The sequence below is a fragment of the Cyprinus carpio genome, chromosome A3 (assembly GCF_018340385.1).
Source record: "Cyprinus carpio isolate SPL01 chromosome A3, ASM1834038v1, whole genome shotgun sequence".
Classification (NCBI taxonomy): Eukaryota; Metazoa; Chordata; class Actinopteri; order Cypriniformes; family Cyprinidae; genus Cyprinus; species Cyprinus carpio.
The window spans coordinates 36181598-36253686 of record NC_056574.1 but is presented as its reverse complement, the minus strand read 5'-3'; the positions used below and the strand labels follow the sequence as shown (position 1 = coordinate 36253686).

General features: G+C 38.1%; 1 protein-coding gene across 1 annotated transcript; it reads left to right on the top strand.

Annotated features, from left to right (window-relative positions):
* Nucleotides 1–36041: 36041 nt before the first annotated feature.
* On the top strand, nucleotides 36042–50593 carry LOC109050846 (gastrula zinc finger protein XlCGF57.1-like). The gene is made up of 2 exons (XM_042731758.1): nucleotides 36042–36280; nucleotides 49281–50593. Exons 1-2 carry the CDS (start codon nucleotides 36181–36183, stop codon nucleotides 50423–50425), a joined length of 1245 nt encoding a protein of 414 aa, XP_042587692.1. The 5' UTR covers nucleotides 36042–36180; the 3' UTR covers nucleotides 50426–50593.
* Nucleotides 50594–72089: the final 21496 nt, after the last annotated feature.

The window sequence follows — 72089 nt, the reverse complement described above, 5'->3', positions numbered from 1 at the left end:
GGAACGCAGGAGCTTAGTGATTAGAGGGAAATTGTTGCTGCTTCACTCCGCTCACATAGGCCTACTGTAATGCCGAGTGAGAGAGATGTTTCGCCCTATATGAAACAAGGCCGTCCGGTGTAGACACAGTTAGACAGTGTCTGCTATTATTACAATAATTGATATAAGAAATAAAAATAAATACATAACCTAAAACCAGCGGCCATAACGAGATGAAAAATATAGACTAGAAAACTGATTTAGGCCTACACTTGGTCTGTCCTTGTTTTGAAAACAATTTTCTTTGTCATTTGAATATTGATTTTAAGTAGGGAGGAGGCCAAAAAAAAAATCGATTTAAATTGTTAAATCGGATTGTTTTGTGAAACAAAAAAAAAAAATCGGGGGATTTTTTTAGGCCATACATATGCCTAGCGCCCCCAGCCCTAATGCAACATTTTTTTTTTTTTTTAAGTGTTAAGGCAACTTCCTCTGAAATTAAGATTTATAATAACTAATAAACTTTAATTGCACTATACAGTAGTCAACATTTGAAGTGATCAACCCTTTCTTTAAAGTTGTCCTAAAACCTGTTCTGCAAGTTTGAAACCCTCATAACATACTGTCCATATGAAAGAGCAAGAAATTCACACCTTTATCTCGACCCCCACAAGTTATACAGAACTACCCCCAGCCCCCTCCAGCTGAACTGAACTCGGTCTGTTTTTGTTGGGCTGTGAGGAACGCTGTGTTTGTCATTGTTACTGGGTTGAAACATGCCTGCACTCACAGCAGCCCTACTCTTTTTATTCATTATTTTCCCCGCAGCCCATATTATTTATTTTCACTAGACCAAAATAATAACAAATTTCAATTGATAATTAATCATTAGTTTTTTTTTTTTTGCCAAAATCATTGTTATTTGTGAACGTAAACGCGATTGCGGAAGGCTTTAAGGACCAAGCGGGAATCCTCTGCAGCGGCTTTCCCGCTTCACAGCGCGCGGGACTATATAGCGCAAACTGACCCAACATTTAGCAAGGCAGGAGAAACATTCAGTCTGCCTGAAAAGGAAGACCTTATTTCATTGTAAGTAATGCTGTTAAAATAGAGTAAGTAAAAAAAAAAAAATACAACTAGTGTAGGCTATCCCTAAACTTGGAGCTCATTATATTGAAGTACAAATCCAAACACCAGAAGCAACCTACACTCTCAGTGTTCTTTCACTGAAGTATGCATTTTTTTTTATTTATTCACAAATGGTGACAGCACCTTTATATCAAACATTTTGAAATCGTCCCACAGCTGAGCATCGCGCAGGAGGCAGATCTGAAGTTATATTTTTGTTTTGTTCACAAAGTGAATGTGATACACAAAGTCATTTTTATATGCAATGGAAAAATAAAGCTGGATAAAAACATACACGACGAAAACAAGCTAAAATATAAATTACATTTGTGAGAGTTGCATTTTTATTACATTCAGAAATATGTAATAATGGCTTGGTGAACGACTGCTGTTTTCCAATGAAATATGTTGCGCGTGAGGCACCAGCGCGATCAAGTCACAATTCACAATTATTGGTCACACAGTAAAGGCATAATTCAAAAATGCAAAGTGTTAGCAGTTTGAAAAATCAAGAATTTATAACAGAGTTAATAGAATTATTGTAAATGCTGGACCGTTCTCATTTCGCTCTGCAAATGGAACCTGAAGATTATTATTATTATTTTTAAACCAAGAATGAACTGAAATGAAAACATTTTAATCCGTATATACGGATAAAAATGTTTTCATTTCGGTTCATTCTTGGTATAAGTATATATATATAAAAATGACTGTTTAAAAACAATAGCATGCATAAGAGCCTTTTGTGTAAAGGTTTATTTTATTTTTATTTTTTGATGAGTAGACTGTAGCCTAAGACTATCCTATTTTTTTATGGCTTTTAAGGATGTTATAATGTATATTATAATTGTTATTGTTGTTTAACGTCTTCCTTTCATTTTACAATTACATTCATCATTTCGCAATCCGTCCCTTTGCGCCACCTGGCAGTAGTTTCGCGAATGATTTTAACACGCGACTGATTTGCAGTTAACGCCGCGGCCCTATTACTCATTTTTGGGTTGTCTACCATCTGTACATTTATTATCTATAAAGATTGACTTTCTTTTTTTCCTCTTGAGTTACTACTGCTTTTGTCTGCATTGTTCTTCATTTCAAAAGCTTCAGCGAGCAAATAAAACAGCCCAAAAAAGCGACATAATAGATTGTTTTTACATCAAACTGTTTTGTATGTTTATAAGGGACACAATCAAAAACAAAATTTGTGCAAAAAACATCTGTTGTGACTTTTGCAATCTTCCATCAATCTAAGTTGTAAATGTAGCATCAGAGGTTGATCTTGGATGAGAGTTTCTTCTTCCTGAAGATACACAACGTCATGTGAGGAAATAAACTCGAGAGAGACTGAGACAAGCTTGTATTTAATGCTGGTGATTGAGCGCTGTTCATTACTTAAAGCTAAATAATAACATTGTCGTAATGACAAATATACATTTTAACACAAATAATGCAGTTGCTGGGTGTAATGGCTGGAAAGAAATACTTTGGCCTGTACATTTTCTCAGTTCACTCACCATTGGCTGGGGTTTTTGTACTCTGTCCTACTGCAGCAACAACACAAAATTATAGTTCAGGGTGATATTTTTATCATAATTCACATTTTGCTCACCATCACCACTAGGCCTGGGACGGTTACCGCATTTACCCGCAATACCGCGGTCACGTGATGCCTACCGCGGGTCTAAAAACTGTAACTGTCATCACCGCACCAACCAAAAAAAAAAAAAAAAAAAAAAAAAACCTTGGCCTGCACATCTGAATGCCTTCGGCAGAAGTCAAATGAGCCATTTTAATCTAGATTAATTCCAAGATTACAGTGAGATTAATCTAGATTAAAAAATGTATCTATGCACCTCTAATAGGCTAATAGCATTCCATTTGTATTGACTATTAGGCCTAGAGTACCTGTGTAATGTCTTGTAGCCTATATATTGAATTTTCATTTCATTTTACTAAAGCATAAATACAGGCGGATGACTCATGAGAAAGCCAAAAAAAAGCAGGACCTCAGTTTTTAACTGCACGTGCTTATTCTGCTTCAAACACAATTCTCTCACGTGGTTTGCGCAGCGGGCCGACAATTGCGCATTTAAGCTAACTATTCCATCGAAACATGGCATTTATATGTATAAATATATAAATATGTAGACTATATGCTAAATTAATATAAATATTTAAAAATCTAAATATTATTTATCTTTATATTTTTACATATTATATTAACTTAGCCTATATCTCGTGTGTGCGCTTTGGTCTCAGTGTGGTTTCAAGGCTATAATTTAACGAATGCTATTTAATTTACCAAAGTGTCGCTGCTCACAATACCGTCATTGTTTTTTTTAAACTTATAAATATTATTTATATTTATCTTATCTTATTAATAAGTATTTATATTTATCTTATTTATAAGAAAAAACAACCACAATTGTGAGCAGCGACACTTTGTTAAATTAAATACCATTCGTTAAATTATAGCCTTGAACCACACTGAGACCAAAAGCGCACACAAGATATAGGCTAAATAAATATAAATATGTAAAAATATAATAATATAAATAATATTTATATATATATAGATTTTTAAATATTTATATTAATTTAGCTATAGTCTACATATTTATATTACTCTATATGCCTTCGTTAAATAGCCTTCATTAACCACTGAGACAAAAAGCGCACACGTAATATCTATATAAATATTAATATAGCTAAACATGTACAAATATGTAATATAAAATATAAATCATATTAAATATAATTCATATATTTATAAGTAATAAAAAAAAAAAACGAATCTGGACCTGACTTACTTGGGGAAAAAAAAAAAGAAAATACATCTTCCCTACTACTCCGACCCCAAAGAGAATTCGTGTAGACACAGAGCTCAGAAGGTATTGCAGAAGGAAGCCCTGTATTCCCACGCAGACCCTCTTGTCTGGGTGGCGGGACAATAGTGTCCGATTCCCTCTGCTTCCCAAAGTAGCCCGAAAATATATGCCCATTTGCGCTACAAGCATTCCCTCAGAACGGGTGTTTCAGGAAAGTTGCTGCAGGTAACATCGTGTTACGTCCTTTCAGCGGACCCTCCCTTAAACCCTGACAAAGTGAACTAGGCTATTTTTTTCTAGCAAAAAAATATGAAGGCTGGGATGTAAACCATAGAGCCTTTCGTTTTGCCAGCACTTTTTTTTCAGACATAATTTCTGTTCCAAATGTTCTTATGTTCTAAATGTGAAATAATAAATGTAAATAAACGTTGTTCCTTGTGCTCAATTGCTTAGCCTCTGTGTGCGCAAAAGTGTTATAGTTTAAGTGATTGTTTGATGACGGGACGACGACTGTAGCCTAATCTGAAGATAAAAATATGGAAAATAAATATGCAAATTAATATCTATTTACTGATCAATACGATAAAAAAAATGTGTTTGTTTGTCTTTATGATCGCTCTCTATCTTCAGATCTCTGTTGTGAATTGCGATCAGATCTGATATCACCCCCAAAAAATATGAAGGCTATGGGTAACCTCGCCTATTATTTCGTTTTGCAGAATTTTTATTTCAGACATCATTCCATTTCTGTTCTAAATGTTCAATGTTCTAAATGCTTTTCAACCGCGGTAAGAAAAATTCAATACCGTCCCAGGCCTAATCACCACCTTAGACATTGTGGAAGATTGGGTTACACCCGTGGTGTACGAGGGATACATGTCGTCACATCAGTAAGGCTCAAGTACTTTTTCATCAACCCTAAACCCAATATGTGTACTTAAAATTAGTAATATTAATAATAACATGAACATTTGATGTGGAGATGGAGTCATTGTTACAATAATGCAATCAAAACAATCAAGGGTAACACTTTATAATAACGTTCTATTATAAGTCATTTATAAATTATTAGTTAATGATGAACTAATCATTTACAAAACATGACTATACATTCATAAATGATTAATAAGTAATAAGTTAACATTTTAGTAATGTTTTATTAATTCAGTTATAAGTCACCTTATAAGTTATTAGTTAATGATGAACGAATCATTTAAAAAACATGATTATATGTTCATAAATGATTAATGAGTGGTATACTAATGATTTACAAATGTGTTGTAAGTTATCTAAAAAAAAAAATTAATCATGAAATAAATCAAACTGATCATTAGTAGATGGTTTATAAATTATTAGTTGATGCATTATTTATCACTTATAAATCATTGAAGTATTTCTGTCAAAATTGTTTTGTATAATTATCTCAATAAAAAATTGTTAATCATGAACAAATGATGAATAAACCATTAGTAAATGATCAGTATATGATTTATTGGCAAATTTGTTAGCTTGTCTGTGTTCATAAGCACAAACATGCAGGTGTGCTAAACAAGCACTATTTTTAAGAGAGTAATTCATTTTGTTTTGAAGTTAATAAACATTTATAATGTCTTAGTCAGATGATTCCAGTGGCTTGTGTTAAAATCCTTAAACTCATCAGCACAGACTGGGTGTTCTGTGTGGAGTGTGTGGATCAAGTGATGAAGTGAACTCTGAACCGCTGTTTTTACCTTCCACTGAAGCTCACATCAGGTGCACAGAGTTAAACGACTCCATGTGTTGTCAGAGAAGACAGCTGTCTAGTCAGTACTTAGTAAAAAATCATTTACAAAGCTTTCTGCATCCCTAATCTAAAGTGTAAACTATTCATCACTTGTAAATGTTTTACATATCATTTGGTAGACCTTTCTTACCTGTTACAAATTAAGGTGTATATGTACACAATTCATTTATAACACTTTCTGCATCCCTAATCTAAGTGTAAAACTATTCATGCACTTCTAAATATGTTACATATCACTTGTAGACCTTTCTTACCTGTAACAAATTATTTTGTATATGTATACAAGTCATTTATAAAACCTTTCTGCATCCCTAATCTAAAGTGTAAACTATTCATCACTTGTAAATGTGGTTACATATTCATTTGCTCATAGTCTTATAAATTATGTACAAACTGCAGTTGGTAAATTTACCATGTATTTGCCATATGCCAAAGGTTGTGGTATACCTTTCAGTGTACAGGATATACAAATCTATACAAATCCCTTATATGATATTTAAATTATATAGTTTTTTATGCAAATATATTTTACTATTATATAGCTATCTTTGAGCCTCTAACTCACTCCTTATACACGACGTTTTAAGCCACTTCACAAAAATAAAAACGCAATATAGATATATTGACAGTGACTATTATCTTAGTTAATATACTATTGTATAAAAAGATCATTTTAAGCTCCCTACTCCACTCTATAATCTTAAACATAACCATTTTGACAATATACACGTGGTAACAGGCAGATAATGTACGTTAGTCACAATAATTTATTTAAAACATTACAAAAAGCAGTATAAAGAACAGATAAAACGACGCGGTGAGCTACATTACCAGTGTTTCTGACAGCAAAACAATTTTGTGTGTTTACAGTATGAAATTAAAATGTTTAATCGTTTGCAAACATTCTCCCATCTGCATTTCCATCCTTCAAAGCGTCACGCAGCATCTCACTCAACACAATTTGGCATGTCCGCAAACAATCTATGGTGGTCGCAAATCACAAGTGACAGCCAATAAGGAGCGAGGTTTGACGTCAATGCCGCAACCAGTGTCGTGTGTGTAAAGCGCCCAATTTTGAAAGTTTTAACGGGTGAGACGGCAGCTATGTACTGTTATTGAATGTATAATGATTATATTACGGGAAACGAATCTTTTTCTCACACGGTGGTATAGTACGACTTCTGAAGATTGGAATGCACAAAAAATGCAACAAAATAATGGACTACGTTTATGGTGCGGTTTTCATGTTATGGTGAGGCAGCTGTCCCCTGGGGAAACAAACACAAAAAATAAACATTAAGTGCTGATTAAAATGGTGGCAGAGCGTTAATTTCATTTATTTAAAAAACAAAAAAATAAGTTCAAGCTTGGGTAAAGTGATGGGAATGAGATGGATCATGATAACAGGAAGATCTATACAAGTGATATGTAACACCTTTAACAAGTGAATGAATAGTTACACTTTAGATTAAAAGATGCAGAAAGTGTTATAAATGACTTGTGTACGTATACAAATAATTTGTAACAGGTAAGAAAGGTCTACAAATGATATGTAACACATTTAGAAGTGATGAATAGTTTTACACTTTAGATTAGGGGATGCAGAAAGTGTTATAAATGACTTGGTGTACATATACAAATAATTTGTAACAGTGTAAGAAAGGTCTACAAATGAGATATTAACACATTTACAAGTGATGAATAGTTACACTTTAGATTAGGGGATGCAGAGAAAGCTTTTGTAAATGATTTTTTTTACTAAGTAATGACTAGACAGCTGTCTTCTCTGACATCACATGGAGTCTTTAACTCTGTGCACCTGATGTGAGCTTCAGTGGAAGGTTTAAACGCGGTTCAGAGGTTCACTTCATCATTTGATCCACACACTCCACACAGAACACAAGTCTGTGCTGATGAGTTAAAGGATTTAACACAACCACTGGAATCATCTGACTAAGACATTTATAATGTTTATTACCTTCAAAACACAAGAATTACTCTTCTTAAAAATAGTGCTTTAGCACACACCTGCATGTTTGTGCTTATGAACACAGACAGCTAACAAATTTGCCAATAAAATCATATACTGATCATTTTACTAATGGTTTATTTCATCATTTGTTCATGATTAACAATTTTTTATTGAGATAATTATACAAAACAATTTTTGATAGAAAAAAAATACTTCAATGATTTATAAGTTGATAAATATGTATCAAACCAATAACTTATAAACCATCTACTAATGATCAGTTTGATTTATTTCATGATTTTTTTTTTTTTTAGATAACTTACAACACATTTGTTAATTCGTTAGTATACCACTCATTAATCATTTAGGAACATATAGATCATGTTTTTTAAATGATTCGTTTCATCATTAACTAATAACTATAAGTTGACTTATAACTGAATTAATAAAAACATTACTAAAATGTTAACTTATTACTTATTAATCATTTAGGAATGTGATAGTCATATTTATAAAATAATTAGTTCATCATTAACTAAATAATTTATAAATGACTTATAACAGAACATTATTATAAAGTGTTACCCAATCAAGTCTGTGGGTGAAAAATAACATACTGCAAAATCATGAGATTGATTGCGATTATTTATTTTTGAGATAATGAGATCCATATTATGTTTTTTGATACTGTGCTTAACCCCGGGTTATCGTCATTTGAAACCCTGCTTGTACCCCCAGACAGAGGAGCGCAGCACACTTGTAATTCAGAAGCGATGTAAGCGGCAGTTTTTACCGTGGGTTATGAAGCCCTGTCTTGGAGGCAGGTTTAGCACCTGCTTTCGCTTTGGTTAACCTCATATCACCGGTGCCAAACTTGTGCAGTGTGAAACTTTGTCATATTCATGTGCTTTGTACAGTCACAGAAACCCCATTAATAAATATACAATGCCGGCCCCACCACCAGTTTTATAATGAATATTTTTACACTTCTCATAATAACTCATGTATTTTACGTTTATTTGCACCATTGATTTGGCAAAGCATCTGTCAAACCAACTAAAATCGAAAGCGTGATATGCTTAGTACCTTTATCAAACCACAAAAATTAATTGGTATAATTACATTATTATTTAGTCTGTCACGCTGTTTTTATGCAATCAGCTCGTGATTCAGTTTTTTGGATCATGTGCTGTAGATTTTTAACATACATCTGTAATGCAACAGGCACCAGTTTGCATAAAGATTTACAGTATTTCACCAGATTTGTAATGAGACATGTTTGTAAACCCTGTTTTCACACTAAATTAACACCTAGGGGTTTAAGGCTTGCAGTTTAAGAAATTAAGACAACTTTGTTATAATTTTCCTAACATAAAGTAAAAATAAAATCATTTTACAGTGCAAGTTGCATTACAGTAGTAATATATGTGACATAAAACACAAAGAAGAGACCATTTCGAATTCTACTTTTATGGTCCAAAATGTCCAATCAGGAAAACCCTGATAGTGGTTAGCAATTCATATAACACAGTGTGCAGATAGACAGTTTAACCCAGGGTTTAGGAATATACAGTGTGAAATGTCATATAAAGATTTTTATTTAACTGCTAAATCTCCGGCAAATACTGTGAGGGAATGAGAGAAATATAGTGACAGTTTTGTGCAACAGGAACGGATCATTTGTCTCCCAGCTCTAAACCTCTGTTTCCATATACAAAGGTCCACCCTTTTACATCTTACAACTCTCTCCTTACAATATCTGCTTTACATTGACAACTTTTGTTTCAGCTTCAACTGTCTGTGGAGTTGCCACTACGTGCAATGTCAATACCAAGTTGGTAATGTCTGTTTGAGCATCTTCTCTGTGAAAATGTACGGGGGAAGTCGTGGCCCAATGGTGAGAGAGTCGGACTCGCCATCCAAGGGTTGTGAGTTCGAGTCGCGGGCCGGCAGGAATTGTAGGTGGGGGTAGGCATCTAACAGTGCTCTCTCCACCCTCAAAATACCATGACTGAGGTGGCCCTGCGCAAGGAACCGAAACCCCCCAACGCTCCCCGGGCTCCGCAGCACTAAATGGCTGCCCCTGCTCCAGGTGTGTGTGTTCACGGTAATGTGTGTGCGTCACTTTGTATTCAGAGCACAAGCAGAGCACGATTCCCCCCCCAGAGTGATGTGTCACCAGACTTGGCTGTATGTCCCACGTTCCCACTTTTCACTTTTCCATATTTTCCTGTTGATGGTTCACAGTCTACCACAACAACCAATTGCTCACTGAATGCAACTGTAACCGTTCATAATTACTGAAAGGGATATCTTGGTTGCGGTTCTGTTTCTGGGGTGTACTGAAACAATGCAATACCAAGCAAAGAAGTATTTTTTGACCTTAAAAACTGACCTGAACTCAATGCCACACATATCATATTTTGAAAACCATATTCTTAGGCTTGACATTCTGAGTCTGACTTCCAGTTAAACTTGCTTCAGTATTTAAATTATTATCTACCAGTCCCATCATTTTGTTTTTGTGATCATATGATCCGAATGAATGATTGATTCTAACACAATAGAAGGGTTGCATAAGTACTGACGGGCAGCTAGGCTGTTCAAAGCTTTTTTAATTAGTTTTGATGCTGTTAATTGTTTTTGATGTCTGGTTTGCTTTGGCACTATTAAACTGGGGTGAACTTGGTATTTGGCCTTTTTTCACACTAGAACCTGATTGTGCTGAAGTGGAGAGTCAAGAACTGACTGAAATGAAAGATGTCAAAACTGAAGAAAATCTCTTCAGTCGCTGCACAGACATGTGAAAGACTTCATCAAGAAAAAGAGCTCAAAAGAAAGCCAACACAAATTATTTCACGTGCTTTCACTGTTGAAAAAAATTTTGATCACAAGGAAACCTTAATAGTCACATAAGAAATTCACACTGGTGGAGAAGCCCTACATCGGCCAACAGCTGTGGAAAATGTTTCACTAATAAAGGAACTCTCAAAAGCCACATGAATGTCCACAAACAGGCGAGAATCCTTACACCTGCCCTCTGTGTGGAAAACCATTTCAGGTCAGTCAACAGGAAGCATTAACATGCACATGAGAACTCACAACTGGAGAGAAGCCTTACAGCTGCTGCAAACTGTGGTGGAAATAAGGTTGGCAGCAGAAAAGGCAACCTTAACATCCACATGACGAATTCACACTGGGATAAACCCTTTCGCCTGCCATATGTGGATAAGTTTCACTCAAAAAGGAAGCCTTAAAAAATCCCTGAGAAATTCCACACGGGAGAGAGTCCTTTCCACAACTGCCAAGAGTGTGGAAAATGTTTTATAGTTAGAAAGGAATTCCTTAAAAGCCACTTAAGGAATTCACAGTGGAGAGAAGCCTTACCTCCTGCTCTCAAGTGTGGAAGAAGATTTTGACACATAAACCTACCCTTAATGGCCCACATGAGAACTCAACACTGGAGATAATGCCTTTGTGTGTTTTTCCATTGTGGAAAGAGTTCCTCACGATACCCATTTAATACACCTTAATTACCATTTTGAGGACTCCATTCAAGCGAGAACGGTTTTAGATGTCGGCAGTGTGGAAAGAGTTTTTTCAACAGACAAATATCACCTCCAAATCATGTAATAACTCACACCGAAGGAAGCAGTTCATGTGCATCCCTGGGGGGGGGGGGGGGGAAAAACTTGCAAAAGAAATCCTCTCTTGAGGTTCCTTGTAACGAGTTCACACTGGAGAGAAAACCTTTCACCTGCACTCAGTGTTGTCAATAGTTAAACAGATTTCAAAAAGGGAAACCTTTAATATTCATATGAGGCTTCACACTGGAGAGAGAAGCCTTTTACAAAGTCTTCAGTGTGAGAAGAGTTTTACACATCAAAAGAGACTTGGAACTTAATTTGCAAAACCCATTCTGCAAAGTAATAATTCTCTAGTGTGGTCAAAGGTTTAGAAAAAGGAGCAATTTCAAAATCATATGTATTCAATGTGGGGGAAATTTTCAAAACCATTTAATATTAAACTCGTTAGAGACAGTCAGTCCCCTCTGTAATTGGTCGCATTAAACAGCTTCTGACAAAAAGTTTTAACATCTTTTCTTCAGAAAATATTTTTATTTGTGATTTTCCCAAACAAATGGAGAGTTTAAAGCAGTGTAGAAAGGTAGGTTTTTTTTTTTAGGGTAGGGGGTGGGGAATGAGGCGAGAGAAGCGACAGTCACACAGAAAACAGATCCTACATGAAAAGAGGACTGGCGCACCTACATCTCCTCGACCCCTACACCCCCCCCTTCCCATTGACACCCCCCCCCAAAACTTCCCCAGCCAACCCCAACACCCACAAACACACTTTCCCCACCACTTTCTCACCCAACCACCCCCTTTCACCCCCCTATACCCATCTACACCATAACCCCCCACCACCCCAAATAACTGTTCTACCAAAAAACCATTTCTCCACATCGAAATACCCAGGTACCCTACATTACCCCCACACCCCAGCAATGTAAAAACCCACCAAAAACCCTTTGTGTTTATAGTTTTAAGGAATCCATTTGGAAACAATAAAGATATGTAAAATTACAAAGTGTTAAAAAAAACAAAAAAAATCATAAGTACATACAAAATGACTCAATCTTTCCACATTCATTCAATTTATTTTGTATGGTAATTTTGAAGGGAATAAATAAATATAAATTTGTGTATCAGATTTAAAGATATTTAGATTTTTTTTCTAGTATTTTTTCATTACTGAGCATAAAATTGTTATTTTATAAAAATGCTTGTTTGTTTATTTGTTTTTGGTACAAGTTATTCAAACCCAAAAAACTTTTTAAAAAAAGAAAGTTGTTATATTTTTGGATACAAAATATGGTGAATGATTTTTCAGACAATATTTTTTTCATTTTTTTAAAGCTGCTAAGATTCATGTATATTTTTTGTTTTAATTTATTTTTGAAAAACCCGTTTTTCATTTTTTTTTAGACCTCCAGATATATTTAAAAATTTTGCAAATAGAATATTTAAAACTGTACATCTAGCCTGCTTGATTGTGGAACAAATTTATTAATTTTTAATTTGGTAAAAAAAGGCTGCGTTTTAAAAAGGCAAAAAAATGCGACTGTACGGAGGGTTTTCCACATACACATTTAAAAGACAAGTGTAAATGACGTTGATGGAAGTTTTCCGATAGGTGTCCTGGTCCAGAGGGGAGTGAGGAGCATGTGACGAATTCAGTGTAAGTAAACGAATCCCGCCTATGTCGCATTCGCAGGGCAAATATGCAAAAGCTGCCCCCTTCGCAAAAATGTCAGAAAAAAAAAGGGGGAAACCCCTATGGAGGGGCTTTAGACTTTACCCATCTTTTATTTTTAAATTGTCCCCCCCCTGAAAATGCTTTTCAAAGAAAACCCCCCATTTCAGGTTCATTTACCCGGGCCTTTCGCGACTTTTTTAAATATTGCACAGGAAAGACCAATCCGATCGGTCCTAGAAGAAAAGTCGTTGATGTTGCCAAGTGTAAATCGCCCGGTTCTATTTACTGAGATCCCATTGCTTTTTTTAGATCATGGGAAAAGTTATTCGGGTGAGGGAGCGCAGGGAACCAAATAGTTTGTGGAAAAACCTAGGACACCGCTCCTATTAACCTTTGTTTCGAGCACTACCTGGAGTACCCTTTAACACTGTTTAGCAAGGATATGAATGGTGATTGAAAGTAGGAAAAATCGTGCTTTTTTCAGTATGTGTATAAATAGGTGGAATGCTTTTAAAAACTAATCTCCACTGCCTCTCAGCATATGACTAGGATGGGTTGCTACGGAGAAACATGGCTGTGGAGGATAGTGTCCATAGTGATGCGATCCGTTGCGCGGGTTAGTTTAAAACCAAAGGGGGTAAATCACTCTGAAAAAAGGCAATAATTCTCATATAGAAAATGAGGTACTCAGGAGTAGGGAACACTGGAGCTTGCCGCCTAGAAGCCATGCGTCCTGGAATGATGTCTGAAATCATCTTGTTTAGCGAGACAAGAGTCAAGCAATATTTGTGTGGTTCCTTTCCTATTCTCCCTCGCCCAACTGAACCTGGACTTCCGATTTTTTTACAATAAATTAGATTTTTTTGCAAGGTCGTTCACAGTTTCCAATTAAGATGGTACCTTTTGTGATATCATGTGTGAAAAACGTGAAATGAGAACCAGAAGTGGACCCGCTGGCTATGGCGCAGGCAGACGAAGGATAAGTCACAACGTCGAAGGGGGAGAGCTGGTGGACACGAACCCGGGACGAGCGGCGAGTACACCCGTTGTTTGTCAGCGAAGTAGCTAACATTAAAGGAGTGATGGCGGTCAAACAATCTCAGTTTTAGTAAAAGCGGGAGTCTTTTTGCACAATTCCACACGAAAAGGTACCAATTATGTTCCCACCCGGCTAGCCAGCACAATTACAATCTTCTCGTTTTAAGAAGAAAATAAAAAGGAGGAGGAGAGCAAGGTTTCTTGGCCCATGGCGTTTTTGTGGAGCAGTAGCAACGTCGATACAGAAAAACGTGTGTGTGCGGAGTCGCAGCCAGGAGTGGTGGGATACTGATGTGAGTGGCTTCTATCTCTCGTTCCTGCTACTTTAAACGCAGAATTATTGACGTTTGTAGCGTATCAATGACGTACGGTCGGATACATGTGGCCTGGCCGTTCAGACGGAGGTCGCATTTCAAAAGATCGGATACGTATCGGATCAGGAACCACATCCCCAAGTGGCCTGGGTCACATTTGAACAAGATACGGATCTGTGTCGTTCAGACTGTCATGAAAAGATTCGATAACAGGTCGCATAGGGGCAAAAAAAACGGAAGTGGGTGTTCAGCATGCAGTGGTGAACGTTAGCCTAAGACACTTTTTTGGTTGGAAAAGTTCATATGCGAGTAGGCGTCAACTATCATGAAATTCACACCATGAGAAGACAAGGCTGCATAAATGAGCGCATAATGAGCCATTCAGTCAAGCTGTGTCACTGAGAGGGATGAGTTAAGAAGAACGACTGTGAGACACAATAAATCTATATAATTTGATTGTTTGTAGATTTATTTTAGAATATATTCTAATTATCCCAACAACAATAATTAATATTTCACTTGTGATGCAGTTTAAACAGTTTATTAGGAAAAATCAAAGCTGACTTTAACACTGAATTTTTTGCATCATTACTCAAGTCACCGGCACACATCCTTCAGAAATCCTTTAAAAAAAATCTTGTTTTCTACAAAAAACTTTATTGTTATTATTATCATTATTATTATTATTATTCGATTATTATATATTATTATTTTATGTTGAATAAGAGCTGAGAATATTTTTGTTTTTAGGTTTTTTATGGTGGGGATAAATTGTAAGAACAGCATGATTGTTTACATTACATTTGTTACAGTTAGATTTATTGGTCCCTTTATATTATTTACATCAAGCTTTTGAATGGTATAGTATTGTATAGTGTTATTGAAACGTCATAATACTTTAACTTTATTATACATTTAGTCAGGACTTATATTTTGGAAAAAGTCTTTGGAAAAAGTCGAACTAGTAACAATGTTGCACCGTTATGTGAAAACTAGTACAGTTATATAAATCAATAAAAAAGAGACTTACTTATTTTTATGATCTCTGCGGGATAAAGTGGCTGTGCTTCCTTCTTTTTTTCTGCAGAAATTCCAAACGCTTAATCCGCAACCCACATCACATCTTTTTGGGGTCGTGCAATTATGTCTTATTTTCTCGCATTCGTGAAGCAAACCGTAAAATAAAAAAAGAAAACTTCGAAGAAGCACGTCCCCTCGCTGGCGTTGTCCATCTTGGCTTGTCGTGGGCGTATTCAAAAGCCGCGCGCCTTCAGTGAAAACATTTGAAATCTCAAAAGCTGCGCTCCAGGCGCCTTCGGGGGGGCCGGGGTCTCATTATAATATCATGAAGGGAGACGTGAAAAACGGGCCCTTGCGTTTGTTTTCATATGCATGATTTTTTAGCCAGAATATTGGTTTTCAAGAGCACCTTGTTTATTTCAAAAGTAGACATGTCAGCCTTATCTAGATTCTCTCTCATGTCTCTTCGTTGAGTATTCACTGAGTTAACAGGTTCATTTTAATGACGCCTTTGTTAACTGAAGATCAGCTGCAGACAAAGGCTGCAGGACCGCACTCCCTGGTTGGTTATCTTTATGTTGTAAGGGTCCCAAAGTTGTGTTGTTATTATGTCTTATACAAAAAAAGAGAACCTTTACAGATTCGATTGTGTATTGCTCTTATCTGTACGATCAAAACTGAAAGTGTAATTTGTTCTTGTTCGGGGTTATCAGGAGAAAATTACCCCAAAAGCGTATACGCGTTATCGACTTCAGAGGGTTTAAACCCAAGCCTGGCAGGCTGGGAGACCAGCTTAACCCAAGCTTGGCAGGATGGAGAGACCAGCTAAATTAAAGGCATTGATGTTTGCATACAAAACCACCCACGGCTCTGCACCACCCTTTACCTAAATTCATTTCTTCATGACTATCGGTGCCCTCTGAGAAGCTTGCGCGTTCTCGGAGCAGTGAACAATCGCATGATTCTGCCATCCCAAAGAAAGAACAGCTTAAAAACCAGGATGGGAGCGCAACTGGGAGGCCAAGTCGTTGCAGAAGGATTGGGGGGCACTAAGTTGTGGTCGTGTTGCCGTGGCTGGCAGTTTACAACTACCCAAACTACTTCTAGAGAACTTTCCTGTTTCTCTAGCAGGGCCGAAGTTCGTTTCGGGCAGTTTGAAACAGCTACCAAAGCAGAACTTTCTGGGGGAGTCATTTTGACTCCTAAAACACCTTTTGAGCTTCCCTTGGTCCGCCTTCCAAGAACTCAGCCTTCCTTTGAGGTGGCAGGGTTTTTTTTTTTCCAGTATTAGTTAATTTATGGAGGTTTCCGAGCATAGAACAGCATCTCCTGAAACCAAAGAGAAGTGTCGAATAGACTGAGCGGACATAAATTATCTGACCTGTACATCCACTCTCGGAGAGACTTTAAATATACATATAAAGCATTTAATTCATAGAAAGAAATTGCAACGAGTCTTGGTGTCGACAAACCCAGAGTTATTCAAAAAGCAACGCAGAGGAACATTCGAGACAAGTTTTCCAAAGCCATGAAAAACAATTGAAGGAATGAGTAAAGATATAAGGTAGCAAGTACCAAATACAGTAGGTTGCCAAACAAGACATGCTTTCTACCGCCGTGGATTCCAACCGTGTCTGCCAAATGCATTTGCAGCTTTTGACCACTGAGTGGTGCTTAACCACAAGTTATACAAGCGAATGCTTCCAAGTGCATTTCACAAAAATAGCCGTCAGCTTTGCCTTGCCTTGCCGATGTTTTACATTTGATGGTTGCACTAAACGGAAAATGAAAAGAAAAACACTGTAGGCTAGATAAAATATTTTATATTCACCGATGCAAATTAGTACTTATGAAGTTGTGTGCATTTCTCATTTTAGAACAAATTCAAGCAGGATAAATGTCAAGTCTGTAAGCCTTGTCTTATTTATGCTAAGCTCTAAGTATTACACCATATTTAAGATGGTTGAAATATTTAACAGGTGTACAGCATTATTTATAATATAAATTATGTGTTATAGTTACATAAAAGAGAAATGGGGGTTTACTTTGCATCGGAGCATTAAAGCAGTAGCCTATTCAGGCTAGGCTACATACATGGATTCTAAAGGTTTACTTAGTTTCTTACTAAATTACTGTGTTCAATATGTGACATTTTTAATTAGATACTAAAATTCCTTTAATAAAACAGCATGCATTTTTGTCATGAACATACTTTGATATTCGTTACCTGTACTTTATTTTGACAAAGAACTACATGGGAAAAATATATCTGTTCACTAATTAAGAAATTGTTGCGTAGCCTATTTTATGAATTATTTCCTTTATTTTAGTACAACGTGGGGCACTGTATAATTTCGCTTCCATTTTTTAAGCCTAACTAAAACAAGAAATGGCACGATTTAGTTAAATCACTGAAACTGTAAAGAGGGGACTGACTAATAAAACGTCCTCTGTTTAAACTCAAGTTCCTCTCCATTTAATCATGCTGATGACTGATAGCTATTGGTAATGAATATATTCTTTGAAGTTCTGACTGCGAATGTCCCGTCCTTAATGCTGGAATTGCCCAATAATGAAACTAAGAATGCATAAGGCTTACATGAAGGTCTCAGGACAGTTTATTATTACTGCACTATATTTTTACATTTGTATTGCCAAAAGTGCAAAACTGAAAATAATAGTACAAAGCAGCATAGCCTACAAATTAAGAACACAAGTTTTTGTCTCTCTGGCCAGTTTTCCTGTCTCTCTCTCCCAGAGGCACCTCTTCTCTACTGAGAAAAAAAACAAAAAAACATATTATATTATATGTAATACTCTGTATGCCATTGCAAAAATTGCAAAAGCCAAACCAATTTGTCCTAAAACAGACACTTTGCCTAAACCTGCTCTGCAAGTTTGAAATGCTTATCAGACACTGTCCATATGAAAGGGAAAGAGATTCACACCTTTATGTCAACCCTCCACAAAATGAAGCTAACTACCCCCAAACCCCAACCCCTCCAGCTGGACTGAATTCATTCACACTACTGGTTGCATTTCAGTGTAAAATGGACCATGCTATATCTAAAAGAAAAAAAAAATGGTTTTGTAACAAACTAGTGAACTGCAGAATACACATATCTGTATTAAACATTTGATATATTATGTTTATATAAAAAAAAATGCACTCCTGCACCTGTGTAGTTGAAATCACTGACTAACCTTTACCACTGGATGGATTAACTTGATAAAACATTGAGTGTTTGGGCATGCAAGACAGACGTGCTCTTTCATTCATCTCACTTCACACATAATAAAATGTAGAATTTAACATGTTTATGCTATATGAGGTTGCACAAAAATAAATAATGATCTGAGATATCATGGCTGGCTGCATAATTTCAACACCACTCAACATCAATTCCATGTGACTATTAAATCTAGAGTATGGTGTCGACAAGGAGTAGGTCCTGAGACGTGTTGGTCTAACCCCAATATAGTCAGAAGGTCTATAAATGCTGATCCCAATGCATCTTTTTCATTATCAACATGTATATTAAAATCACCAACAATTAAAACTATATCTGCAGCCAGCACTAAACATCAGCGCAATTTTAATTTTAATTGTGATAATTTTGGCTCAAATTTAACAAAAAAACACCAATTCACTATCTCAACAAATTAGAGTATGGTGACATGCCAATCAGCTAATCAGCTCAAAACACCTGCAAAGGCTTCCTGAGCCTTCCAAAAATGGTCTGGCAAGTCAAGTAAGTCACCTTTATTTATATAGCGCTGTAAACCAAACAGATTGTGTCAAAGCAACCGAAACAAAATTAATTAGGAAATAATGGAAAATGACAGTTAAAGGCAGGTTCATCATTGAATTCAGTGATGTCATCATGCAGCTCAGTTCAGTTTAAATAGTATCTGTGCAATCATTTGCATCTAGTCAAAATGGGGGGGGAAATATCGCTGTAAATGAAGTGTCCCCAACTAAGCGACTCCAGAGGCGACCAGCGACAAGGAAACCAAAACTCCTATCGGTGACAGAAAAAACTTGAGAGAGAAACCAGGTTCAGTCGGGGGCAGGCGGAGCAAAGTACAGATTGTGCAGAGGACCTCAACTAGTTCCTGTGGTCTTGGTCCCAGTCGGGTTTTCGGAGACAGGACTTTTACAGGGGATCTGTATTCTGGGGCTCATCTAGTTGTCATCGTCTCTGCGAACATTCAGGTAGAGGTACCTTTCCAGGTGGCTGATCCACCATCTGGGTTGGATAAGTACTGGATCTGGGTGACTGCAGTGACCATCTGACTGGATTACAGACTGGATGCTAGTGGTTACGGTGACCTTGGAATAAGACATTTACATTTAAATTTAATTTTAGTCATTTAGCAGGACGCTTTTATCCAAAGCGATTTACAAATGAGGACAATGGAAAGCAAACAAAAACAACAAAGGAGCAATGATATATAAGTGCTATCAACAAGTCTCAGCTAGCCTAAACAAAGTATACGTAGCAAGGGCTTTTAAATAATATAATAAATAATAAGAAAACAGATAGAATAGAAAAAAAAAAGAATAGAGCAAGCTAGTGTTATAGGTGTTTGTTTTTATAATTGTATAATAAATTAAAAGAAAAAATAGATAGATACACAAAAAGATAGTAGAGTAGTTAGTTATTTTTTGTTTTTTTGTTAAATAGAATTGGTAGAAAATTAGTGATGTGCAAAAGTTAGAGGGTCAAATAACGATAGAAGAGCGGTTTTTCAAGCCGGATTCTTGAAGAGGGCGTAAGGGACTCAGCTGCTGGATTGAGTGGGCAGTCATTCCAACAGGAGGAACAAAATTTTTTTTTTAATTTCAATGTCCGTTAAAAGTGACTTGTGCTTATTGGGTGGCAGAATAAGGCGATGTTCATCGCAGAAGCAAGCTTCTCGAGTCACTTGCAGAACGCATTAATGAATTTAGGTAAAGGGGGGTGCAGAGCCAGGTGGTGGTTTTGTATGCAAACATCAATGCCTTGAATTTTATGCGTCAGAGCAGCTATTGGTAGCCAGGTAAATTGATAAACAGAGGTTGTGAAGTGTTTTGTTGGCTCATTAAAAATTAATCTGCTGCCGCTGTTTGGGTTAATTGTAAGGTTTGATGGAACTGGCTGGAATAGTCTAGCCTGGACAGAACAAGAGAGAGCTTGAACAAGGAGTTGTGCAGCATGTTACGAGAAAGAAGGGCCTGATCTTCTTAATGTTTGAATAAAGCAAAATCTGCAGGATCGGAAAAGGTTTTAGCATTGTGGTCTGAGAAAGTTAGCTTATCATCAATCATAACTCCAAGGTTTTCTGGCTGTTTTGAAGGAGTATATGGTTGATGTCACTAACTGATGGTGAGAAATTGCTGATGAAACGATGGGTCTTGCTGGAACCACAAGCAGTTCACATTCTGATTCTGATTCTGATTCTGATTCTGATGGTCCTTCATCCAGCAAGAAATGTCTGTTAGACAAGCTGAGATGCGAGCAGCTACCCGATGGATCATCAGGATGGAATGAGAGGTAGAGTTGAGTGTCATCAGCATAGCAATGGTATGAAAAGGCCATGTTTCTACCAGATGACAGAACCTAATGATGCCATGTAGACAGAGAGAGGAAGTGGTCCAAGAACTGAGCCCTGAGGTACCCCAGTAGTTAGATGTTTGTTGCGACTTGGACACCTCACCTCTCCAAGATGACTTTGGAGGACCTATCTGATAGGTGCAGACTCAAACCACCGGAGTCGCGGTTCCCGAGAATGCCCTTTGTCAGTAGGGTTGACAGGAGGATCGGCTGAAAGTAAACGTGTCCAAAAGCAGCAGATAGATCAAACGAGATAAGTATTGAAGATTTTTGATTCCACTCTTACGCCCAGTCTTAGGGCTTAAAACAACTGAGAGCAAGGCAGTCTCAGTTGAATGTTCCACTTCTGAAGCCAGATTGTTTGCTGTCACGGAGGTTGTTCTGTGTGAGGAAAGGTAAGAGGCTTGGTTTGAATACAGCTGGTTCCAAGTGTTTTTGCAATAGAAAGGAAGAAGGAAACTGGTCTGTGGTTCTCTAAAGAGAGATGGGTTGATGGGGTGGGTTTCTTAAGGGGTGGAGTTATCTGAGCCTGTCTAAATAGTGAGGGAAATCAACACCTGTATGAAGGGATGTGTTAATGATGTGGTGAGTGCAGGGACAGCTGCGGGAGGAAAATGGCTTGAAAGGAGATGAGATGGAGATAGGATCAAGCCGGGACCATTGGTAGGATGATTAGAAAGGATGAGTTTGGGAGACTTCTGCCTCAGAGAGAGAGTGAAGAAGAGAAGGATGTGCATGGCGTGTATGTTTGATGGTGAGGTGTGCTTGAGTGGATTGTGGTGTGGAAAAATTGTGCACTGATGTTTTAATTTTATTAATGAAAAAGCGTGGCAAAGTCGTCAGCTATTAGAGATGACGCAGGAGGGAGGAGGAGGAGGTCAACGGAGGCGAGGGAAAATGTTAAACAAAGCGTGCGAGGAGTTGAGGCGAATTGTTAATTTGTTATGGTCGTAGTATGTTTTTAGCAATGGAGACATTAGTAAGAAAAAGGAAGAGAGGAGTGATACACATTAAGGTCAGTAGTATTTTTGGATTTGCGCCACACCCTTCAGCTTGCTCTAAGTTTAGAACGGTGTTACGTGGGAGCATCCGATAACCAGGGGCTGAAAGGTTGGTACGGGCTGGAAGACAAGGGGCAAACAGTGTCTAAACAAGATGTATAAAGAGTGGTGGCCGAAATGTATCAATTAGTCATTGTGTTGGCAGTTATTAATTACAGATGTCACATGCGAATCTTTTAGGCGAAGACGGAGAGAAGGCGAAAGCATTGTCTAAACCACAACAGGCTGCAAGCAATGGCGTGGGTTTTCTGCACGTGAGAGGTGCGCGTTATGGTTGTCTGGGCGTGGACAGGAATGATGTTTGGAGGAATCTAGCAGAGTGAAGAGGGAAGTGATCTGAGGGGGCAGGTGGAGTAGCAGGGACTCTCTCGCAAGCCAGCGACATAAGACTGATCGTGGAAGCAGTAATGGAGTGTGTAAATAAGGTCCACAGTTGGTTTGCCTGATTTGTGAGGGTCGCAGTGAGAGACACACTCAGGTTGAGATCAAAAGAGGCAAGCAGAGTAGAGGAAGTCAGCACAGGATAGAGGTTTATCTAGGTGGATGTTGAAATCTCCAAGCATAACTAGGGGAGTACCATCCTCAGGAAAGGTTGAGAGCAGCACATCTAATTAATCTAAAAAGTTACCTAGTGGTCCTGGGGGGTCGATAGACAACCACCAAATGTATTTTTACGCGAGGGTATGGTAAACGCAGTAATGAATGAGATTCCAACGGAAACAACTGTTGATACCCCAAAGATGGTAAAGGATTCAGGGCAATCGGTAAGAAGAGATGAGCAGGACCACTACCTCCACCTCTTCCGAGTCAAACGGTGTGAGTGGGGAAAATGAGGAAGTAGTGTAAGAGGGCTTTTGGCCAGGGTGTTAGCACAATGATCTCTGTTGGTTTGATCCAGGGTCTCGTTCAGAATATTATGAGATTAAGCTTATGAATGGATAATAATAGAAGTAATGAAATCGGCTTTGTTTACAGCAGACTGGCAATTCCAGAGACCGATAGAAAAAAGATAGTGTATTTGCAGACATAGGCAGAGTGTGCAGGTTGTTAGGATAGCGTACTTACATTTGTGTGATCGTGGTTTGCAGTGGTAGTGATAGTAGGGATCTGGAAACACATAGTAATAACAGTGGTTATAAAAACTGAAATAGAAGTGAAACAAGTACAGAAGTAAAAAAAAAAAAAGAGTAATCAAAAACACTTACAGTGGTGGACATCCAAAACGTTGCTTCTACCGCCGTCAGCCGAGGGCGACCTTCGCAAAATGCATTTGCAGCTTTTTGACCGCTAAATGGCGCTCAGTTTCAGGATTTTCAAACTAGCGTATCAAAGCACATTGCACGCCAAATAGACGTCAGTTTTGCCTCGCTGATGTGTTACATTTGACGTCTGCAGTCGGGGAAAATGAAAGAAAAACACTGTAGTTTAAATATTTAATATTCACAGATGAAAGTTTGGTAAGTTAAAAGTTATGTGCATTTCTTAGAACAAAAATTTAAGCAGGATAAATGTCAAGCCTGTGCTTATATTTTCTCTAAGCTAACACGACGGTATTACACCATATTTTAGATTTGACACATTTAATAGGTGTGCAGTATTATTTATATAATATGCATTATGTGTTATATTATTCAAAATAAATTGTGGTTTTACTTTGCATCAGAGCATTAAAAGTGGTAGCCTATTTTAGTGAGCTAGGCTACATGGATTTTATATGCAAAATGTCAATATTCTCATATATTAGGCCTATATTAATTAATTTATATTTTAAAATTCCTTTAATAAAACAACATGAATTTTTGTTATTTGTTTACCTGTCCTTTATTTTGACAGACAACTTCTTGGGAAAATATATTTGTCTGTACACTGATTAAGAAATTGTTGTGTGTTTATAAATTATTTTCTTTATTTTTAGTAAAAAGGTGAGGCACTGTAATAATTTCATTCCCATTATTTAGGGCCTAATTAAAACAAGAATAAATTAAACTATTTGCGATTTAGCTAAATCATTGAAATTCTAAAGAATGGACTGATTAATTAAACGTCCTCACGCGATTAAACTCAAGTTCTCTCATTATAATCACAAAAGTGCAAATGATGTAAAAAAAGAGCGTCATTAATAAACAACTTCAGTGATTTTTTAAAGGTAGCCGCCGTTACTATGCACATAGAATTTAAGTAAAAAAAAAAAAAAAATAATTGCAGTTCTTGCATTTAGAAATGCAGGTATGTTAAATGTCTGGCTGAGTGTGATGCTGAGGGACACGCATACAGCATTTATTCTTATTTGTTTTATCTTCATTACAAATCTTGTTTGGTTTTATTTTGGATAATTGCATGTAAAAAAAATAATTCGTTGTAATGCATATGCAAAAATGTGAATAATTATTCATATTTAAGTGTTTGTGCGAAAACTGATAATGGCCGCATGCAGGACAGGGAGCGCCCTCTCAATCACTTGAATTTTTTCTGCATAATGAATCAACTTAAAATTGTGGTGGCTCACATACATGAGAACCTATCTACAGAAAAGGATTGACAATGTCCTTTTAAAGAATCAATTAAAAAACGCAGCAGAATATGTAATCTGTAGAAGGCCTGTATTTTCTCTTTACTAAGCCTTGGATTCATGTGGAAAGAGTCAACACTGTGAATTTCATCTTGCCGCCCCGACACAAGAAAACATTTTGTTTATTCATAAATAATTAAAATGTCTATATTTTTTAACAAGTATTAGGCTACACTCTGCCTGTGCTTTGGGGCAAACTTAATGTCATGTGCTTGATGCGCGGACATATATAAGGCTCATTATGGATTATAGATGTAAATGTAATATAAACCTGAGATTAGCTTGAATAATGACAAATGAACCCGACTAGTAACTAGAAAAATCTTACGGAATGGGATGGGAGGCAGACCTATTAAAAATCGTGCACCTCTAGCCATCTCTGTTAAAGTTTTTTAAAGCATGTTTTATATGCGTTTGCATAAATTCTTCTTTCAAAGAACGGTCTGTATGTGGAGAGAGATGCCTTAACACTGATTTTTCCTCTGAAAAGCAAAAAGCGAAAATTTAAATAAGAGTCATTGATTTTTTTTTTTTTTTGAGAATGGCCAAAGCCTTTCTCTGCAGATAGTGTTACTTCTGTATTGGGCATTGTAAATAGGCTACAAAAAAAAAATGGTTATAATAATAATAATAGCAGCATTTCCACTGTCTGGGCTTAAAAGCGTCGAGTGTTAGTCAGTGCCAAGGCCACTTGGAGAAATCGCAGGCGATCAACTTCTGTCTCTCTATCACAATTGTGTATGTATTTAGTAACATATTTTCTCTGCATCATAAGTTTGCTCTGAGAGAGTTTAAGCTCCGCGTCGTCTATGGTCGCCAAAATATCATATCGTAGATGACATATTTTTTTATTCGGGAGGCTTTATCAAAAAATGGAGTTTATTATCATTCCTTCTAAATGTGCCGTATCGACTATGGGTACAAATAAAAACAGAAACAGACTCGGACTGAAACTACGCAGGCTATTTCATTAGCGGTAAAAATACATAAATAAAATAGAACTCACCATTATGTCTGTGTGATTTAATTTTGAGTCATGATTAAATTGATCATTATGCTCAATGTCCATATCACTATAGTAAAACATCGCATGAGCGCTTTTGAAAATTTGACGATTTAAAGGGATAGTTCAAACAGACACAAAGTCAAAATTATGTCATGAATGACTCACCCTCATGTCTGTTCCAAACCCGTGAGACATCCGTTTCATCTTAGGAACACAGTATAAGAATTTTAGCTTTAGTCCGAGAGCTTTCTGGGGCCTCTTCATTGAGAATTGTAATGGACGGTTTATTAATGTCACACGTTCCTGAGAAGACAGGTATATCATATAACACTATAACTTCAAAGTAAGTAGTCCCATGTGACATCAGAGGGTACGTTAGGAATTTTTTGAAAGCATCGGGAACGAAACATAACATGTTTGGTCCCAAAAAATATCTCAAAAAACTACGACCTGTATTCAGCAGGGAATGCTCTCCGGGTCTGTTATGACTTGATGATTGTTCACAGAACATCCGGTTCGCGGAGAACCGAATCACTCGATTTGTTAATCCGGCGGATCGTTCTTGAAACCGTTCACCAAATCGACTGTAATCGTTTGAAACGCCGTTGCGTCAACAATAAGCATTAATCCACAAAATGGACCTTTTACGACTGTTTAACTGTTTTACCAGGGTTGCTTGTGACACTCCCTCTGACATGTTCAAATTAACACCACTTATCCCGGAGGCGAGTAATTCATTTACTCAAAACAGTTACACGGACTTTGACTGAACCGCGCCCAGATAACTGAACGACAAACCACCCGTTGACTCTGTTTCTCGATTGTACACAGACAACAGGTTTGCATCGGTTTTTTCCACCGGTAACACTTGGTGATGCTGTAATTTGTTGTTAATTTTAGACCACTGTATTGAATAAATACCTGGGGTTATGTTTGTTTTCTTCAAAAAGAGACGAAAAGTAACCAGATCTAGCAGTTTTTAATGCTTTTCTGTAGGATAGGTTACTTTCCTGCCAAGCAATACAAAAAACGTCTAGTTTTGTTTTCCTCCAGCTGCTCTCCATTTTCTGGGCTGCTCTCTTTAGGGTGTGAGTGTGCTCATTATACCACGGTGTCAGACTGTTTTCCTTAATTGATGTGACAACATTTTTGTAATTTTTATTTTTATACATGCACCTTTTCATGAGCTCATATTAACTAATGTAACAAATGTAAAAAGAGGTGCTCTACCAACAGAAGAGGAGGTGCAATCAAAAATCTAAATACATATGAGCTAAACAAAGATGCAACACTCACTCTTCAAAGTTCAAGCTTTATTAATAAAACAACATGACGTTTCAGCCATCCAAGGCCTTCATCAGATCGCTGAGCTCAGGTCCATTAAATTAATAATGTATTAGTAAATGTTGGAATCAACATTAACCATGATTAATAAATGTTTTAGAAGTTTTTATCATTGGTAGTTTATGTTATCTAATGTAGTTAACTAATCATAACAAGTGGAACCTTATTTTAAAGTGTAAGCCAATTCACACTGCACAGACAAACCCCAACACACACCAAAAACAAGTCTGTCAGAGTTTGTTGGATCAGTGTGTTACCCCTGTTGGCGTCTGTTTGTTTTCACCCGACTGAACATGTTCAATCAGCATTTATTTGGTCGTGGAATGTCTGAGCAGTGTGATATGATTTTCCAACAAACGACAACTAACTCTGACGAAATCTGACATGGCCACGAAAAATTGCCATGATAATGAGGCAAGACTGAGAGCAAGAACTCTAGCTGCTGCATTTTGGACCAGCTGGAGTTTGTTTATTAAGCGTGCAGAACAACCACCCAATAAAGCATTACAATAATCTAACCTTGAGGTCATAAACGCATGGATTAACATTTCTGCATTTGACATTGAGAGCATAGGCCGTAATTTAGATATATTTTTGAGATGGAAAAATGCAGTTTTACAAATGCTAGAAAACGTGGCTTTCTAAGGAAAGATTGCTATCAAATAGCACACCTAGGTTCCTAACTGATGACGAAGAATTGGACAGAGAATTGACAGAGCAGCCATCAAGTCTTAGACAGAGTTCTAGGTTATTACATGCAGAGTTTTTAGGTCCTATAATTAACACCTCTGTTTTTTCAGTTTTTTATATCGACTATGCATTCTGTTAGTTTTTCGAATTGGTATGTTTCGCCAGGCCGCAAAGAAATATAGAGCTGAGTATTAGGTATGTTTCGCCAGGCCGCAAAGAAATATAGAGCTGAGTATTAGTTTCCTAAAACAAAACCTTTGGAAATTTTTTACAAGAAACAAACGATCTAAAAACAAAAAATAAAAAAGTGTGACAGAGATTTATTCAATAAAACTGATATAGAAAGTTTAATTGTTAGACAGATATTAATTAAATAAAAATGATCTGACAGAGTGAGCCAGATATTAATTCACTAGCGATTGTTTGTGACGTGTTTTGAATACTGAAGTACATCAGAGGGTAATAACTCTCCTAGTCCCAAAGCCTGTTAGGAGCTATCTATAAATAGGTCTGTAAAGTGCTGAGAATTAAACTTGCTTCTGTGATACGGAGGGCGCCGCGCGACTGCTGTCACATGCAGCCAGTCCGATCAAAGCCTCACGGTTCTGGGCAAGAAATTTGTCAATGTCAAAAATGACTAGAACCAATCGAATTCAAATGTACAGGCGGGGTGTTACTGTTCACAGAAGCAGAACCCGAAGCTCAGTTTATTCCTGTCTGCGGAGAGCGAGGTAAGATAAAGCCATTTGACTGATGACAGTTAATATTAGTTAACGTTTAACCCAATACATATTACAACCAGAAATAGTTCAATTACCGACAGCTATGCTGCAAAGATCACACACTACTTTATTTTCTTGTCTTCTCAAATCGTCTGGCCACTTGATTTTGAGAGAGGAGAGGAGAGGGGTTTGTTTGATACATTGGTGCTGTACTCTCACCTCTATTTACCCCCCTCAGCACTTGAGAATATGCCAAGATGTCAGGCATTCAGTATTGATGGTAATAAATGTCCCGTGGCAGCACTGAAAACAACTATTCTGAATGTACTCCATTAATCGCAGCACGATCTAGATCTCTGATGTGCCAGGGTTGTCCAGTGTATGCTGCGCCGCGCGCACAATTAAAGCAGTGACATTAATATAGAATGCGTGATTAACACTGTAGGTGTTTTTGACTCCATGAGGATCTTGTCACACATACACACACACACACACACACACACACATACAGTGGTGTTCAGTATAGTCACACTGTATATCTTTTATTTAAGAAACTTTTGATAAGAAACTATTTGCATGAAAATCAAATAGGTCACACTGTATATCTTTTAGTCTCATTGAAAAATGGTTGTATGTACTGTACAAAGCATTAATGTCATCAAATAGGAAAGGTTGATAGAATGTAATGTATACATGTTGGCTGCATAGGTTTTCGCCAAAAGTTACAGATCACTATAAAATGTGGCAAAAATAGTGCAAAGAACAATTACAAGATTTAAAAAATACCACCGTGATAAAAAACAGTTGTTGCTTACCAGAGTTGTGCCAAATGTACCTGTGTTCTCAATAAATTAGAGATGTCATGGAAAAAAGTTCATTTATTCCGGTTAATTCAACTCGCGGAAATTAGTCAAAAGCTAGGGTTTAATACATTCAATGCACATTTAGACTGAAGTACGTGTAAGTCTTTGTCTTTTAATGGTGATGATTTTGGCTATACATCTTAAGTTTAACCCACCCAATTCACTCTCAAACAACTTAACATATGGTGACATGCCAATCAGCTAATCAACTCAAAAACCCCTGCAAAAGGTTTCATGAGCTTCAAAATGTTCTCTCAGTTTGAGTTGCAGTAGGCTGCACCAATAATGGGGCAGACTGCTGATCTGACAGTTGTCCCCCCCACTCAGAAGACAATCATTGACACCCTTCACAAGGAGGGTAAGACACAAACATCATTGCCAAAGAAGCTGGCTGTTCACAGAGTGGCTTGTACCAAGCATGTTAAACAGAAAGTTGAGTGGGAAGGAAAAAAGTGGGACAGAAAAAAGATCCACCAAAAACAAACTGGAAGACCCGCAGCCTTAGTGAGGATTGTCAAAGCGAAATTCATTTCAAGAATTTGAGCTGAAATCACAAGGCATGGGACTGAGGCTATGGGTTCAAGGCATCAAAAGAGCCCACCACACAGATGTGTCAAAGGAATTTGGCTAAAAGTTTGTAGTATTCCTCTTGTTAAGCCAGCCCTGAGGCATTTACCGGGGCTAAGGAGGGAGAGAAGAACTGGACTGTTGCCCAGTGGTCCAAAGTCCTCTTTTCAGACTGAGAGCAAGTTTTGTTATTTCATGTTGGAGACCCAAGGTCCCTAGGGTCTGGAAGGAAGGGTGGAAGAAGGCTCATAGCCCAAGGGTTGCTTTAAGTCCAGTGTTAGTTTTTCACACGTTCTTGTGGATGATTTGGCGGTGCCTGGATGTTCATCTGCTGGTGTTGTGGTGCCATTGTGTTGTTTGAAAAACCAAAGTCACTTGCATCCCGTTTACCAAGAAATTTTGGAGGAAAAAACACTTCATGCTTCCCTTCTGCTGACCAACTTAATAATTAAGAGGCGTGATTTTTCTATTTTTTCAGCTGGTTTTGGCCCCGCCGCCCCGAAGAATCCTATGGGTCGTATTTGTTCAAGAGTAAACTAAATAAGAACAGAGACAGACAGAAAATTGCGGCAGAGCAGGCGGAAGGCCACTGTCAAAGAAACCTGGGAATTGTATCTGTCCTTCCGCTTCTACCACCTCATGCAGTGCCCCAAACGTGATCACCGTAGCAACTAAACAGTTAGCACCTGAACCCGATTACTAGCTTCACCCATTATTAGCTAAAGAAACTTAGAAACAAGCAATGGAACAAATGGGAGCATGCACTAATTAACCAAACTTGGAAACTGCTCACATAGTAACCATAAAAGTAGAAAACAAGACAAAAACACAGATTAAAAGCAGTATGCAAACGATTGCACACACAAACGCGAGAATTGCACAGTTAACACTCACCTGTCCCGAGAAGGCGCAGGTTCCGCACGGCATAACTTCACCGGTGGTGGGTGGCAACCTGGAATCTTTGTAGGTAACAGAACCGATGCCCAGCTGTGAATGTGGCCCCAGACACACAACAAATGCTAGGGTCATTATGGCTAGTCCAATTGCTCCTCCCTGGCTAGAGTTCTGGGAGCGGACTCAGGGCGGGGAGCCGCACTGGAGAGCAGGCTCAGGGGCTGTATTCATGGGGACCGTCTCCTCTTGCGCCTTCTCTCTCCTCCTTTGGGTGGAGGTTGTTAATGGTCCTCTGGACTGGACTGGACACTCTTTAGAAAAGATGTTGGCTGGAGTAGCCTCCGGCCCTTTGGTATGTTTGTCAGAACGTGCTGACGTCGAGAGCGTGGATTCCGACACCCAACTTGATGCTAGGCCCTTCCCCTCCGTAGATGGCTCTGGTTGCAGGCAGATGGGCTGGAAGTCTCTATTTTTTGTTTGGTCATGATGTTATAAGTCATGATTTGGCACGGTGGAAGTGCAGGGTTTTCTTTGTCAGCCACTCCCACTTTAAATGGGTGGCCACTCAACAACAGGGCATAGTTCCAGTATTGAGCAAGGGTCCAGGTCGAGGTCACCCACTGGCACCGGCAGCTGGCTAAAATTAGAGTCCAGGGCCACTCCAAAAACAATCCATAGAGTTTGAACGTCGATCCCACGTAGACATATGGCAGTACTTGAGGAACAACTCTACATAAGACTCCATTGGACATCAATCTTGATAAATGGAGCTCAGTTTCTCCTCTACACTGCTCACTTCAATTAGGTAATCCATACCTTACGATTCTTTGGGAGAGGTCTGGTATTCAGTTACTGTGTTAGTGCAGAGATAGGCACTCAATGAAGATGATGCGAAAATCCAAGGTCCTTTATTTAAATTCGCCAACATAAACGCAGTAGATCACAAGAGAAATACGTCTACTCTACTATTAGGCTATGACCTTCAATACCAGACCCTGATTAAGGAGAAACTGAAGACTTAAATAGAGCAACTAAACAAGCTAGCACCTGAACCGAGTACTCAACCTATTAGTAGCTAAAGAAACTAAACAGGTAATGAACAAATGGGAGCATGAACTAATTACCAAACTGTAAAACTGCTCACAGTACTAAAATAGAAAAACAAGACAAAAACAGATCAAAAGCAGTACCAAACAAGCACACACAAACTCCGAATGTGACATTCTGTATATACTGACCTCCCAGACTTTTGAATGGTATAGTGTATATTGTTACACTTGAAGTAAGACTGGAGTAATCATGCTGCAAATGTAGTTTGATCACAGGAATAAATTACATTTTAAAATATATTCAAATAGTAAGCGTTTTATTTTAAATAGTAAAATTTTTCAAAATATTACTGCTTTAGCACATGCAACTTCATGTATTTTGGATAAAATAAATGCAGGCTTGGTGAGCAGAAGAGAATTCTTTACAAAACATTAAAAATCTTACTGTTCAAAGAACTTTTTGCCTGGTACCTTGTTGTATATAAATGAACAATAACATACCGGGCATTTCCAAAGTGTAGATTGTTTATGTGCTCTGACAGGACATACAATAAAAATCATTTTGAAGAAGACCTTATGGGAGTGTGTGCCTTGCTTGGTCTTAGCGTGTTCTCAGGTTCCATGAGTGGGTCTGCTATATTTGCCATTGGCCTCACTTTGCAACAGGTTCTTTTGCGACTGTTTTCCTCATATCTGAAATAAAAAAAGTAAGCATGCGGTTTACACAAATAAACTACATTAATGAACATTATTGTAATGGTCACTGATTAATTTATATTTCTTTAAAGTAGTCATTTGTAGAGAAAAATAGAGAACGATATAAAAAAAACAATTAACCCTGCAACCCCATCAAAATAGATATTTATAATCAGCTGATTTTACAGCTTACTTGATACATTGAGCGTACCCTCAGAGACGATCGCAAACAACCCAGTGAGGGGGCGAGTGGTACGCGAACATAACCCATTCAAAATATTAGTGGGGGAAAATTAGTGAGATTCTTTCAAGAGATTCGTTCAAACTGAGTTTCAGTTCGTTTCACGATGCAAATGATCGATCGATTCAAATTCGTTCACTGATTCGTTTCAGTGACCATTTCTTCATATTACACAAATATACGCAGCATTGGTGGCAAAAAGAGTGTCGTATGTGTTGTCTTAATCGCAACGAACGTATCACAGTGTTACAAAAACTGATTTGGCTCGGCGTTATTTAAATGGGTGCACTATAATCGCATTTCAATGAAATAAACGTAACAAAAGTCTAAACAAATAGTTGTTCGCATGACGAAAGAACGAGGTTTTCTTCTCTTGGCATAATTAACATTTTTAACCTTGTTTGATCAGAACAGGTTCAAATGTGTGATTATATATTCAATTCATAAATAAGGGGATTAGGAACGGGGAGTTAGGTTCTGTATCCTAAATATGAAACAAGCGTATGTGGCACAGTACCTATAACTGCGCTTTGCTTTGTTGGCGGAGATGACAGATGGGCCCAAACTGACCCGGTTTTACTCTCATTCCAAACCATTTCATTCCAGGAACGAGATGTATCAATTCATTAAACTCATTCACGCGAACGACATGTACTAGTTCCGTCATTTCATTCATGAACGAGACTCGTACCAAATCATTCAACTCGTTCACGAACGACAAAGATCTCTTGTAATTTGGTTCAGACTCAATTTGAACTCGTTCAGTGAAGGGCGTATTCGTTCACGTACATTCAAACAAATCACATGCTTAGTTACATCTCATACTCGAAGGCTATTGGCTCGAGGTTGAGTAACTTTTTGACAGGATGAAACAGTTCACAGAGCTACGGTTCACCGAGCTGCGCATGCGCCTGCTAATAGCGGCCGCGGCTGCTGTGGAGGGAGAAATTTCAGTGAACGATGAAATAGAGTCAATGGTTTACATGACCGATAAGGATTCGTTCTACCTAAAAGATTCGTTCAGAAAGAACGATTCGGTCACGACGACACATCACCTCACTACAAATATTTACACCATAGCAGATTATTAATGAACAGTAAGTTTATGTTACATTCATAAACACAAGATTCTTTGATATGTAGGACTATACATCCAAAACTAAATGTTTATGATCTCTGCTGGGTCAAGTCGCCGCTTCAGTCTACATTTCTTCTTTCTTCATCATTCATTCCGTCCGATGTGCTTGTTTACATTTAAACCATAGCGAAACTTACACGTAAATAAACATATCCTTGTGTGGCCAGCTGATACAGAAGCGTGTACGCCACCTGCGTACTGCTCAGAATTGTCAAAATGGCGCTACGCTGATTTGAGAGACACAGAGGAGAGGAATTTTCTGATACAGATTGTTATCTTTGTTTTCTTCGTGTAAAAAAAAATTCTCGTTGCTTCATAACGTTACGGTTGATTTCACTGATGAGCAGATGGACTAGTTCTGACGCATACTTTTCATATTTTCCTGGACCCTGACACTGTTATTTATTTGGCAGTCTATGGGACAGTCTCAAGCCTCCCGGTTTTCATCCAAAATATCTTAAATTGTGTTTCCGAAGACAAATGGAGCTTTTGCGGGTTTGGAACAACATCGGGGTAAATGTTAGAATTTTCATTTTGCGATGAGTTTCCCCTTTAACTGTCGATATAATTGTGAAATGCAAAACTGAAAATGAAAAAAAAAACTGTTTCACCGTAGCCCAAAATAAAGAGGTGAGCAGAAATACTCTGGCAATCTCTCGAAACCACCTCTGTTAAAAGTATTATACGTGTTTTTTTAAGATATATAACACATGCAGATATTCCCCATCGATTGCAGCAAAATATTTTTTTCAGCTGCTATACCCATTTGCTGCTTGATATAAAGACGAACCATTTACATAATTTTAGTATTTTGAATTTTTTTTTAAAAAAAGTCTTGTTTTTCAGTGACTTCATAAATGATTTTTTTTTATTATTATTATTATATAAATTTTTTTTTTTAGATCTTTTTATTATTAGCACCCCTTACTTTTCTTAAAACTTTTATTTTGTTACTGTTTTGCACTGTGTATCAAGAGTAAAAGAGTCATTACGGCAATAAACTGGTTAAAAAGAACAACCTGTCAAATGTAAAACCAGTCGGTTTTGTCTTAAAAGTGAATGTAACAGTTTGGAAAAGGATCAGATGTGCTTTGATCTCCTACTTTTGACTCTCCTAATAAGATTCCATACATATTTCATCACATAGTGGAAGAATTGCATGTTTGTTTTTTTTTATATTTGATTTATTCATTTTCTGTATTGCTTTCTGTAAATTGACTCATTGTACCTGCAAAATCTTATTCTTTTTCATATATGTATTTTCCAGTGTTTGTCTTTTGCATTTTTGTGGGCATCAGTATTTGTTTGCATCCGAATTTCATTTACTATGAATACTTGCAACTACAAAATGTATATTGTTTTTATGTGTAGTTGATTTTTTTTCAGCCTCAATGTGAAATGTGAATGACAGAGGGGCCATGATACTAACATTGTCTACATAATATATTGTCCATATTATAATAAATCCTTTTTCTAATCTTTTTTTCATTACTGTTCTGATTCAAGGTAGTTAGATTTGCATATAATATTTGGAAAGAAAACACCACTAGTGGTCCATATTGTCCATCTTGATCCACGGTACTGGGTTTGCCTTGATGATTGCCATTCATTTATATTTTAAAATAGTTCAAATTGTAATGTGCACGTCCTGACACACATATTCACTGACCCTCTCCTCAATTTGTCCAGACCCACCGTAAAATGCTAATTAATCATATAGATGATATAGTAATTCCCTTGCTTAAATGTTTGTAGTCTAATATTTTGGTTTTCGTTGGCTCCCCGCAATTTAAACCATTCAGAAGATGGCTTTTTCTGTTTCTTAACGGGCAAAAACAATATAAATATAGCCTACACATAAGCCTTGTTTGAACTTGAATGTTTACTCTTTTTACTCCTCTCTTTTTCCTTCTGCAATATATAGAAACTTAATTTCTTAAATAAATAATACACTTGACTTCCATGACCTTAAGTGCAAAGAAAAGAGCATACACACACACACACCACCACACAGAGACAAAATAATATATTTTTTACAAAGTATAAACTGCATTCATAATTGTAATAAAAATTTCAACATGATACATATGATGCATTAGCAGTGGGTTTTTGTATGTACATTTCTATGCACTTTCGTGCTTTTAACGTGTGAGAAGGACTTTTATTTTGGTGGGGCGTTGTGACGTCATAGGTTTGCGCCGCACCGAGCTGCTGCATCTGTGATTCGGCTGCAGAAGGTCTGTGTTTATAGTTTTTGTTTTAAAAAGAAATCGATTCAAACCGGTTAATTGCACAAGCGATCTAAATGAATTCAATGATTTTCAATAGTAACGTACATCTTAATGTTTTATCTAACGTTAATGTAAGATAAATGATTTATTTCAGATTTACTTTAATTCTGTTAATTATTCTCATCTGAAACATGACAGATATAAAGATGTCCTTTATTAAAGAGGAGCGTGAAGACATGAAAACTGATGAAACATTCAGAGTCAAACATGAAGAAAGTGAGGAACAAACAGGTTGGTTTTTTTATTCTCAAAGCTGAACTCACTCATTTGATCCTCTTTTAATGTCGACCTTGGCAGAAATGAATGACATTTTTGAAGAATGTCCTATGAGCGGATTTATTTGACATGACAGATGTGTTAAAGTCACATGGCCAGACCCCAGATAGCAAGCAGTTTCGGCCCAGATCTGGGCCAACCCAATGTTGCTAATGCTGTGCCTAGCTAGCTTAGTTGAGTATTAATTATTACATGTCATGCATTAAACTGGGAATGGAACTGGTTTAAAACCGTTTGGATACTTCAAATTATTAACTACCAAGTACCTACTTCTGAACTGAAAACAATGAAAAAACATGTATTACTTGATTATTCAACAATATCTAACAAAAACACATTTTTTTTGCATTAAGCAAACTGATATTTGAGTGATCAACATACAGTAGGTGGACATCCAAAACGTTGTTTCTACCGCCGCCGCCCCGCGGCGTCTGCAAAGTGCATTTGCAGCTTGACCGCTGAGTGGCGCTTTAATCACAGGTTTTCAAACAAGCGCATCAAAGCACATTTTCGCAAATAGACGTCAGCTTTGCCTCACCGAAGTGTTATATTTGATTGCAGTCGGGGAAAATGAAAGAAAATATTTAATATTCACAGATGAAAGTTTAGTCCTTATGAAGATATGTGCGTTTCTTAGAACGAATTCAAGCAGGATAAATGTCAAGCCTATGAGCCTGTGCTTATATTTTCTCTACACCATATTTTAGATTAGACACATTTAAATAGTGTGCAGAGTATATTTATATAAGAGGAATTATGTGTTATATTATTAAAAAGAAAATGTGGTTCACTTTGCATCGGAGCATTAAAAGTGATAGCCTATTGTGAGCTAGGCTTGCGTGTTTTATAAATTATTTTCTTTATTTTAGTAAAACGTAAGGCACTGTATAATTTCGCTCCCATTATTTAGGCCTAATTAAAACAAGAAACGAATAGATTAAACCTGCACGATTTAACTAAATCATTGCAACTCTAAAGAATGGATGGATTAATAAAACGTCCTCACTTATCAACAAAGTGCACACGATGTAGTAAAAAAAAAAAAAAATTAAGAGCTTCACTAATTGACACCTTCAGTGATTTTAAATGGAGTCTTCTTTACTTGCTTTCGTATAATTTAAGTAAAGTAAAAATAAATAAAATAAATTGCAGCCGCATTTAAATGCAGGTTTGTATAATATTCCGTAAAATATCAGTGCAAGATTTGCTCTGCGCATGATGCTGAGTGCAGGTGCAGCATTTATTCTTATTTGTCTACATATTTTATCTTCATTACAAATCTTGTTTTGTTTTATTTTGGATAATTGCATGTAAAAAATTATTTACTTTGTAATGCATATGCAAAATGTGAATTATTATTTATATTCAAGTGTTTGTGCAAAAATTATTAATGCGCATGCATGACAGGGAGGAGCCCTCTCGATCACGTGATTTTTTTCCTAATAATGAAATAACTGAAAATTGTGGCGTCTCACATACATGAGAAATATATCTACAGAAAGCTTGAAATGTCTTTTAAACGAATCAATTCAAAACGAAGCATTATGTAATCTGTTAAGGTTGTATTTCTGTTTAAAGGCGCGTCCATGTGGAGAGAAGAGTCAGCACTGTGAATTTCATCTTGCAGCTGACACGATAACATTTGTTTATTAATAAATAATTAAAATGTCTCCTTTTTTCATAATTATTAGGCTACTCTGCCTGTGTTTTGTGACGAACTTAATGCATGTTCTTGAGCGTAGCGGGGGAATATATGAAGGCTGGATTATAGTTGTAAATTTAATATAAACTTGCGATTAGTTGAAATAATGACAAATGAACGACTAGTAACTAGAAAAATCTTACGTGGGAAGCAGACCTATTAAATTCCATCTAGACATCTCTGTTAAAGTTTTTTAAAAATTTTATACGTGTTTTCATAAATTCTTCTTTCAGAACGGTCAGTAATGGAGAGATGCCTTAACACTGATTTTTCCTCTGAAACACAAAAACGAAAATTGAAATAAAATAAATATTTTATGATTTTTTGAGAATGATTGGGCTCAACCCTCCCCCCCGCGTTAGACACGCTGTCGAGCGAGAGTATCGTGGAGCGGAGCGGAGTGATTCTGACTGAAGAGGAGCGGGATTTTTTAAAAGTGTCGGAGCATCGTGGTTTTCACTCGCTCCAGCACCGCTCCATCACGAGTACAATTCATGCCAACAGCCCGTAATATAACTGCATATTTAGCAAGAATTCACATGATTAACATATTTAGCTATATCTTGATATAATCTCTCCGATCAGAAGACCATAATGACGGCAATAGTCGAGCGGGATGTTACAGGCTAGTTCTCAAGGAGTTTGTCTTTATTTTACTGATTATTTTCAGGTTAAAGCATGATTTAAACAGATACAGCACATTCACACGTAATCGCTGTCGCAATAATGCATTCAAACAAATGTAATCTTACAGAAGGCTACTTCATCTGTAACTGATTTTGGATGAGCAGAAATCTGTAACAAATGCATCGATCTGTAGATAAAATAACTGACGAAAATGTAAACTGTTATTTTCATCACACAAACAAATTTGCACAGCAGAACGCAGCAATAATACCTTTTATGCTGCTGACAATTTTATTAGTTTGGCGTTTGGTAGGACAAAAAGTTTCCACACAATAGCCTATTCCCCTTTGAAACTCTCCTGTAATTTCCTTATTTATTTTTTATTTTCTTTTTATTTTATTTATAAGCGCTTTTATGAACATAACATTTCAACTTTAGCCACGGAGTGAAGGCGGAGCAGTGTTTTCTCCTGGTATCAATGAACGCAGGAGCTTAGTGATTAGAGGGAAATTGTTGCTGCTTCACTCCGCTCACATAGGCCTACTGTAGGCTACTGCCGAGTGAGAGATGTTTCGCCCTATATGAACAAGGCCGTCCGGTGTAGAACACAGTTAGACAGTGTCTGCTATATTTACAAATAATTGATATAAGAAATAAAAATAAATACATAACCTAAACCAGCGGCATAACGAGATGAAAATATAGACTAGAAAACTGATTTAGGCCTACACTTGGTCTGTCCTTGTTTTGAACAATTTCTTTGTCATTTGAATATTGATTTTAAGTAGGGAGGCAAAAAAAAAAAAAAATCGATTTAATGTTTGTAAATCGGATTGTTTTTGTGAAAAAAAATCGGGATTTTTTTTAGGCCATAATGCCTATCGCGCCCAGCCCTAATGCAACAGTTTTTTTTTTTTTTTAAGTAAGGCAACTTCCTCTGAAATTAAGTTATAATAACTAATAAACTTTATTGCACTATACAGTAAGTCAACATTTGAAGGGATCAAACCTTTCTTTAAAGTTGTCCCTAAAACCTGTTCTGCAAGTTTGAAACCCTCATAAGACTGTCCATATCATATGAAAGAGCAAGAAATTCACACCTTTATCTCGACCCCCACAAGTTATACAGAAACTACCCCCAGCCCCCTCCAGCTGAACTGAGACTCGGTCTGTTTTTTGGGCTGTGAGAACGCTGTGTTCTCATGTTACTGGGTTGAAACATGCCTGCACTCACAGCAGCCCTACTCTTTTTATTCATTATTTTCCCCGCAGCCCATATTAATTATTTTCACTAGACCAAAATAATAACAAATTATCAATTGATAAATTAATCATTATTTTTTGCCAAAAATCATTGTTATATTTGTGATGAACGTACGCGATTGCGGAAGGCTTTAAGACCAAGCGGAATCCTCTGCAGCGGCTCCCGCTTCACAGCGCGCGGGACTAGCGCAAACTGACCCAACATTTAGCAAGGCAGGAAAACATTCAGTCTGCCTGAAGGAAGACTTATTTCATTGTAAGTTAATGCTGTTAAATAGAGAGTAAAAAAAAAAAATACAACTAGTGTAGGCTATCCTTAAACTTGGAGCTCATTATATTGAAGTACAAATCCAAACACCAGAAGCAACCTACACTCTCAGTGTTCTTTCACTGAAGTATGCATTTTATTTATTTATTCACAAAATGTGACAGCAACCTTTATATCAAACATTTTGAAATCGTCCACAGCTGAGCATCGCAGGAGGCAGATCTGAAGTTATATTTGTTTTTTGTTCACAAAGTGAATGTGATACACAAAGTCATTTTTAGATGCAATGGAAAAATAAAGCTGGATAAAAACATACACGAAAACACGCTAAAATATAAATTACATTTGTGAGAGTTGCATTTTATTACATTCAGAAATATGTAATAATGGCTTGGTGAACGACTGCTGTTTCCAATGAATATGTGCGCGTGAGGCACCAGCGCGATCAAAGTCACAATTCACAATTATTGGTCACACAGTAAAGGCATAATTCAAAAATGCAAAGTGTTAGCAGTTTGAAAAATCAGATTTATAACAGAGTTAATAAGAATTATTTGTAAATGCTGGACCGTTCTCATTTCGCTCTGCAAATGGAACCTGAAGATTATTATTATTATTTTTAAACCAAGAATGAACCGAAATGAAAACATTTTAATCCGTATATATAAATTAAAATGTTTTCATTTCGGTTCATTCTTGGTATAAGTATATATATATATATAAAATGACTGTTTAAAAACAATAGCATGCATAAGAGCCTTTTGTGTAAAGGTTTATTTTTTTTTATTTTTTGATGAGTAGACTGTAGCCTAAGACTATCCTATTTTTTAATGGCTTTTAAGGATGTTATAATGTATATTATAATGTTATTGTTGTTTAACATCTTCCTTTCATTTTACAATTACATTCATTTCGCAATCCGTCCCTTTGCGCCACCTGGCGGTAGTTTCGCGAATGATTTTAACACACGACTGATTTGCAGTTAACGCCGCGGCCCTATTACCCATTTTGGTTGTCTACCATCTGTACATTTATTATCTATAAAAGATTGACTTCTTTTTACTACTTGAGTTATTGCTTTTGTCTGCATTTGTTCTTCATTTAAAAAGCTTCAGCGAGCAAATAAAACAGCCCAAAAAAGCGACATAATAGATGGTTTACATCAAACTGTTTGTATGTTTATAAGGGACACAATCAAAAACAAAATTTGTGCAAAAAACATCTGTTGTGACTTTTGCATCTTCCATCAATCTCAGTTGTAAATGTAGCATCAGAGGTTGATCTTGGATGAGAGTTTCTTCTCCTGAAGATACACAACGTCACGTGAGGAAATAAACTCGAGAGAGACTGAGACAAGCTTGTATTTAATGCTGTGATTGAGCGCTGTTCATTACTTAAAGCTAAATAATAACATTGTCGTAATGACAAATATACATTTTAACAAAATAATGCAGTTGCTGTGTAATGGCTGGAAAGAAATACTTTGGCCTGTACATTTTCTCAGTTCACTCACCATTGGCTGGGGTTTTTGTACTCTGTCCTACTGCAGCAACAACACAAAATCATAGTTCAGGTGATATTTATCATAATTCACATTTTGCTCACCATCACCACTAGGCCTGGGACGGTTACCGCATTACCGCAATACCGCGGTCACGTGACGCCTACCGCGGGTCTAAACCTATAACTGTCATCACTGCACAAAAAAAAATAAATAAAAATAAAATAAACATTGGCCTGCACATCTGAATGCCTTCGGCAGAAGTCAAATGAGCCATTTTAATCTAGATTAATTCCAAGATTACAGTGAGATTAATCTAGATTAAAAAAATGTATCTATGCACCTCTAATAGGCTAATAGCATTCCATTTGTATTTACTATTAGGCCTAGAGTACCTGTGTAATGTCCTTGTAGCCTATATATTGAATTTCATTTCATTTTACTAAAGCATAAAATACAGGCGGATGACTCATGAGAAAGCCAAAAAAGCAGGACCTCAGTTTTTAACTGCACGTGCTTATTCTGCTTAACACAATTCTCTCACGTGGTTGCGCAGCCGACAATTGCGCATTTAAGCTACTATTCCATCGAAACATGGCATTTATATGTATAATATATAAATATGTAGACATATAGGCTAAATTAATATAAATATTTAAAAATCTAAATATTATTTATATTATATATTTTTACATATTTATATTAACTTAGCCTATATCTCGTGTGCGCTTTGGTCTCAGTGTGGTTCAAGGCTATAATTAAACGAATGCTATTTAATTTAACAAAGTGTCGCTGCTCACAATACCGTCATTGTTTTTTTTAACTTATAAATATTATTTATATTTATCTTATTTATAAATATTATTTATATTTATCTTATTTATAAGTAAAAAACAACCACAATTGTGAGCAGCGACACTTTGTTAAATTAAATACCATTCGTTAAATTATAGCCTTGAACCACACTGAGACCAAAGCGCACACGAGATATAGGCTAAATAAATATAAATATGTAAAAATATATAATATAAATAATATTTATATATATTATAGATTTTTAAATATTTATATTAATTTAGCCTATATGTCTACATATTTATATTACTCTATATGCCTTCGTTAAATAGCCTTCATTAACCACTGAGACAAAAAAGCGCACACGTAATATCTATATAAATATTAATATAGCTAAACATGTACAAATATGTAATATAAAATATATAAATCATATTAAATATAATTCATATATTATATAAGTAATAAAAAAAACGAATCTGGCTGACTTACTTGGGGAAAAAAAAGAAAATACATCTACTCCGACCCCAAAGAGAATTCGTGTAGACACAGAGCTCAGAAGGTATTTGCAGAAGGAAGCCCTGGATTCCCACGCAGACCCTCTTGTCTGGTGGCGGGACAATAGTGTCCGATTCCCTCTGCTTTCCAAAGTAGCCCGAAAATATATGACCATTTGCGCTACAAGCATTCCCTTAGAACGTGTGTTCAGTGCTGCAGGTAACATCGTTACGTCTTTCAGGACCTCCCTTAAACCTGACAAAGTGAACATGCTAGTTTTTCTAGCAAAAAATATGAAGGCTGGGATGTAAACCATAGCGCCTTTCGTTTTGCCAGCACTTTTTTTTCAGACATAATTTCTGTTCCAAATGTTCTTATTCTAAATGTGAAATAATAAATGTTAAATAAACGTGTTCCTTGTGCTCAATTGCTTAGCCTCTGTGTGCGCAAAAGTTGTTATAGTTTAAGTGATTGTTTGATGACGACGACTGTAGCCTAATCTGAAGATAAAAATATGGAAAATAAATATGCAAATTAATATCTATTACTGATCAATACGATAAATAAAAATGTGTTTGTTTGTCTTTATGATGCTCTATCTTCAGATCTCTGTTGTGAATTGCGATCAGATCTGATATCGCCCCCAAAAAATATGAAGGCTAGGGTAACCTCGCCTATTATTTCGTTTTGCAGAATTTTTATTTCAGACATCATTCCATTTCTGTTCTAAATGTTCATGTTCTAAATGCTTTTCAACCGCGGTAAGAAAAATTCAATACCGTCCCAGGCCTAATCACCACCTTAGACATTGTGGAAGATTGGGTTACACCCATGGTTTACGAGGGATACATGGTGTAAGGCTCAAGTACTTTTTCATCAACCCTAAACCCAATATGTGTACTTAAAATTAGTAATATTAATAATAACATGAACATTTGATGTGGAGTCATTGTTACAATAATGCAATCAAAACAATCAAGTGTAACACTTTATAATAACGTTCTATTATAAGTCATTTTATAAATTATTTAGTTAATGATGAACTAATCATTTACAAAAACATGACTATACATTCATAAATGATTAATAAGTAATAAGTTAACATTTTAGTAATGTTTTATTAATTCAGTTATAAGTCACTTATAAGTTATTAGTTAATGATTGAACGAATCAATTTTAAAAAACATGATTATATGTTCATAAATGATTAATGAGTGGTATACTAATGATTTTTACAAATGTGTTGTAAGTTATCTAAAAAAAAAAAAAATTAATCATGAAATAAATCAAAACTGATCATTAGTAGATGGTTTATAAATTATTAGTTGATGCATTATTTATCACTTATAAATCATTGAAGTATTTTCTGTCAAAATTGTTTTTGTATAATTATCTCAATAAACAATTGTTTAATCATGAACAAATGATGAATAAACCATTAGTAAATGATCAGTATATGATTTATTTGGCAAATTTGTTAGCTTGTCTGTGTTCATAAGCACAAACATGCAGGTGTGCTAAGCACTATTTTTTAAGAAGAGTAATTCAATTTGTTTTGAAGTTAATAAACATTTATAAATGTCTTAGTCAGATGATTCCAGTGGCTTGTGTTAAATCCTTTAACTCATCAGCACAGACTTGTGTTCTGTGTGGAGTGTGTGGATCAAGTGATGAAGTGAACCTCTGAACCGCTTTTACCTTCCACTGAAGCTCACATCAGGTGCACAGAGTTAAAGACTCCATGTGTGTCAGAGAAGACAGCTGTCTAGTCAGTACTTAGTAAAAAAATCATTTACAAAGCTTTCTGCATCCCCTAATCTAAAGTGTAAACTATTCATCACTTGTAAAATGTTTTACATATCATTTGTAGACCTTTCTTACCTGTTACAAATTATTTGTATATGTACACAAGTCATTTATAACACTTTCTGCATCCCCTAATCTAAAGTGTAAACTATTCATCACTTCTAAATATGTTACATATCACTTGTAGACCTTTCTTACCTGTAACAAATTATTTGTATATGTATACAAGTCATTTATAACACTTTCTGCATCCCCTAATCTAAAGTGTAAACTATTCATCACTTGTAAATGTGTTACATATCATTTGCATATCTTTATAAATTATGTACAAACTGCAGTTGGTAAATTTACCATGTATTTGCCATATGCAAAGGTTGTGGTATACCTTTCAGTTACAGGATATACAAATCTATACAAATCCCTTATATGATATTTAAATTATATATTTTTTATGCAAATATATTTTACTATTATATAGATATCTTTGAGCCTCTAACTCACTCCTTATACCACGACGTTTTAGCCACTTCACAAAAATAAAAACGCAATATAGATATATTGACAGTGACTATTATCTTAGTTAATATACTATTGTATAAAAAAAGATCATTTTTAAGCTCCCTACTTTACACTCTATAATCTTAAACATAACCATTTTGACAATATACCACGTGTAACAGGCAGATAAATGTACGTTAGTCACAATAATTTATTTAAAACATTACAAAAAGCAGTATAAAGAACAGATAAAACGACGCGTGAGCTACATTACCAGTGTTCTGACAGCAAAACAATTTTGTGTGTTACAGTATGAAATTAAAATGTTTAATCGTTGCAAACATTCTCCCGATCTGCATTTCCATCCTTCAAAGCGTCACGCCGCATCTCACTCAACACAATTTGGCATGTCGCAAACAATCTATGGTGGTCGCAAATCACAAGTGACAGCCAATAAGGAGCGAGGTTGAGTCAATGCCGCAAACCAGTGTCGTTGTGTAGAAGGCGCCAATTTTGCAAGTTTTAACGGTTGAGAGACGGCAGCTATGTACTGTTATTAATGTATAATGATTATATTACGGAAAACGAATCTTTTTCTCACACGGTGGTATAGTACGACTTCTGAAGACTTGGAATAAAATGCACAAAATAATGGACTACGTTTATGGTGCGTTTTCATGTTATGGTGAGCAGCTGTCCCATGGGAAACAAAACAAAAAATAAACAATTAAGTGCTGATTAAATGGTGGCAGAGTGTTAATTTATTTATTTAAAAAAAAAATAAGTTCAAGCTTGGGTAAAGTGATGGAATGAGATGGATCATGTTAACAGGAAGATCTACAAGCGATATTTATATGTTTTACATTTGATGGTTATTTTTAGTTTTAGATTTAGATTTGAAGATGGTGTTATAAATGACTTGTGTACGTATACAAATAATTTGTAACAGGTAAGAAAGGTCTACAAATGATATGTAACACATTTAGAAGTGATGAATAGTTTACACTTTAGATTAGGGATGCAGAAAGTGTTTATAAATGACTTGTGTACATATACAAATAATTTGTAACAGGTAAGAAAGGTCTACAAATGATATGTAACACATTTACAAGTGATGAATAGTTTACACTTTAGATTAGGGGATGCAGAAAGCTTTGTAAATGATTTTTTTACTAAGTACTGACTAGACAGCTGTCTTCTCTGACACACATGGAGTCTTTAACTCTGTGCACCTGATGTGAGCTTCAGTGGAAGGTAAAAGCGGTTCAGAGGTTCACTTCATCACTTGATCCACACACTCCACACAGAACACAAGTCTGTGCTGATGAGTTAAAGGATTTAACACAAGCCACTGGAATCATCTGACTAAGACATTTATAAATGTTTATTAACTTCAAAACAAATGAATTACTCTTCTTAAAAATAGTGCTTTAGCACACCTGCATGTTTGTGCTTATGAACACAGACAAGCTAACAAATTTGCCAATAAATCATATACTGATCATTTACTAATGGTTTATTCATCATTTGTTCATGATTAACAATTTTTTATTGAGATAATTATACAAAACAATTTTGACAGAAATACTTCAATGATTTATAAGTGATAAATAATGTATCAACCAATAACTTATAAACCATCTACTAATGATCAGTTTGATTTATTTCATGATTTTTTTATTTTTTAGATAACTTACAACACATTTGTAAATCGTTAGTATACCACTCATTAATCATTTATGAACATATAATCATGTTTTTTTAAATGATTTGTTCATCATTAACTAATAACTTATAAGTGACTTATAACTGAATTAATAAAACATTACTAAAATGTTAACTTATTACTTATTAATCATTTATGAATGTATAGTCATATTTTATAAATAATTAGTTCATCATTAACTAATAATTTATAAATGACTTATAACAGAACATTATTATAAAGTGTTACCCAATCAAGTCTGTGGGTGAAAAATAACATACTTCAAAAATCATGAGATTGATTGCGATTATTTATTTTTGAGATAATGAGATCCATATTAGTGTTTTTTTGACACTGTGCTTAACCCCGGGTTATCGTCATTTGAAACCCTGCTTGTACCCCCAGACAGAGGAGCGCAGCACACTTGTAATTCAGAAGCGATGTAAGCGGCAGTTTTTACCGTGGGTTATGAAGCCCTGTCTGGAGCAGGTTTAGCACTGCTTTCGCTTTGTTAACCTCATATCACGGTGCCAAACTTGTGCAGTGTGAAACTTCATATTCATGTGCTTTGTACAGTCACAGAAACCCCATTAATAAATATACAATGCCGGCCCACCACAGTTTTATAATGAATATTTTTACACTTCTCATAATAACTCATGTATTTACGTTTATTTGCACCATTGATTTGGCAAAGCATCTGTCAAACAAACTAAAATCGAAAGCGTGATATGGCTTAGTACCTTTATCAAACCACAAAAATTAATTGGTATAATTACATTATTATTTAGTCTGTCACGCTGTTTTTATGCAATCAGCTCGTGATTCAGTTTTTTGGATCATGTGCTGTAGATTTTTAACATACATCTGTAAATGCAACAGGCACCAGTTTGCATAAAGATTACAGTATTTCACCAGATTTGTAATGAGACATGTTTGTAAACCTGTTTTCACTAAATTAACACCTTAGGGGTTTAAGGCTTGCAGTTTAAGAAATTAAGACAACTTTGTTATAATTTTCCTACCATAAAGTAAAAATAAAAATAATTTTACAGTGCAGTTGCATTACAGTAGTAATATATGTGACATAAAACACAAAGAAGAGACCATTTCATTCTTACTTTTATGGTCCAAAATGTCCATTCAGGAAAACCCTGATAGTGGTTAGCAATTCATATAACACAGTATGCAGATAAGAAAGTTAACCCAGGGTTTAGGAATATACAGTGTGAAATGTCATATAAAATTTTATTTAACTGCTAATCTCCGGCAAATACTGTGAGGGAATGAGAGAAATATAAGTGACAGTTTTTGCAACAGGAACAGGTCATGTTCTCCAGCTCTACCTCTGGTTCCATATACAAAGGTCCACCTTTACATCTTACAACCTCTCCTTACAATACATGCGTTTACATTGACAACTTTTGTTTCAGCTTCACTGTCTGTGGAGTTGCCCACACGTGCAAATGTCAATACCAAGCTTGTGTAATGTCTGTTTGAGCATCTCTGTGAAATATTTACGGGGGAAGTTGTGGCCCAATGGTTAGAGAGTCTGACTCGCAATCCAAGGGTTGTGAGTTCAAGTCTCGGGCCGGCAGGAATTGTGGGTGGGGGGAGTGCATCTACAGTGCTCTCTCCACCCTCAATACCATGACTGAGTTGAGACCCAAGGCACCGGACCCCCAACTACTCCCCAGGCGCCGTAGCATAAATGGCTGCCCACTGCTCCGGGTGTGTGTTCACGGTGTGTGTGTGTGCACTTTGGATGCAGAGCACAAGCAGAGCACGAATTCCGAGTATGGGTCACCATACTTGGCTGTATGTCACGTCACTTTCACTTTCAATATTTTCCTGTTGATGGTTCACAGTCTACCACAACAACCAATTGCTCACTTATGGCAACTGTATCAGCTAATTACTGAAAGTGATATCTTGGGTGCTGTCTGTTTGGGGTGTACTGAACAATTCAATACAAAGCAGAAGAAGTATTTTTTGTTACAACTGACCTGACCAATGCACAATAATCATGATTTGAAGAATATTCTTGGCTGAAATTCTGAGTCTGACTCCAGTTACACTGCTTCAGTAGTTTAAGTATTATCTACAGTCCATAATTTTTTTGTGATCATAATGAATGTGATGGATTATAACACAATAGAAGGTTGCATAAGTACTGAGCAGCTAGGCTGTTCAAAGCTTTTTTAATTAGTTTTGATGCTTTAAATGTTTTGATGTCTGTTGCTTTGCACTATTAAACTGGGGTTAACTTGTATTTGTCTTTTTTCACACTAGACCTGATGGTGCTGAAAGTGGGGAGTCAAGAACTGAATGAAATGAAAGATTTCAAAACTGAAGAAAAATCTTTCAGTTGCTCACAGACTGAAAAGACTTCATCAAGAAAAAGAGCTCAAAAGAAAGCCAACACAAGTTATTTCACCTGCTTTCACTGTGGAAAAAAATTTGATCAACAAGGAAACCTTAATATTCACATAAGAATTCACACTGGGGAGAAGCCCTACATCTGCCAACAGTGTGGAAAATGTTTCACTAATAAAGGAACTCTCAAAAGCCACATGAATGTCCACACAGGCGAGAAGCCTTACACATGCCCTCTGTGTGGAAACCATTTCAGTCAACAAGGAAGCATTAACAGGCACATGAGAACTCACACAGGAGAGAAGCCTTACAGCTGCAAACTGTGTGGAATAAGTTGCAGCAGAAAAGGCAACCTTAAAATCCACATGAGAATTCACACTGGAGAAAACCCTTTCGCCTGCCAGGAATGTGGAATAAGTTTCACTCAAAAAGGAAGCCTTAAAATCCACATGAGAATTCACACGGGAGAGAGTCCTTTTACATGCCAAGAGTGTGGAAAATGTTTTATTAGAAAAGGAAGCCTTAAAAGCCACTTAAGAATTCACAGTGGAGAGAAGCCTTACCCCTGCTCTCAATGTGGAAGAAGATTTACACATAAACCTACCCTTAATGCCCACATGAGAACTCACACTGGAGAGAAGCCCTTTGTGTGTTTTCAGTGTGGAAAGAGTTTCCGATACCATTTAACCCTTAATTACCATTTGAGGACTCATTCAAGAGAGAACGGTTTTAGATGTCAGCAGTGTGGAAAGAGTTTCACAGACAATAATCACCTCCAGAATCATGTAATAACTCACGTCGGAGAGAAGCATTTCATGTGCCATCACTGTGGAAAAACTTGCAAAAAGAAATCCTCTCTTGAGGTTCACTTACGAGTTCACACTGGAGAGAAACCTTTCACCTGCACTCAGTGTGGAAAGAGTTACAGATTTAAAGGAAACCTTAATATTCATATGAGGCTTCACACTGGAGAGAAGCCTTTTACAAGTCTTCAGTGTGAGAAGAGTTTTACACATCAAAGAGACTTGGAACTTAATTTGCAAACCCATTCTGCAAAGTAATAATTCTCTAGTGTGGTCAAAGGTTTAGAAAAAGGAGCAATTTCAAAATCATATGTATTCAATGTGGGGGAAATTTTCAAAACCATTTAATATGATCAGTGCAAAATATATACAAACCCGATTCCAAAAATGTTGGGACACTGTACAAATTGTGAGTAAAAAAAGGAATGGAATAATTTACAAATCTCATAAACTTATATTTTATTCAAAATAGAATATAGATAACATATCAAATGTTGAAAGTGAGAGATTTTAAAATGTCATGACAAATATTGGCTCATTTTGGATTTCATGAGAGTTACACATTCCAAAAAAGTTGGGACAGGTAGCAATAAGAGGCTGGAAAAGTTAAATGTACATTTAAGGAACAGCTGGAGGACCAATTTGCAAATCATTAGGTCAGTTGGCAACATGAATGGGTATAAAAAGAGGCTCTCAGAGTGGCAGTGTCTCTCAGAAGTCAAGATGGGCAGAGGATCACCAATTCCCCCAATGCTGCGGCGAAAAATAGTGGAGCAATATCAGAAAGGAGTTTCTCAGAGAAAAGTTGCAAAGAGTTTGAAGTTATCATCATCTACATTGCATAATATCATCCAAAGATTCAGAGAATCTGGAACAATCTCTGTGTATAAGGGTCCAGGCCGGAAAACCATACTGGATGCCTGTGATATTCAGCCCTTAGACGGCACTGAATCACATACAGGAATGCTACTGTAATGGAATTTACAACATGGGCTCAGGAATACTTCCAGAAAACATTGTCGGTGAACACAATCCACCATGCCATTCGCCGTTGCCGGCTAAAACTCTATAGGTCAAAAAAGAAGCCATATCCAAACATGATCCAGAAGCGCAGGTGTTTTCTCTGGGCCAAGGCTCATTTAAAATGGACTGTGGCAAAGTGGAAAACTGTTCTGTGGTCAGACGAATCAAAATTTGAAGTTCTTTTTGGAAAACTGGGACGCCATGTCATCCGATCTAAAGAGGACAAGGACAGCCCAAGTTGTTATCAGCGCTCAGTTCAGAAGCCTGCATCTCTGATGGTATGGGGTTGCATGAGTGTGTGTGACATGGGCAGCTTACACATCTGGAAAGGCACCATCATTGCTGAAAGGTATATCCAAGTTCTAGGACAACATGTGCTCCCATCCAGACTTCGTCTCTTTTGGGGAAGACCTTGCATTTTCCAACATGACAATGCCAGACCACATACTGCATCAATTACAACATCATGGCTGCGTAGAAGAAGGATCCGGCTACTGAAATGGCCAGCCTGCAGTCCAGATCTTTCACACATAGAAGACCATTTGGTGCAACATAAAGAGGAAGATGTGACAAAGAAGACCTAAGACAGTTGAGCAACTAGAAGCCTGTATTAGACAAGAATGGGACAACATTCCTATTCCTAAACTTGAGCAACTTGTCTCCTCAGTCCCCAGACGTTTGCAGACTGTTATAAAAAGAAGAGGGGATGCCACACAGTGATAAACATAGTCTTGTCCCAACTTTTTTGAGATGTGTTGATGCCATGAAATTCAAAATCAACTTATTTTTCCCTTAAAATTATACATTTTCTCAGTTTAAACATTAATACATTTGTAGATACAACAAAGTATCAAGATGATCATAAAACAACACACTATTAATATCTAATAAACATTTACAATTAAAGGAATTTTTATTCTAAACAGAGAGGAAAGAGGGACATCAAGTTTTCCAAAATGTCAGAAATCAACATTACATTTACTATGTAAGTAATAATGTACAGTCAGTCACTTAGGCGTTATCACACCAAAACTCTGGACAGAGTAAATAAAGGGTTAGTTCACCCAAAAATGAAAATTCTGTCATTAATTACTCACCCTCATGTCGTTCTAAACCCATAAGACGATCAAAGTTCAGAAATGTAGCCAGGAGATCGGTAATACCTTCATAAAATTACAGCTGAACCCCTGATGTCACATGGATTATTTTACAGATCTCCTTGCTACGTTTCTGAACCTTGATCGCGGTAATTACATTGCTGTCTATGGGAGGGTCAGAGAGGTCTCAGAGTTCATCGAAAATATCTTAATTTGTATTCCAAAGATGAACAGAGCTTTCATTAGTTTAAATATAAATACTAAATGTATGAATGACAGTCAGTCAGAAAATTCACTTACATGGCAAAAGATGCCGTGACCTGGGTCTGAATTGCTCTAAAAAGTGCCTTTGGCTGCCGTTGACACAAGCAAAAGGGAGAAAAATTTGAAACAATGTGGAATATGAGTGAAATTTTGCTTATTGGCATACATTTCAAAGTCTGTACAGATTAAAATGTATTCATCAGTGATGGCAAACTAATCATTGTTGTTAACACTGCAAATCAGAGATGCAGAATGCTAGATTGAAAACTTACAACAACCAAGACAGCGATTTATTCTGAAAAGAAAAGAGAAAAATAATGTTATTGTATTGTCAGTGGTATACACCAAACCTATTAAAGGCTTTTATATGTTAATATATACATTAACATGCACAAAAATAAGACATCAATGCATTTAATGAGACTTTTTTTTTAACCCACTGACAAATAAGAATCCCTATTAAAGTCATAATAGGATACGTTTTCATTCTAAATGAATTATGACAGATAAAAATGATGACACTGAATGCAAATACTGAGTAAGTGTCTGTGGGCATATTAACAGTGCAGAACTAAAAATCTGATTGTACACAATGAAAAAGGACAAAAAGAAACAAATTAACATTTCAGTCACAATATATAGATATGGATAAACATGAACAGTACAGTCAACAAATTAGCTAATGTTTATGTTCCACATCTATCAAAAGAATTTACCTACAGAGGTCAAAAAAGGTAGGTAATATGCAAGTATTATTATTCATAATTAGTGAAAAGAACATTTAACTGCACTCAAAATCTGCATAAATGTGGTGCTGACAAATGTGACTTCTTGCCCCATTTTTTTTCTTGGTGTATACATGTTTTACTTTCATTTTCATTTTTTTATGTTTACTGTTCAGGGTTGGGGAGTAACGGAATACATGTAACGGCGTTACGTAATCAGGACACAAAAATCCAGTAACTGTAATCCATTACAGTTACGTCAAAAAATTTAGTAATTAGATTATAGTTACATTTTGAAAAAACGGGGAATACTTTTTAGGATTACAATGGTTTCATTTAAAACTAAATAAATCAGTACTTTGGCATAATAACACTATATTAAGCGTAGCTTGATTAATGACTCACGCGAGTCACCTGTGCCACCCGCTGTCTACAATCTCCTCAGACGCAGATTGAATCACTGCTGCTAAACGATATGCTGCCCTTGGGCAAAAACGCGTTCATTTCATGGAAATTCCGCTGTTATTTTGCTTTCAAAGAAGAAAATGCAAACAACATGGTTGTACAGTGCAAACTGTGCCTTCCAGCAACGAAAACACTTTCTTCATCGAAGGATTCAACATCCAACCAAAGAAGCATTTGCAGGTAAGACTAGCATAAATCATGTTAGCTAAAATGTAGTGTGTATTACTGCTTTAAAATTCAGTGGTTTGTATGATCGCTGTCTAGGTAACGTAGGGGAACTCCCACTGCCAATGGATTGAATGGAAGTTCAGTCAGGCAAATTTAAAAAAAAATCAAGGCTTTAGTCAACTTGTAGGCCTTTTTTTAAATAAACTAATATGTAGATTGTGTAGAATTTTTAAATGTTACGTTTTTATTTTTTCCTTCCAGTTTACCCAATTGTATTCTGGCACCCCGGGTTGCCATTTGGCGGAAAACACAGCTTATTTCATTCCGTTCATCGTCAAGTGTGCTCATTCCTGTTTGTGTCATCAACCTGGCAACCTGCGTGTACCTTTATTCTGAGAAGGAGGTGCCGGGTGAAAAAACCTAGCCTGACTACGTCAGACTTTGTACCTCCACTCAATTTCAGTTCGCTTCTGTACTCAGTCTGAGATAGCAAACCAGCTCCCAGATTTTCTCCAGCTCCGCACCAGCCGTCCAATCAACAAACAGGGCGGGCTGAGAGCCGTGACGTAGATGCTAAGCGCCGAATTTAAGATTGTAGTTTAGGGTAGGGAAATTGAAAACGATAGCCGACCTGGAGACATGGGATGTGGAGAATATTCCCGGCATTTGCCAATTGAAGCCTGAACAAGATGAGTGTTTGTTTCACATTTTGAATGGAGGTGATGTTGTGGCCCTATTGCCGACAGGTTTTGGGAAAAGTTTAATTTATCAACTGTTAGCGATCGTCAGCAAGAGACTGGGGAAGCCAAAGTCTGGCAAGGCGATAATTGTGACTGTGTCCCCCTTGGTTGCTCTCATGGAGGATCAGGTTAAGGAGGCAGCAAAACTCGGTCTGTGTGCTGCACAGCTTGGCGTGCACAATGATCGAGAAATCATGGAGGGGAATTTCAGCCTTATTTTTGGTAGCCCTGGATCCTGGATTCTCAATCCAAAATGGTGAGCTATGTTGGCATTAACCCTATACCAAAACAACTGCATACAAATGGTGAGTTTGCAAACACGGGTTTGGTTATTAACTTCAACAAGTTAATTTATTTCAGTTCGAGGCGGCTGATCCGGCACATAACACATGTCATAACCAAACGTTATGTGATTGGCTTACGGGTACACCAATGATTTTAAACTTTTAGACAAGCGCCACTTTTGGTGACATCTTGTGCTGATCAAGCTACAAGAAAACTTTCTGGAAAACCTCAAAAGTCAGTCAAAGGTGTTTTGGATAAGCCAGGGTAATGATATAAAACCTAGAAGAAGGGCACAAGCAGATGTAACTGAAGTCAGTTGATTCATGAAGTTCTCCCTGGTCTTTCAGAATAATGAATTATGGTTAGCTGCTCAAGTTCACCTTCGCAATCCTCTGGTTTTCCTAAAGAATATATATATTATATAGTTTCCCTTTTCTGGGGTTAACAAACTCTGAGTTTCCAACAAAACCCACTTTCTGGAATACACCCCAGGGTTCTCATTTATAAACATTGCGTACGCAAAAATGGGCATACAAAAATGCGTACGCAATTTTCCACGCACACATCGGGATTTATAAAAAATAAACTTGGCATAAATATGTACGCAAAGTACGGACATTCTAGACCATGCGTACGCACTCTTTTTCCTGGAGTAAGGTCATCTTTATTTATATAGCGCTTTAAACAAAAAAGATTGCGTCAAAAAGCAACTGAACAACATTAATTAGGAAAACAGTGCGTCAATAATGCAAAGTGACAGTTAAAGGCAGTTCATCATTGAATTCAGTGGTGTCATCATGCAGCTCAGTTCAGTTTAAATAGTATCTGTGCAATAATTTGCAATCAAGTCAAACGATATCGCTGTAAATGAAGTGTCCCCAACTAAGCAAGCCAGAGGCGACAGCGGCAAGGAACCAAAACTCCATCAGTGACAGAATGGAGAAAAAAACCTTGGGAGAAACCAGGCTCAGTTGGGGGGCCAGTTCTCCTCTGGCCAGATGAAACCAGCAGTTCAATTCCAGGCTGCAGCAAAGTCAGATTGTACAGAAGAATCATCTGTTTCCTGTGGTCTTGTCACGGTGGTTGTCTGAGGCAAGGTCTTTACAGGGGATCTGTCTCTGGGGCTCTAGTTGTCCTGATCTCCGCTGTCTTTCAGGGCTGTAGAGGTCCTTTCTAGGTGCTGATCCACCATCTGGGCTGGATACATACTGGATCCGGGTGACTGCAGTGACCCTCTGACTTGGATACAGACTGGATCTGGTGGCTACGGTGACCTCGGAATAAGAGAGAAACAGACTAATATGAACGTAGATTCATTCTTCTAATGATGTAGCAAGTACATCGGATGTTATGGGAAGTGTTTCCGGTTCCGGTTTACCTAATTAATGCAGCCTAAAAATCATTTAATGGATTTGGATATTAGAAGTGTATTAGTATGTTATGTGTAAGCCAGGTTAAAGAGATGGGTCTTTAATCTAGATTTAAACTGCAAGAGTGTGTCTGCCTCCCGAACAATGTTAGGTAGGTTATTCCAGAGTTTGGGCGCTAAATAGGAGAAGGATCTGCCGCCCGCAGTTGACTTTGATATTCTAGGTATTATCAAATTGCCAGAGTTTTGAGAACGGAGTGGACGTGGAGGACTATAATGTAACAAGAGCTCGTTCAAATACTGAGGTGCTAAACCATTCAGGGCTTTATAAGTAATAAGCAAGATTTTAAAATCTATACGATGTTTGATAGGGAGCCAGTGCAGTGTTAACAGGACCGGGCTAATATGATCATACTTCCTGGTTCTAGTAAGAACTCTAGCTGCTGCATTTTGGACTAACTGGAGTTTGTTTACTAAGCGTGCAGAACCCACCCAATAGAGCATTACAATAGTCTAACCTTGAGGTCATAAACGCATGGATTAACATTTCTGCATTTGACATTGAGAGCATAGGCCGTAATTTAGATATGTTTTTGAGATGGAAAAATGCAGTTTTACAAATGCTAGAAACGTGGCTTTCTAAGGAAAGGTTGCTATCAAATAGCACACCTAGGTTCCTAACTGATGACGAAGAACTGATAGAGCAGCCTTCAAGCTTAGACAGCGTTCTAGGTCATTACATGCAGAGCTTTTAGGCCCTATAATTAACACCTCTGTTTTTTCAGAATTTACTCGACTATGCATTCCATTAGTTTTTCAAATTGGTATGCCTAACCTACTATAGCCATCCCATTTGCATACATTGTAAGTGGGACATGTGTCCCATTTGCAGCTAAGAGGTCACATTAAGCTGAAAAATAAGACATTGCTCACCCCTTTTTCTACCTTTTGACCCCTACAGAGTCGTACCATCACCCAACCGGGCCTCCCGGTCCAAGGGGGTTCCCCCCGAGACAATATGATGACTTTGGCTCAATTGACCCTTTCGAGCCGTGTCCATGAACGTCTAGGTTCGAACCCTTCAAATAATGCAGTGGGATTTTTTCAGAAACGTCCCAGGGGCCGAACTTGGCACGGTGGAACTTCCTATCCCCCCCGCCTGACAAGCCGCTGTAAGGCACAGGGCCCTAGGGCGAGGGAAAAATTGGAACCTTCAGTACAAAAGCTCTCCTCAGCCCTCGTTAACTCACCTGATCCTCAGAGCCCTTTAGCGTGATTCAGGGTGCCAGATGGGTAGTTGTTTTCACGGTCTATGGCTCATAGCTTCAGGCACGCCGAGAGAGTAATGGCCCTGATTGCTGAGAACTCGGGTGCTTTACAACGCCATAGTCTCTGAAAGGGGACTCTCCGTCCAATTTAGACGCGGACCTATTGGTGGACCAACTCGCTGCCCTTTTTTGACTTTCGACCCCTAAGTAGGGCTCCCAGACTTTTCCCCGCGCCCGGGTTGAGGGGTTCCCCACTGAGACTAATATGCCGAATTTCTCCTCGTTCGACACCCTCGCGCTCCGTGTCCACTGAAACCATTAGGCCCCATCAATTGCAATAATTGCAGCGTGGGATCTTTTCGAGAAACATCCCAAGCCAGAAACTTGGCACAGTGGCTCGTGGGCCCCCCCCCCCCACACCCCGCCGATAGAGTGCCGGCTGATCGGAGCATTTTGCGTCGGTGGTCACAAAACAGCCAGAGTGGCCGCCGTGAACACCCGCTGGTCCAGGACCGCGCTGCCTCCGTACTCTGGACCTTGGAGACGTTCCCAACACAATAGTGGTCTAGCTGGGCAACGTCACTTCGTCCGAACCCTATTTACCACTACTTCCCCCAGGAAAAGGGGTAAGTGGAACGCCCCTTTGCCAGTTAACACATGCAAAATCGGAGTCCGAAGTCACCTACAATCCCTACTCCGAACAGTATGTTCCCAATGGCAATTTATTTCATGGGCTTTTTTCCACAAACCCTTATTGGACTACCTAAAGGAATCATTTTTTAATTTTAGTGGTCCAAGAATAGTATGCATTGTATCTTAATTTGAAATAACAGGATCATGTATTTAAATTTAAACAGGATCAGGTATTTATCATGGACAAGAGATTAGTTCAAAACATTGTGGTTGCTCTACCTAACCAGACTTTTATCCTCTATTTACCATTGTTCAAGCATGTTATTTTATAATTGTATTATATTTTATATATATTCTTATAATTGTTCAGAATTTATTTAACAAAACCCAAGTGCTGACCGGCCACTATCTTTTCAGTCAACATATCGAGGACTATCAATCCTTGCCTTAAATGGTTTTGCAAAGTTTGCTGCTTCAGTATTTGTAGATTTATTTCAACCTTTCTATCGGTATACTGGAAAACAATGATACCAAAGCATATGTTTTAAAAGCTTTTAATTGGCAAAAATATAATAGGCAGATTTACAGTGTTGACGCCTTGTTTTTTCATAACCATTTTAATAGGCTCTGGGTATACTGGATAATTCGCTTTTGGGCCAAATCCTGACTGATGACAATACGTTCTTGCCTTATTAGAACAAGTTTTTGCCCAGCCCCCACTCCCCCCCTTCTTTCTGCTTATCCACTCACCTTTGAGATCTGACTCGATACCACCCTTTTTCAGAACTAATCCCAGCCGAACCAAAAAGCTTGAATATTTGCCAATCGATACGATCCACAGTTTTTTTTAAATCAGGGTTGAATGTAGATACATCAGTATGTGTTTTACCTGATCAGCACTCTGTTGTGTTACACATAAAGTCATTATAAAGAGAATTATTTATATAATATAATCTATATATATATATATATATATATTTAGTGATGGTCCGTATCGGCGTTAACGTGCTGCTTTAACGTGAGAGTCTTATCGGTGCGATTAAAAAGCAATACGCCGTTAATCTATACTCAAGAGTTTGGGTTGGAGACTGGTCTTATCTACCAAGCCTATGATGAATTTTCACCGTGATAGTTTTAGCGCGGAATGTATCCCTAGATCGAATTGCACTGTAGGGGGCGAGAACAGTCTTCGAACCTGTTGTATGGCTACTGTGAAATACCAACTTTCCCAAAAAAACCTTGACAAGACTCACCCTTTTTTCACACATACTCTGTCTGCAGTACGTAAAATATCAGTCCGTTGCAGAAGTTTATTTATGTGGTGTCGAAGCAGCAACGGACTTTTGTGCTTTCACACAGGACCGTTTTGCAAGGTCGCGCTACTGAATGCCGCGGCTGTTTAGTCCAAAACACACATTTGTTCATCATCTAACTTTCAAACATGTTAAAAAAAATAATGAGAGAAATTATTTTAAACTTAATATATGAAACAACATATTGTTCATGCATTTGACTTCTAGGTTTGTATGAATAAGCTGCTCACCAAGCGACAAAACATTTAACACAACAATTTTTATTCTAAGGTGCTCGTTTCTTGTCTTCTTGTTAAACCTAGCCAAACCCATGTGTTGAGTGTGGAAAAACAGTAGGCTTTAATTAGTATACAGTTATTGTGAAATTACTGCATTTCCGTTCAGTCCCATGTTAATTTTACCGTGACATGCGCTGTCATTTAATCAGCGCATGCAGCTCAGCAAAAAAGACTCGGTACGTAAAGCGTCGCTGCACTGCTGCAGACGCATCGCTCACTGAAAGCACGACGGACCGCAACCGCATGTAACGCTGGAATCGGTTACATGGGGTCGTAAAAAAAAAAAATAAAAAAATGCAGACGCCTACTCACTGCAAGACTTCCCGTTAATAAATCACATCAATTCTAATGAGGCAGCCTCCCCTTTTGCGCTTCATGACACGCCCCAGAGTTCCCATAAATATCCTTGAGGAACCCCACAAGTTACTATTCATTTATTTGCGAATCATGGCAAACACGAGAGGAAATCACAAAACTAACTCACTCAAGTGAGTAGAAGTTATCGTTGGCGAGTGGAAAGAGAGAAAAATTGTTTTGGAGGGCACAGTGTGCACATACGAATGCCACAAAGCACTTGAGGCAACGGTGGCCGAGAGGCCCGTACAATGCGTTAGCCTCACAGAACCTCGGACCCCGTGGCCTAAATACAAAAAAATGGTCGACATCAAGTCGAGGCAAAAAAAAACGTCCTAGCGCTCCAGCCTCCAGAGTGTGTCTGTCCACTGGTGGGGGAAAGTAGGACACCGGGCTGACCCCTTGGAATACTGCCGGCAGTATTGGATCCCTAATTAATGGAATGGTGATGAGTCTGAGGGGGACCCTGACACGCCAGAGCAAACCGGGTGACACGGTAAGAGAAATAATTAAAGAATGCAGTCAAGTCACTTTATGCAGGCTACACATTACGTTTATTATATAGAACAATTTGTATTTTCAGATTTGCTGGTGGTCCAGCGGGCCAGTGGTTACTATCTTGCAGCCTGAGCAGCCGTCTGGACCCACTCGCCACGCACTCGCGGCTCTCAACCCGCCAGCAGTGGACATGTCCTCACCGATGACAGTCCTTGAATGGCAGAGGAAGTCATTATCAATCAGAGTGGCCAAGGAGTGGGCGAAATCAATACTGCCCTGACTGAATAAACTGCACGATGATGAATTCTTGAATAACTTAATATTTTCCACACCTTTGTTGTTCTTTACAGCGACGCTCACTTCCAAACCGCTGGCACAGAGCAGCATTTGGCTCAAATCGTGGGATGGGTTCCGGTCGGGGCCAACACAGCAATCCGGCGCCAGGGGTAGCGGCCTTTTTAGCTGTGGCCACATTGTTAGCACAGCCAACACTGCCGACACGATTGGCACAGCTACTTTTCAGGCGTGTACATAACCTCCCTCCATGCAGTCGAGGCAGGCCATCCCTTCCCTTAAACCGGCCAGATGGTGCGCTCCACTATAGCGCGAGCTCGGCTGTGACATGTTGTAGTGCCTTTCCTCTGACTATTGGGTTGAGGAAAAGCGTAATCAGCCACGGTTTGAGGTATATCCACGTGTCACCTGTCAAGGATAGTGAAAGGGTTCGACATTGAAGTACATTAAAAATGTGAATGTCTTAATCAAACGTACCTAGAAGCCAGCCATCACTATAGCACCAGCCGCGAGTCTGCGTCCACCTGTCTGTGTCTTAAAATAAATGATCATGGGTGACCCAGCCACCGAGCACTACATTCGTGAGCAACATGTCTGCATCACACAATTAATTTTGGGACATTGAAGTGCATGAAAAATGCTTTCTATTAATGAAATTATTTTCATTAACGGTCGCTGTGAGAGGTGCCCTTATGGCAACATGAGTGCAGTCCAAAGCACCAGCTGACATTTTGGGAAACCATACATCGCTTGCCCCAAATTGAATCTTTCTTGTTTTGCTCTGTTCCACCCGCCTTGTATGGAAACTTTATGGAATTCATGGACGAAGCTTATTATGCCTTTTAACACGTCTGTCTTACCCCGCTAAGGTTCGTCTCTGGAGATACTTCCTGAACCTGGTCCAGCCACATATCCCTCTGAAAGTGCCAGTCGCCAGGAATCCTAGTGTTGTGTTAGACCTTGAAGTGGGACTGGCACGGCGTTGGTTCCTCCGAGTGCTCCTCTGTAACGCCGGCGCCCAAAAGCCAGCAGAGGTCCAACAGAACGGCTCGAGGAAGTCCCGGAACCCGCTTGCTGGGCAAGCCACTCGTGCCTCCGTTTTTTGCCATCAAGTCTTTCGTTGTCTGTCGGCCATTATAAAATGCTGGTTGTCACGGGAGTGCCGAATTCTTCGGCATTTGCCACATCTTTCTAGAGGAGCGCGAATCGATCACCACTTGTGGCGTTCATTACGTCGATGTGTGGATGGGCATTTAAGTTTCCATCCATTTAATTGCAGCTCTACCAGCTACAGAAATTTCCTTAAGATTAATCGACGTGGAAAGGGAAAATTGTTTCAGCGCAAATGTGGTAATGATCTTGTTGCTGTTTCTGAATGGTTTAGACAATAACGCCATAACATAGTTTTTTATCAAAAATAAAAACAAACTAAAGGCATTATGCCAGTGATACCATAGAATGGCCGTAGCTTATGATACTATGAAAATTCTTTTTTACCTATGCAAACATACTTTCGCCCAGTGGACGAATTAAGGTATCATCGTGAGCTCTATTTTTATACTCTATCTAGCTAGTCTATCTCAGTTCTCCTTAATTATCTATCTATTCTTGTCCTGTCTGATCTCGTATTGCAACGGACGCTGCTGCTGGCCGCGCAGACTGTTGACCTTGACTTGAGAATATTCTAGTCTTCTGTAACGGGTATAGGGTGGTCGTTCTGTATTAGTATATTTATTTTAATGAGGATGAATTGCACAACAGCAGAATAACCGGACCTCCATGTTGCATCTTGCAGTAACCTAGTTTCACTTTCTTTTTGCAAATATGTGTTCATATTGAATTTCTGTTTGTACATTTTTCGTTTTTATTTTTGTTTTGTTTGCACTGGCTTAACCGATTCAACGGGTGTTTGTGTAGGCTGGTTATTGTACTGCACTTTTATGCTTTGTGAAGTCTTCATGTGATTTATGCAGCAGGCGAGTAATTGTTCATTGTTCACTTTCACTTTCATGTGTTTTCTTCCATCTGCCGACGGTGTGCACCATTTCTCCATTTCACGGCAATCTCCGTTTTTTTGTGGCGTATACGCCTGGGTCAGAGCTTGCTTTTAAAGGACCCGCACAATTTTCCCGTCAAGGATTTGCTTTTTATAAATATCACTTTATACTTGCGTAGGGAAGTTGCTGTACGCCTTCTTTTTGTGCGTTACGTCAAGTTCTTTATCATGAGGTGCCCCTGAATGCTACAGAGCTAGTGTCATTTGTAAACTCTAAGGAGAGCAGTCTCAGTACTAGGAGTCTAGTACTATGATACGGTCTAAAATCCATGACTGGGAAACTCTACAGTATGTCCTATTTTTCCTCGTACAGAAGGATCATATAAGTGGTGAGGGAATACTACCCCTTTGTTCTATCTACTTGGAAAGAAAAGGGAGATTCGAGATCGGTGCTGATAATTAACTAGTTCTTTGGGGCAGTTGTGGTTTTTTTATTGAGAGGCTTTAATAACAGCCGTTTGAACGGTTTTGGGATCATACCCTAATTAACAATGAGGAATTAATAATAGTCGAGAAGACGGATCTATAGACTTCTGGATAGCACCTCTTTTAGGAAGCTTAGGAGGGAATAAGGGGGGGTCTCACATACATGTGTTTGGTTTAGATGATTTAACAAGTTTTTATATCAATTTCTTGACCTCGTCCTATCGTAGAGAATGAGCTGCGGAACTTTTTCCTTCACCGGGATCCTATAGTTCAGTGTCTGAGTGTGATTACGTGTGTTGCTGGATGGCTGCATGGGTACAATTTTAGCTCTAATAGTTGTAAGGGTCGACTTTATAAGTAAAAGTAGTTCATAAAGTCATTACTGCTTTGATGTTGCGAAATGTCAAACACGTGGTGAGAGCTTTTAATTTTCGTTAATTTAGCCACTGTAATTGAAATAATTACCTGGGGTTACATGTTTGTTTTTCCTTTCTTCTAAAAGAGACGACAAAAGTAAATCAGATTTAGCAGTTTTGTAATGCTTTTTCCTGTAAGATCAGGTAACTTTTCCTCCAAGCAATACTAAATACCTCGAGTTTTGTTTTCCTCAGGCTGCGCTCGCATTTTCCGGACTTCTCGTCTTTAGGGTGCGAGTTGTGCTGCATTACACCACGGTGTCAGACTGTTTTTCCTAACCCTGGATATCCTTAAGCTGGAAAGGGAGCAACTGTATTGTTAAATGCTACAAATACAATGACGAGAGTCCCCCATGTTTTTCTGTTACAGTCAAGTTGTTCTGAGTTTTGGATATGCGAAGGAATTGGATTACATCAGTGAAGATTACTTTACAAAGCAGTCCTTTTGTGATAGAAGTTATGTTGTTCCTACCATACTTGTAACACGATGTAGAATGTACAGTTTTAAGCTATTAAGAGTTTTGCCAAAAACTAAATAATGAGATGCTGATATATCATCGCTTGGCTGCTATATTTCAACACCATCAACATTCAATTTTTCTGTGACGTATTAAATCTCGAGTATGATTTCGACAATGATAGACTCCTGAGACGTGTTGTTCTAACCCCAGTAGAGTTCAGAATGGTCTACTAAATGCTGATTCCAATGCATCTTTTTTCATTATCAACATGGATAGTTAAAATCACCTAAAGGCAATTAAAACTTTATCTGCAGCCAGCACTAACTCCGGATGTAAATCAGCAACTCTTACTAAAGTCCTGTATGGGTGCCCACACGTACCAGTACAAACATCACAGGGCATTTTATCATTAACAATTGTTTTTTTAAAAAACATCTCGGGTATCTTTTGTAATTCTCCTCAGCTGACAATGGTAGACACCGGGGAGGAAAACAACTCTCCTGTAGATTTCATCCCTAAAAGTGTACTTATCACAAAAGCTAGATTTTTGCGTACGCAGCCAAAGTTTTCAGAATTTAAGAAAACCAGGCATACACAAGAACTTGATCACAAGAAGCCCTTTATAAATCTCAGTCATGAAGATGTGTGTAACGTGCCATCCTCCACCCTGACTCCTCCCCGAAAAGTCACCCATATATGTAAGCTGTCACAGCGCCTAGTTTTACTATTAATACGACCTCTCTGCATATCTTTCCATGCATTATTCCGCATCCGACGTGTACTACCGTAATTTAACACCGTTAAAGTAACAAGGGATGTCAAGAAATCTAGACTGAACGAGCTATATAATGGCCATTTGTGCCATACACATTTTTTAATAATAATTATATTAGTATCTATACTTTGTTTGTAGAATAATATATCTTCTGGTTTTTAGCATAAATTAATCAACAATCCATAGAAGACAAAACTGTCTACAATAATTCCCTTTCGAAGCTTCATCGAGGCTCTGCGCTGCTCAGCGCATTGGGAAACTCTATTCTGACCAACGTGAATATGGTTTAACACGGCGATAGAATTGACCCGGCGGTATATAAGCCTCGGTTGATGACGCCATCGGAGCGCGCCCGCAACACGGGGCTATAAATAGATAAGCCACAGTTGCGTCAACAGGTTTTTGTCTGCAATCATTCTGTGCCATGTGTGCATCAGGAAGTAATTTGCAATCTGCTACCCATCTTCGTAGATGAACCAACAAACGGTAATTGTGGTGGGACTCATGAGCTCCTCGTCCTATGTATGAACTGGATACACATTACTGTTTGGTTGTTTGTTTGGGGGAGAGCACGCGGTGTCTGGCGTTAGAGACGGCTAGTGCGAGCCTTGTGAACTGCTCTCAGGAGATTCTTCGTGCTCGTCTGAACTACATTTTTCAGACCGCACCACCTTTTCATCGAAGGGCCTCGTGCGGATCTGCATGACGCTCGAGTGACCGGGCCCGTCCCTTTCGCTACCGGTAGTCACGCAGATCCCGCATCCTCTCTCCTGATCTCGAAGCGCGCTCCGGTGCTGTCAAAACGGTTTTCACGACGAGGATTATATTCTCTTGGGTCTTCGCCATGAGCGCCCGCCGCTGAGCGTTCCTCTACGAGAGAAATCGGTCGAGGCACGCTCGGGCGTGGTTACTCGCGCGGTGGACAGACTGCCGGCTTGACTGGCCACCGCAAACAATAGACCCCCAAACGTAGTAACTGGAAGATATGTTTCTGTCTGAATTGTAGAGAGAGAGACCGCAACTCATCCCCCTCTCGCCCTTTTGTTCGAGGACCGCCATGATATGTTTCCCGAGAGTCATGGGCAAACCGTATACTTGCCCGCATCTTTGCCCTATCTTGGATCAAAGTCCGGGGTACCGTATATAGCCTCGGGTTGCAAGAGACGCTTGCGAGCTATCTCCGCCCGATCTGCATCCTCGTTAAGAAACCTACTCTCCCCCACTAAACCTTGGAAAATAAACACAGCGCTAGTGGGTAAATCTTACCAAGCTTCTGAACACAACCCCCGCATGAAATTCACATGCTTCAGCCCTTGAGTTAAGATAATTAAAACAAACGTCAACATCCTCTGCGGTGTGCCTAGTATCATAAAATGTATCACTATACAGTATTAATATCTTAACTCAAGGACGACGCATGTGAATGTCACTATGGAATCTTGTCCAGTGAGCTTAGTTTTCTTGTGTTTCCGAGTATACATATGAAGGGAACTCCAGCACTTGAATCTGTACCGAAACCACGATTGCAATACTCTTTTAAGAGGCGATATTTCATCCTAACCTTTATTAAGAGTTGACCTTATCAGCCATTTAAGCGTGTGCAGGTTGTATACGGATAAATTCTTAGGTCTGGTCAAGCCAATGATATTAACTAAAAGAGTCTTGAAATCGTGGTTATCGTGTATAGAATGGATCGAAATGCCAAAAAGCAATTCAACGAGACTCTCAAATAACATTGTTTATGAAACAAACATAATAACCGCAAGCTCATAATGCTCACCATTTGCATAATACAATACTCCGCATTAGTGTTGTGGAGTTTCGTCCTCCCTAAACAACACTTGCCATATTATTTCAAGTGATCCTAAATGACAGGGTCCTTCACAAAAATGGTCCGAATACTTTAACACGGCAAACATGCTTCGTGACTTGGCTTGTTAAATCGTGAATATCCTTCACGTATTAAACAGGTATCCAACTCTTCCTCCAAGGTAATTATGATGTGGTTAAGTGCACCCATGTCTTTTACACATAAATGTAAGTAAATCGTGTTAGTCATCCACGCAACTGGTCGTGATATTCCGATACGGGACCATTACCTCCTTTTCCGACTCATGTGATTTATCTATTCGTTGTCCGGGGTCTTGCATACGTGGGTAAAACATTCAGACAATTACGCACCTCGTATTATGAACATCGCAGTAACATTCGAACTGAGAATTGCACATTCCTATAGCAATCCTCAATTTTAGACAAGCAGCCATCACGCAGCGTTTTTGCATATGTTGTATAGAAAAGGTACAAACCCTTAAGAGGAGGAGATTATAGAAGAAATATTACAGAGGGAATGTGTTTTGGATTTATCCCTAAATACTTTTGTCTCTAGGGTTGCTGAGGATTTTGATATGAAGCATTTTTAGAGAGATCAAAACCATCTTTGTAGCTTGTATTTTGTGTTACGATGATTGTAATTGGTCACAGAATATCATGATGGTATGTGTCACATGACTTGTATTTGTCCACATGATTCTTTCTTGTTGTCCTAAGTAAGTGCTCACCTGTGTCTATTTAAAGGTGACTTCACCTCACCTTGATTTGTGGCCTGAGGAAACTGAAGGTCGTGAAACTTGCGTGAATTAAATTCTTCTGGAGCAGTAATTTTCCAGTGTGCAGACTTCACACTTCTTTATTGCCTATATCATTCAGTTGGCCCTTGCACCTGCATCCACCTATCTGTATTTTGGGATGTGCACACCCCTGTTTTGTACATTTGACTTTCAACCCATACTTTTCTAGATTGCTCAGACGGATTTCATTATTTTTATATATATGTTATAAAAAAAATCTGTCAGAGCATTCAGCGTTTAGAACTTATATTTTGGCCACTTTCAACTCTGGTGATTAAAAGGACAGCCCAAAGGTCCTTCTTTCCAAAGACCCAAAATGATGTGTGTAACACACTGAGGTAAGAACTGTTAAGGTAGGGAAGTTAGCTAGGGCACTTTCAGCGGTGATTCCCCTATGTGGGTGCTGGTAACAGGTTATTATGAAACACCTACTAAATTCAAACATTGTTGAACAATTTTTTTTTTTTCACACGTTTAAAAGTCAAATTCAAAGTCACAAATTTGTTTCATAAGCACATTAAAAATAGTCGCCAAGTGCTGTATAACAAAACACCATACCATATGTAAGATGAAAAACCATGTCAGTTCTCTCCAAAAATAAACAGATTAAAATAGATTTTAGAGCAAACTGAATCAACCTTAAGCATTAATCAAATGCCAGAGAAACAAATAATTTGAGAAGCAGACTTAGCAGAGAAACATATAAAATACACTTAAACCTTTTTGGAAACATTGTTTAACGATTTACAAAAACCATATATTAGAAAAATGAAACAGGCTGTCAAAACCACTAAAGTGAATAACCTTACTTTTTTCTTAGAAATACAAATAGACCAATTATCATCAAATGTCAAAAGGGACAATTTAAAAACAAAATCTATTTATAGGTGGGCTCTTTTGGACCGCTTCGGTTTGTTTTTTTTTTTCTTTGCGCTTGTTTCACCAGCCCTTTTGACCTATCTTCTGTGGCGATTTATGTGGGAGAGCCACACTCCAGTCCCTGCGTCTGAGAAGCCGCTTCTTTGCGAGGTTCTTTCTTATGGAAAGAATGAGAAAAGCAAAAGAGTTTATTGGACATGCCTACTGTCCACAACAGTTTAAAAACAATTCATGGAATTGGGCTTACGGAAGCAGATTCCCCCACGCCTGGCCCTCTTCGGCATGGGGAATGGCTGTCGAGGTGGTGGGCTGGTGGAGGAGGACTTTTCACGCTGGCAGCTTGGCCGGGGTTTGTCCTCTTTCTTTTCAAGGGGTCTTTACACTGGCCTCAAGCTTCCTCACCCCACACTCTGTGTCAAAGAGGATGATGGTGTTTTGCTGCCTGCTTGCGTGTAGTTTGAGTCATAAAACCAGTCAGCTGTGGCTTGTCGTGAACTGTTGGTCACTTTTGTTCCTAGGGTGCGGCGTCTGGGTGTGCAGTGGTGTTCTGTATGCCATTTTCGGTAGAGACACGCAAGGTACATATTAAAAAAAACACATCATAAACTCACAAAGCAGAACATGGCACAGGAATGCGTACATGGGTGGCGATGGAGGTCGCGCGACTCAGTAACTTTGGGTGGCGCTGTAACCCCATGCTCGCTCACGTCGCCTCAAATGCGGATTCAGGTTTGCAGGAGCTGGATTTGTTGAGGAGAATAATTGGCAACTTCTGCCCCGCCACCAAAGTGGACCGGAGAGAAAGAATTTCTTACATCCACCCATACTTCTTCCCGGTCCAGGGCCAGCTGGGCGCACCAAAGGTCCTGGTTGGTCTTGTGGCTATATCTGCAGAATCAGCAAGCAGCGAGGCATAACATTTTTTTAAAAACCATCGGAAAGAGAGATAGAGACAAAGACAGAGAGAGAACCACTCACGTTACATGACTATTGGCCTTCGCTCGCTGTTTTATTGGGCGTCCCCCACCTCCTTACTACTCATATTTTGGAACACCCCACTGCAGTGGCCAAAATGCGGTCCCAGTAATGGTGAGGTTTTCCCCTAAACAACCACGTGGTCCTTTTTTTTTTCGGCCCACTCTTCAGAGGCTTCTGTCAAAGAACAAAAGAGAAGCTTTGGTCGACTATGTGGGATGCGCAAAGTAGGAGAAGTGAGAGTAATTCAAAAATTTACCCAGAATTCTGAGGGATCCATGTTTTTCAGTACCCGGCAAGCCCGCAGGTCCAGGTGAGCCATTGGCTCTCCTGGTTTGGAGGCCCCAAGCTTCGCCAAGTCTTTCGTTATCTTTTTTTTTTTTTCTTTTTGCCGGCCTGCATAGCAATCACCCGGGCCACCTTTGTCTGCTTCGTGTTGGCTGTTAAGTGCGGCCAGGCGGCTGGTGTTCTTCTTGCACCTGCTAACAGGTAGGTGCCTTTTCCTCAACTTAACTCTCCCGTAAGAAATGGTGAGGAGAAGCTTGCCGCTCTTCACATTCATCACCTTGTGCAGGATGCGCAGGTGTTTGCTTAGCTGATGGTAGCCATAACAGCACAAGGAGCAGTCCCTCCCAAAGGCATCCCATCTCTGCGATTTAGTAATGCTGCACTGGTTGGCAAGCAGTAATTGTCAGGACACTGCCCATGCCAGGTTACTTATAACGTTTTGGGTCCCATGTGCAGTCCTGTTACATCCCACTTTGAGTCTAATACTTAGAGTGCATATGGTGCATTCCATTTCGCTTTCCATCTAGTCTAATAAAACTGAATGGGCTAGTTGCTTGTTCACACGTTCAAGTCTACTGTATGAGGGGCCCATAGAATTAAATTGGAAGTGGATTTGTCTTTATGTGAAAACATCCCTAATTTCCAATTTTATTCAAAAATGTATTCAAAATTATCTAGTAAAATGGTTTTTTAGTGAAACATTTCATTAAACCAGTAACCATTTCATATTATGGTACGTAAATGAAAACCCCCTTGACTAAATTTCAAACATTGAGCAATTTTTTTTCAACATTGTAAAGTCAACTTCCAAATGTACTTTTTCTATAGCACAGTTAAAAGCAAACAGTTGCGCCAAGTGCTATACCAACCAAAGCCAATATATAAAAAACATAATAGGAAAACAGGCATTATTGAAAAATACATAAATGAACACATTAAAATAGATTCAAAGCAAAACTGACTCAAAACCTTAAAACTGCCCGTATCAAATGCCTGAGAAACAAATAAGATTTGAGAACAGAACTTTAGCAGAACATCTAAATACAGATGAAAAACTCTTTGAAAACTTTTAATAACTATTTTATAAAAAAAAGTGAAAATGAAACCGCTATCAAAACAATTAATAACCTGAGATATTTTTTTTTTTTAAAGAAACGTATTATCATCATGTCATCAAAAATGTTTGGCAATACCCTACCGGGAGCACAATCACAAATCCGAGATCCTCTGTAAAACATCTCTTCAGGTTATCCTACCATCAACTGCAATATTATAAGAATTACTATTATAATTGCATTCTTACTCATCAACGATCCCGTTCTTCGCCCTTCTCTTTCGGTGATGCCGATGGCGATGCACTGGATGAAGCCCCGCCTCAAGCAGTAGGGCAAAACCTCAGCAGGTGGCCCTCAGCTGTTTTGACAAACACCTCCAGCACTGCGCCCCCCAAAACCTGAGGGAGTGTCCCCCTCCCCCTGTGTTGGCACAGCCCCCAACCAGCTTGGTGGGCGACCCCATGTTCCCGATCTCGTCTCACACGGTGATAGGTGTGCCCCCCCTGGCTCCCTGGTCCATCTGGATGAGGCCTTCTGCTGCAGATGGTGGGCTACAGGGCTCCTCCGCCTCAGCTACGTTAGACAGCGGCATAGTGCGGCGTTTGGGGTGCTAAGGGGGGCCGACCAAGCCCAATTCGATGCCTGTCTTGTGCTTTGAAAAATAAAAAAGAATACGAATTCTATTTTCTATTGTATGTGTCCTCATCTTATAATTTTTGTGGATATAATAGTAATTTAGAATTATTATTTTTAATTACAGATTTACAAAGAAGCTCATTGTTGGAGACTTCCAAAGTATCGCGGTAAGTTTTCCTGAGTGACTCTCTTCTCGTTTTCTGTTCCGCTTTAGTCATATCATGCTAAATAAACCAAAAATGGACATTCGTCGTTTTTTAATAAAACCCACTAGTAAAGTGTGGAGTTTTCTAACGCTGACACTTCAATCATTCAATTCCAGCTGCTGCTACTGACCAGCAACCGGGCCGCACTGATATCACAAAGCTGCCTGGGATCCAGCAGAACCGGCGCCACCGTGTCATCGAAGTTACCCGCTCACATGCCGCATCTGGTCTTGAACGCTGACCTCGGGAGAAGCTATTGGGCCGAAACAGCCAATACTTTCTCTTCTCCTAAGCGGCCTAATTGGAAAATGTTAATCGTGCCCCCTTCCTCTACATTTTACTAGCACG

Bases quoted from the DNA above. Each gene is read 5' to 3' on its own strand.
- LOC109050846 (XM_042731758.1), top strand. From the start codon at position 36,181: ATGACAGATATAAAGATGTCCTTTATTAAAGAGGAGCGTGAAGACATG. The intron at 36,281-49,280 runs GTTGGTTTTTTT...TTTTCACACTAG, and splicing joins AGAAAGTGAGGAACAAACAG to ACCTGATGGTGCTGAAAGTG.